This window comes from Phacochoerus africanus, chromosome 8 (genome assembly GCF_016906955.1).
Source record: "Phacochoerus africanus isolate WHEZ1 chromosome 8, ROS_Pafr_v1, whole genome shotgun sequence".
NCBI lineage: Eukaryota > Metazoa > Chordata > Mammalia > Artiodactyla > Suidae > Phacochoerus > Phacochoerus africanus.
The window spans coordinates 49,946,625-50,012,985 of record NC_062551.1 but is presented as its reverse complement, the minus strand read 5'-3'; the positions used below and the strand labels follow the sequence as shown (position 1 = coordinate 50,012,985).

Below are 66,361 nucleotides of genomic sequence, written 5' to 3'. Positions count from 1 at the left end.
CTTTAGTTGGCATTCAAGCCTACCACACACCCACTCTTTGCCCCCCAGACTGACCCCAAACAATCTTTCCAACATTCTCCTGTACCTCTCTCCCTTGCACAGCAGTCCAGCAAGAAGTCACTTCTGCCACCCTTTTCTGTCCAGACTACCTGACACACAGGATCTGTAACCCAGATCCTGTAGGAGGCAGAGACCAGCAGAAAAGACCGGACACAGGAAGGAGAAAAGAAGGCTGGCAAAGGATCAAACAAAGGAGTTGGATCAAGCAGAAAAGATTGCACACACCAACTCGGAACACAAAACTACAGGACCCAGCAATCTGAGCACAAGCAGAGACACAACCAGAAGGGAATGAAAAGAAATCCTCAAGAAAAGAGGGATGGAGTGAGTGGTTAGAGAAGATGCTACCCCTACAAAAGAGAAACCACAGAAAGAAGGAGGAGCAAACTATTGGAATGGAACGTAGCAGGGAAGCACACAATCACAAACGATAGTGGCAGAAAAATGAGGAGTGGGTGGAGCACAAAGACCAGGTTCTCAGGGGAGAGGGGAGATAATCTCAGAGGCTGAAAGGGACAAAAGGAGACAGGGTGGGGCGCACAGAGAAAAGGGGACAAATAGGATAGAGAGCGAAACTAAAAGGACAGAAAAAACACAGAATTGTCTTAGGAATCCAAGGGGTAGGGGGACAGACTATGAGGGAAGGAGGCAGGTGAAGAAAGAGGTCCCCAAAATCAGCAGGATCAACAGGCAGAGACTCTGAGAGAAAGAAGAAGTCAAATTTACTTAAATCGACACTGACACAAGAGAGATATAAGAGGCTTTACACGAGAGCATAGGACCAAGGAAGGTCACAGGGATCACAGGGTAGGGAGTATAAACGGAGAAGGGTAGATGAGTAGTTGAAACAGGGAAAGAAATGAGAGAAAACGTGGGCGTCCACGCGGGGAAGAGCAGTGCAGGCCAAATGGCGGGACTGCGCGTGCGCAGATGGGTCCGGGTCAACGCTCGACTGGGGAACCGGACGGCGGTTCCTGGGGGGCAGGGCCAGCCTTGTCCCTACGCGGTACTCGACGCCCTATTGGCCACCGCCTCCAAAGGGCTAAGAACAATCTGGGAAAGCAAATCACACCGGGAAGGAGAAGCGGCGCGGGACTCAACTCGACGCGCTATTGGCTGGCCTGGTAGTCCCCCGCGAGGAGAGGCGGCCCAGAGGTAAAAGGGTGGGCCATCAGTGCAGGATCTTCAAGTGCATTGGTTGCTCGCCTCCGCAGCTTGTAGCAGTACTTGAAGCTCATTGGTCCTTGTGAGAAGGGGCGGGAAAAGTGGCGCGAGAGTGGCCGTTCCTCACAGCACTGCCTCACGACTTCCTTTTGCTTCCTCCTGTCTGAATCTGACTCTGCTCGAGGCTGTGGTAACCCAGGGCTGACGCCACGAACACGCCCCCGCCGCTCCCGGTGCCTTCCCCTCCCTCTCTTGTGCTGGACCCCGGCCCCAGGCATCCCCTCGCCTCCCCCCTCGCGCTCCTCGCGCCCCCTTCGTCCCTCCCCCACCGCGCGGCCCCTCAGCGCGCTCCCGAGCCCGCCCCCTCCCTGGGACTCAGGATCGGGGCGGGGCCACGGGCCCTGCGTTTGGGGGGGCAGCTGCAGGAGGGGGTGCGCGAGGAACAGCTGCTTGGGGAGGCCAGGCGTGAGGCGAGTTGTTGGGAGAGTGCGAAGGCGCGTGAAGGCCCAGCGCTGTGCCTGCGCGAGTTTGTCTCAGTTTGGAAGGTGTATGGATACAAGAGAGAAATCTGGGCTGTAGGAGAGGGCTTTGGGCCTAAATCAGGGCCTGGCATGTGAAAGGGCCTCAGTGAACCTTTGCTGAGAGAATGATAATAATTCTTGAAGGTGGGACAAGGGATCCCTGAGAATGATATGGTTACTGGGGTGCAAGGGAGTGTTCTGATTAAAAGGGTGAAGTTTAAGGGGGAAATTGACTTTCAGGGCATTGAATTGAGGCTGAATATTGAAAGGGGATTATAGAGTATGTGTAGGAATTGGATAAATGCAGGAGGGAAGGATGATAATTGTTGAAGAGGCTGCCAGGGAAACTGTAGGAATGGGGTGCTAGTGGAAAGGGGTTATAAGAACTGTTGCAGGGGCCTGGGAGTGCACCAGTATGCCCAGTAGTGGGAATTGCCCCTGGGAAGGTACTGGTGAGCAGAGGAGAATAACATTTGGATCAAAAGATACATAAGAGGAGAGAGGTTCTGGAGAAGGAGGGATGACTAGGAAGGAGGATGCCCTAGGATTAGTGAAGAAGGGAGAAAGCCAGGGGAGAGTGGAAGGTGACAGCTGAGTCCTGGGGTGGGTGAAATGGAAAACCCTTCAGGTGTGGCCTCCCAGAAGCAAGAGGGCTGGTCAGGAGAGGGCCCATGTGGCCATCCTGACCCTCCACTCCCACCCCTAGATTCATGGAACCCAATGAAATGCCTATTGTCCACCACTGCCCTTCAGACTCTGCCCCAGGGGATGAGACCAGAACCCCCCAGGGAATGGAGCTTATCCCCAAGAGAGCTGTCAGTCGCTCTCCAACCTGTGCCCGCTGCCGCAACCATGGTGTCACTGCCCACCTGAAGGGCCACAAGCGCCTCTGCCTCTTTCAGGCTTGCGAGTGTCACAAATGTGTCCTCATCTTGTGAGTATGAGATCCAGGGAAGGGAGAGGATAAGCCTCATCTAAAAGGTGGCTGACTTGACTTAACTCGCCACCCTCCCCTCCTCTTTAGGGAGCGCCGAAGGGTCATGGCTGCCCAGGTGGCCTTGCGTAGACAGCAGGAGGTGCAACTAAAGAGACACCTGGCTCAGGGACTGATGAGGAGAGGGGCAGCTCCTCCCAAAGCTCCCAGCTGTGTCAAGAAGGGAGTCGCTCAACCAGGCATCCATCGTGAGTGTATCTGGCTAGGATCAGGGCAGGAATTTTGGCAGGGAAAGCATAAGTGGGGAACAGTCCCAGTTCTGCCACTGAATTGGTGTGTGACCTTTGTCAAGGTGTTTCTACTCTCTGGGCCTTACCCTCCCTAACTATAAAATATGATCAAGTGTTGGGAGGAGGCAGTGAGATCTGTGGGCAGAAAAGGGACAAAGAGAGATAAGATTTCAGTTTGGGGTTGGGGTAGGATGGCGGTCAGGAGAAAGAGCTCACCAAAGCTCTCCCAATTCCTCACAGCTGGAAAGGAGAACATAGCACCCCAGCCTCAGACCCCCCATAGGGCAGTCCCACTGGCACTGACACCCCCTGGCAAGGTAAGGAGAGCCTGGGCCCTGAGGGAGGGCCCCTACCTCTATCCTAGCCCCTACCCAGACCCCTTCCTCCATACCCTCAACACCTGGCTTCAAAGTCCAGCGCTGACTTGCTGTATCATCTTGGGCAAATCACTTCTCATCCATGGGCAAAATGAGGGGGTGGGATTTAACAGCCCTTTAGGCACTGAAGTTTTGGGGTCCTACCTCCAACACAGAACATACCCAGCCTTGGACTGACTCCAGCCTACACCCCCTTCCCTTGTAGGAGAACTCCTGGGGGCCTCTGCTGCTCAGCCGTCCCCCAGAAGCCTTGCCTTTGCCCTGGACTCCAGTGCCTCCGGGTCCTTGGAGCCCTGGACACTGGCTGTCTCCAGGCCTTTCCATGGCAACCCCAGTAGTATGCCGCTTGTTATGCCAAGAACCTGCTGTCCCTCTGCATCCTTTCCCAGGTAAGATGAACTTAGCATTAATTCAACAGGTATTTGAATAACTATGTACCACTGTATCAGAGAGAGAAGAGGAAAAGGATACAGAGTAAGAAGGGGGACAGAATACATGACCTCTGACCCCCTATATACTCTGCATTCTCTTGGCCTCATTAGGCTTTGACCCTGGCACTGCCCTCCGGCTGCCCACTCATGGGCACCTCCCAACCTCCACAGGATCTCGCCCAATACTGACAGCTTCTCTTTCTGGAGAATCCCAAGGGCCCTCTACCCTGCCCCAAACGTGAGTAGGGAAAAAGAATATGTGTTATGATGTGCCTAACTCTGTGCTGGACACTATCGTAGATGATAAGGAAAAAGAAAAGGTCTCAGACTGATGGGTGAGGCAGAGCTCTCCTAGCCCTGCCCTTGCCTAGCTGTGAACCTTTGTACAAATATCTTTATCTCTCTGAGCCTGTTTTTCTATCAGTAAATTGGATATACTGTTACCTCTTGGTAATAAAGAGAATTAGCAATAATATTTGGAAAACATCTAGCACAAAACCTTCACCTTAAACAAACAGTGGCTATTAAATCCATTTAAACAAATAACATGGAGTTGAACTGCCTGCTGAGGTGAGGGGTTGGGGGGATATGATGGTTAGAGCCTCAGAGGCCTAGGAGAGAGGCCAGAGGCCACTAGAGAAAGCTTCCTAAAGGTGGGCCAAGCTGCTGCTCAAGTTCCATGGGGATTGGGGAACTAGGAGGGAAGGACTCAAGACTCTGGAAGGACAAGAACAGTCATCCCAATCCCCCTAGATGTTTCATCAGGTTTTTTTTATTTCCCATAATCCTCACAGTAGCCCTGGTAGGAGGAAGCTGACAGATTTTCACTTTACAGAAAACAGAGCAGGCCAAGACAGGAAGGGATTTGCCCAAGGTCACAAAGCCTAATGACCCAGTAGGCACTTAGATTCCCACATCAGAACATAGCAAAATCTGGCCCCTCTTTCCATGTGTACATGTCTGTCCATGTGTTTAATCCCCCTGGCATCGTTTCTTATTTCTAGATGCTCAGCTCTGATACTTCAACCCTGTGGCACCCCAGACCCTCTTCTGCCGCAGCCACAGGTCCTGGGAAAGAAATGGGATCCAGGACCCTGGGAGGAAGTTGGGTTTGGGAAGGGAAGAGTAGGGGATGATGAAGTACCAGGGACAGAGGGGTCAGCTGGAGGGTGGGGATTCCCAGTCTGCTTCTCCCTCTTTCCTTGGCAGGCCCCTGGAGCCTCTCGCCTGGCCTTGACCTCTGCCTCCTCAGAGCAGCAGCTGCAACAGGAGGCAGCTGAGGCTCTTGTGGGGCTGAAAGATTCGTGTCAGACATCTCGCCTGACTCCTTCTGGCCCCTCCAGTCCTGCCTGGATCTCCCTGCTCCACCCTTGTGGCCCACCAGGTAACCTACTCCCTAAAAGGAGAGGATGTGATAGGCATGGCTGGGAAATGGAGGTACTGGTGTAAGCAGGGACTAAACAAGGAGATCAGGGAGTCAACAGGTTGGAAGATCCCAGGCCCCAAGCTTTTCAACCTAGTCCCTGGGACTACAATTGAGAGTTGTTCAGTGAGTTCAGTCTACCCTTTCTATGCTCAAAAGCAAATGTTCAGTGCCCTGATGTCTAGGAAAATGAAGCCCTGAGAGAGGTAGGGACTTGCCTGAGGACATTAATAAGACAGTGGCAAAGCCTGGTCTCCTGACTCCAGCCCAAGCCTTTTTCTCTCGACCCAAGCTGCCTGCTGAAGTCTAGAGAGGTAACAAGGGTCTGGAGTGGAAGATTTGATAACTGCCTTCAAGGAACTTCCATTCTATTTGGGAAATCCAGATGCCTTCACAATGCTCAGTGACAAACCTGGAGAGAATTAGAAGACTCTTAGACATGAAAAATACCTATTTTTTTCATGACAGAAAAGGAAGGCTGAGAATTCTCCTGTCCAAAATGGTGGGTTGGGGAGTTCCCATCGTGGCTCGGTGGTTAACGAATCCAACTAAGAACCATGAGGTTGCAGGTTTCATCCATGGCCTTGCTTAGTGGGTTAAGGATCCAGCGTTGCTGTGAGCTGTGGTGTAGTTCGCAGATGCGGCTCAGATCCCACGCTGCTGTGGCTCTGGCATAGGCCAGTGGCTACAGCTCCGATTAGACCCCTAGCCTGGGAACCTCCATATGCCGCGGATGCAGCTGCAAAAGGACAAAAGACACACAAAAAAATTGATGGGTTGGGCATGGTCTGTGGATGAGGAAACTGACCTGAGGGAACTGCTGGAACAGAAAGAGATGAGGTTGGAGGGGCTTCTCATCATGGAGGTCTGGCATGCCAGGCTTAGGTATCTAGACCAGCAGCTGTACATGAAGGGAGCCAGGGAATGTTTCTGAGCTAGGCAGGGACGTATTCAGAGACCCTGAGCTTTAGAAAGGTAAGTATGGTGGCTGTGATGAAGGGATTGGACAAGGCAAGACTGGAGATGGGAAAATCACTGGCAAGGAAGCATTTGCTATAACCCAGGTAAACAAACATGGGCCTGGATTAAATGGGGTAAAAAAGAGGGTTTGCTGGGAATGGAGATGGACGTGACCTGGTCCTGCCCTCTTCCTTCCTGCCTGTAGCTCCTGCTGGAGGAAGAGGATTCCAGCCTGTTGGCCCCTCTCTCCGACCCAGTCCAGCCCCCTCCATGGCTCTGCACATTGGGCGTCTGGGGTCCATCTCCCTCCTAAGCTAGAAGCCCAAAGGTGGAGGCCTCGCTGGTACAGGAGGCAACAGCCTGAAGGCATTGCATATTTGGTATTTTACATATGGATTTATGCATGGAATTGAATGTAGTACAAGCTCCAGGCTTTTTTAAAGCTCTCTGGTACTTTGTTAGCTTTTGGTTTCTTTTATAGCAGGGGCATTTCCTTGGCTAAAGGTGGATATTCTCTTACCCTCCTTGGTTCCTGGAACCTTTTAAAATTCCCCAACAAAGAAAGAGTTGTGCTATTTAGGCTAACCAGTATCTAAACTGATTTTTGCATGAATTCATGTTCCAGGATATTTATTTGACACATGATTCTGTACCTGTGCACTCATGGCTGTCTCTATGCATGTGAAAACAGAAGTATTTTCATTTCCTGTCTAGGTTTATGTGACTCAGCCTAGAAATAAAGAAATAAACATGTTGTTTTACATCACTTAGATGTGAAGACTGTTTGTTACCGCAGCCTAACCTATTCTATCCTGACAGAAAGAACTTGTTCAATTCATTTCCCAAAGTGAAAATCAGTTATTATTCAGTGACTACCACAAATATCTACAGACTTGGATTTCTTATTATGTCCAGATAAGAAAGAGTGGTAGAAGGGAGACAGTGGTTGATTCACTAATTCAATAATTGCCAGGTATAGACAGAGAGGAGCACAGACTGAAATACCTATAAGGCTAAGTGGATCATATCAATAAGTAAAGGAGGCCAGAGGAGCCCTAGAAAACTGAGAAATGTATACCCTACCTATGGAGGGAGGCAGCTTCCCTTTTGGCCCTACCGCACTGTTGCCAGGCAGGAACGTGGGCTCAGTATCGCCATATCTTCTGATTTTTCAGTGGAAGCTGGAAGCCTAGATTTCTTTGTAAAACGTCTTAATTTTCAAACGTTGGCTGTTTTCTTGTTCTTTTTTGTAATCTCTAATTCTTTTTTTTTTCTTTTTTTTCTTTCTTTTTTTTTTTTTTTTTTGTCTTTTTAGGGCCGCACCTGCGGCACATGGAGGTTCCCAGGCTAGGGATCTAATAGGAGCTGTTGCTGGCAGCCTACACCACAGCTCACTGCAACTCCAGATCCTTAACCCACTGAGTGAGTCCAGGGACCGAACCCGAAACCTCATGGTTCCTAGTCGGATTCGTTAACCACTGTTAAACCACTGCTCCACGACGGAACTCCAGTAGTCACTTTGTTTGTTTGTTTTTGTTTTGTTTTGTTTTGCTTTATCTAGGACCGTTCCCACGGCATGTGGAGGTTCCCAGGCTAGGGGTCGAATCGGAGCTGTAGTCACTGGCCTATGCCAGAGCCACAGCAACATAGGATCCGAGCCGCGTCTGCAACCTACACCACAGCTCACGGCAACGCCGGATCCTTTAACCCACTGAGTAAGGCCAGGGATCGAACCCGCAACCTCATGGTTCCTAGTCAGATTCGTTAACCACTGCGCCACGACGGGAACTCCAGTAGTCACTTTTAAAGACGGCAAATAATGAGGATCTCAGTGTCTCCATTTAAATTTTTTTTTTTTTCCTTAATGGAGTGACTAAAGCGCTGAAAAGGCAAGTGGACTGACTAATGCTGCACCGGTCAGTCAGGTAAATAAATCTAATTGGGCAAGATAAACCTAAGGATTCCGGTACTAGGAGGTAGAGCTGAATTCGACTCCGCCTCTTTGCCCATGCCCTCATATGTTCCTCACCTCCAGTGCCTCATTCCCACTCCGCTCTCCCAGGTCTCGGCGAAGCAGTTTCCGCCCTAAGAAGGGTGGAGCTTCCGTCTCTCTGCTCTCGCGAGTACTGCTAGTCAGAGAAGTGAAGGTGGTGGCCACACTTCTCCCCTGCCCCCACCTTGGACTCCACGTCACAGTTCCGCCCTTACTAGCCCCACTTCCGGCCAGCCAAGCCACTTCCAAAAAAAGGGTCATCCCGCCAGGCACGCCAGCGGCGGCGATTGCTCTCTCTTTCATGCCCACCCAACTTCCTATAATTTCTGCCAAGAAATACAATCTCCTCCGCCGTTCGTTCCATCCACGATCACCGCAAACAAAGCCAGATCCCTCCAGCTCAGGACTAGGGCGGGGAGAAACAAGCCTCCACCCTCACACCACGCCCTCCCACGTCGCAGAGGCGAAGCCCCTTTTGCCCTGAGAGAGGCGGAGCTGCTCGTTCGAATCCCACTCTCGCGATCTTTCGGAACTCTCGCGATAACAGTCGCCCGACTTGTGCGCCCGGGAAACCCCGTTGCTCCCTTTCCCCTGGCTGGCAGCGCGGAGGCCGCACGGTAAGCCCGGTTCTCTGGTCCTAGCTGGGCGTGGGGCGTTGGGGCCCGACTCCCGAGCCCGCAGTTTGTGCCTGAGGGCTCCGGAGCCCCCGCGTGAGGGCCACCCCGCCCCCTGGACCCGCGGCCACGTGCGAGCTGCAAGCCCGGGCTTGTCTGATCCGCGCGGTCCGGGAACCGAAGCTGGGCCTGGCGGGGCAGCGGGGAATACCGGGTGGGCCTAGAATCAGGGGCTGGGGTCGTACAGCGTCTTCACAAAGAAGCAGGTAAGCAGTGTTCGTGCGACCCAGAGAGAACGTGGGCGTCGGTGAGCTCTAGGACTCACCGGCGCCGCGGCCTGTAGGACCTTCTGAAGTGAAGGGAGTGCGGCGGTTTAGGTCGCGTTGGGGCTATGCTCTTGTCAGTCCACTAATCGTCCTTCACAAACTTGATCTTTTTTGCAGATGCCTGGAGTTACTGTAAAAGATGTGAACCAGCAGGAGTTCGTCAGAGCTCTGGCAGCCTTTCTCAAAAAGTGAGTGTGGGGACTGGTGTTGAGTAAGTGGAAGCCATAGTCTTTGCCTCAGCCCGCAGGCTCGCTCTCTCCTGGTTGGGAAGGCCTGTTGAAGGTCTCTTGAATCCACCCTTTCTCCATGAGGCCTGGATTGAATTTCAGTCCCTTTTTATTTGGGGGCACTTTGGGCTCCTCTTTACCCCAAGTAGTGTTGAGGAGAGGGAATTGGATGGAGTCTGGAGACTGAATTGTGCCTTTTTCCGAGGTCCGGGAAGCTGAAAGTCCCTGAATGGGTGGACACTGTCAAGCTGGCCAAGCATAAAGAACTCGCTCCCTACGATGAGAACTGGTTCTACACACGAGCTGGTGAGGAACTGGGACCTTTGTTTGGCTGGGGAGTGGGAGGCTAGGTGTCTTCTGTAAGCTCTTAATTTCCCTGAGAAGTTACTTTTGAGTCTCATTCATGCTTTATGTGACATCCAATAATTTTGTATTTTGGATTCCTGTTTTCTTCATTACTAAGAGATTTTGTGTGAGGATCTGTACTTTTCTCTGAGCCTTGGGGCAAATCGGGGGGCAAATGAGTTTACATATTTTGCCTAGAGATGGTTCGTTTTAGAGAGCAGCACTGTTCTTTTAAAGTCTGGAGTTATGTTCATATGTTCAAATCATCATACTAGACTACTTTTCTGTATTTAACAAGTTGTTCCTAACTAATTGTTCGAGATCTGACCAGGTCATTCCTTGCTGTAAATCTTGGCACTTTTCAAGTGCTGAGAAGAAAATTTTACCCTCACCCTATACTGACTGCCAGTTCCTCTCTCTTACTTTGTTAGTCCTCCAGTAATAGCTTGAAAGAATTGCCTTAAGTAGTGATTGCACAGTGGTAGTACTGTCTCAGTTGTCTTTAATGTTTCGCATTTCTCCAAGCTGCCATCCCCATGGAGGCTTGCTTTGGGAGAGGGGGTGGAGTTCAGCACTGGATTGTGCCAAGGCAGCTGCCTCTGCGCAGGCCTTCACTAAGGGCTCTTGGCCTTCCTCTGAAGTGGTGGTCGTGTCCTGACCAAAGCTTGTCTCCAAGTGGGAAATAGATGGAAAGCAGAGTTGGGAAGTGGGGGGGGGGACCCAGAATAGCCTTGCAAAGAGTTGGCCTTGGCACAAATTGCCCAGCATGTGGGAAGAAATATTTTGTAGATGGGTGATCTACTCTTCTAAGCCCTGGGCTGGGCACAGGGGCCAGCATGACTCAGCCACGGCCCCTGACCCGAGGACTAAAAGGTGAAATCTGTGAGTGGAGTAGGGTGGATAGCAAATCCACTTACCCACATTTGTGCTTTTAGAAAAATATGGCAGGTGAAGAGGAGCTGAGTTGACTCACTTGGGCACAGCAGTCAGTAGTGATGGGGCCTGGACAAGACCACCTTGAGAAGAAGCAAGGCTGCCTGGTCCTGAGTGTTCTTTGGTCCTACCCCAAGAGGCCATAGCCGCTTTGGATCTTAAGATGAAGAGAAAGAATTTAAGAGCTTTTCCTATTTAGTCAGGTCAATATACTTATTTTGTATGATCTGCATCTAATAAAAACTTCGCAAGCAGGACTTGTGGTAGTTGGTTTGCAGTAGACATTCGGGAGGTTAGGTGACATGCTTGAGGCCAGCTAGTGATGGTGGCACAATTCACCAGATCATCACTTAGCCAGGGGCTGGTGAGCAGCTTTCTTCCCTTGTCAGCATTTCATACTTCTTCTAGTTAAGGAGAGATTAAGGGAAAATGGCAGGAAAGCCCTGGTTAATACACACCTGGGTGAGCCTGCTGGTCACCCTTACAGTTGCTGTGCCCCTCCCCAACACCTCGTGCTAGCTGTGCGTCCCCTGCCTGCCCTGCTGGTCTCCCTTCGGGTTTCCAAAGCTCCCTTTGGCCTCACTCTACCCAGCTGCCTTAGCAGCACAGGGTCGTGGTTCTGCACCAAGGTTCGCTGTGTGCATTTTGTTGGGGTGCACCCATGCCCTTTGTTTACATTCATAACTGAGGCGGAGCAATAGTTGTGACAGACCCATCTACTACCTCATTCAAAACATTTGTCCACTTCTATTTAGAGTCTAGGGTGCTCCCACTTTGTTTTGCCAGTTCATACTCTGCACAAGTCATAGGAGATATTCAGTTACCAAGAGGAAACAGGTACAAACAGATGAAGTGGAGGGCAGCCTGATTCCAAAACCAGAGCATGTGCCATATTTGCTTTTTCTCTGGATCATGGGAGCTTGGCCTATTTTGCTCCTCCAGGGGTTTGTGGCTAAAGCACAATAGGCCATTGACCTGCACTGGAGCTCAAATTCTGGAGGCATGTAAGAGCCAGCGTGGGGTAGACAGGTAGTGATCTTGGTGTGGGACATAGAGAGGGCAGAAATAGATGGCAGGGCTTTCCTGAGGGTAGTCTGGAGAGGTGCAGATCTAAAGGGGTGAGACGTCCCCAGGCAGTGGTGTAAGGGGTGATGGGTAGGGATAGAAAGAACCCATTGCAGGAGAATGGGACCTGCTCTAAGGAAAGGAGCAGTGTCAAGGGGAGACCGCTGCAGGGCTTTGAAGGGGTTGGTGCAGTGGATAGGCCTCTTGACCTCAATTCTCCAGAGGGCCTGCTTGGGAGGGAAGTAAGAATCCATTGTGTGTCATTAGCTATCCAGCAGTGAGCAGCTGTTGAATTGGGGCGCGTGAATGCATTTTATTGTAGGATGGAAGCTAGTCAGACCCTTGCGCAGGGCTAGGCACCAACTCATGCTGTGTTAATAGAATGAGGCCTAGAAGGTACTATATTGTGGGAGCGAGTTAAGGGGTGAGTTGAGGTTAGTGAAGTGTTTTGTTGCTGTTTTAACTGTGGAAGTTTGGCAGAGAAAGCTTGAGCAAAATAGATCTTAGAGGCTTTCTTCCCCTGATTTATGATCCATTATGTCAGGAGGGAGCCACAGATGTGAACTTAAAGCCAGCTGTTGAATTGCTAAGCTGTGGAGACACTTGGAAAACCTTGTTTGGTCTGCCATGTGCAGTGTGACCCTTCCCTCATCCACCTGGAGGCCTCGCAGGACACAGCTGGGATTTAGGGGTGCTGTGTGGTCCTTTACAGTTTGAGGTGAGGAGTGACTCCTCCAGGTTTCCCAAGAGCCACCCTAGGGATGCAGGAGAGAAGCAGTACCCGACACCAGGCCAGACAGTTTTGTGCAACTATAAGAGAAATGTGAAAAGCCCCCTGGAAGAAAGTATGGTTGGACTTTATTGGAATTTATTCTCTGCAAGCCGTGTGGTATTTATTTATTTATTTAGGACCGCACCTGCAGCATATGGAGGTTCCCAGGCAAGGGTCAAATCAGAGCTACAGCTCCCAACCTACACCACAGCTCACAACAACACTGGATCCTTAACCCACTGATCTGAGGCCAGGGATCAAACCTGCAACGTCCTGGTTCTTAGATTTGTTTCCACTGCACCATGACAGGAACTTGTATGGTTTTAAAATGAGCAGAGGGAGTTCCTGCTGTGGCACAACAGGGTTGGTGGCGTGTTGGGAGTGCTGGGACGCAGGTTTGATCCCCAGCCTGGCATAGTGGGTTAAGGAGCCAGCATTGCCGCAACTTCTTATATCTTGACTGTGGCTCGATCTAATCCCTGGCCCAGGAGCTCCATATGCCGTGGGGCAGCCAGAAAGAGAAAGCTCGGATCAAAAGTAGGTATCAGGGAGAGACTTCCGAGTGGTCTTAGAAAAGTGGTGAGGGTTTGTTCTGTGCTCTGTAGACCCCTGAAGCCTGTGGCTATATCTGGAGACCATCTTAGAGGGTGGGGTGGGGTGGGTGGGCTGAGAACAAGTGTGCAGGAACTACTCTGGAAGGGGCAGCTGGAGGGGAGGAGCCCTCCTCACCTGGTCAGTTCCACCTGCCCTCCCCTGGCTCTTAGCACTGGAGGGTCATGGCCTAGTGATAGTGACTCTTAGCAGCAAATCCTTGTTGAAGGAATGACTCTGACTCCCCACTGATCTTCAGGACTGAGAGTAGTCTCTTGGGTAGAATCTAATATGCTGGTCTCTAGAATCCCTACTCTTGAGCTTTCATTCAGGCAGGGCCATGTGGTGGTTGGTATCTGGGCCCCAGTTCCTCAGAAGCCCCCTGAGGTAGAAAACCAGAACCATCTCGAGGGGCTGTCCATCCAGAGCTGTGTGACATGAAGCTAGTGAGTACCCTCTGGAGCCTGTTACCTTTCCTATAAAGGGAAGTAAACACCTGACGCATCCCTGGAATCCTCACAGTAGCCGTCAGAGAGGGACTGTTAGGCCTGGTGCTGAGGTGAACGTTTCAGAGTCCCCATGCAAGTGGAGCTGGACAGTCAAGGCTGAAACATCTGCCAGGCTCTGCCCACTGCACCTCATGTCCACCTCAGCCACGCAGCTGGGGCAGTCTCTCCACTACCTGTGCACCCCAGTCTCCTGAGCTGTGGGTGGGGGCCGGCTACTAGGACTTGGTGCTACTTCTCAGCTTCCCTGACTGTAGCATGAGAAGTGCCTTCTCTGTCTAAGAAGGGTCCTCAAGTCTCCCTTACACCCCTGGCAGCTTCCACCGCACGGCACCTATACCTCCGGGGCGGTGCTGGGGTCGGCTCCATGACCAAGATCTACGGGGGTCGTCAAAGAAACGGTGTCATGCCCAGCCACTTCAGCAGAGGCTCCAAGAGCGTGGCCCGTCGGGTTCTCCAAGCCCTGGAGGGGTTGAAAATGGTGGAAAAGGACCAAGATGGGTAAGCAAGGGAGGGGAGGGTGGGGTGATGGAGGAGGAGCCTTGGGGCCAGACCCCCCAGGCACTGGGGTGCCAGGGCTGTGGTGCAGCCTGCACCTGCCCCTCAGGCGGCAGGGATCTTCCAGAAAAGCACACAGTGAGGGGCCTCACCCTGACCTCTCTAGCTGACTACTCCCAGCTCCAAGAAGGTAATTTAGCGACTGTCTGCTTTCATTAGTCTGCTCGTTAACTTTTCCCAATTGATTTTTCGGGGCTTTTGATCTAATGCTTGCACAAACGATACCTCTTCAGCTGGGGGTGGGGCTCCCATTCCTGCCCCCAGCTCGTTAGAATGCAGCTGACTAGAGACCTCAGTGTGACTTGGGTGGTGTCCTGTGGTCTTGTGGCCAGGTGTCTTCATGGGAGGCCTGATTTGTGTCCAGGAGAGGCCTGCAGGAGCCAGGAACACTGGTGAGAGCCTGCACTCACCTGGGGCTGCTTGACTCTTCTCTTGCACAGGGGCCGCAAACTGACACCTCAGGGACAGAGAGATCTGGACAGAATTGCCGGACAGGTGAGGGCTGGGTACATCCGTCACTGCCTGGGTGCTTCTGGGGCCTGGCTTTGTCAGATGGAGTTTCCTCCCTTAGAAGACAAGCCAGGGGTTGGGGTGCTTGCAGGGGAAAAAAGAAAAGGAAAAAAATATTTTTTTTTTTTGACAGACAGGCTTCCTATGGAAACTGGTTGGAAATGAAGGTTCCCTGGTGAAGCAATGCCCCAGGCCCAGGGTGCCACTAGCTGGGCTTGTTTCTCCTGCAGGGCATGTACCCACATGTGCGACTCCCTCTTCCCAGCTCAGCCTTCTGATTTCCATTTCCGTTTGCAATATTTCCTCCTCATTCTTCATGCCTACTGAGCATCGGATCAGGAAAGCAGGGCTGACTCAGAACCCAGGTCTCCATCCAGATGCTGACACCATGGCCGAGAGCCCCTCCACCTAGAGCCAGTCTCCCTGTCTGTAGCGTGCTCTGCTCTTGCCTCCTTCAGGAGGGTGGCAAGGATTTAGTGAGCTACAGCGACAGGAGCCCCAAGGGCCTGGCGTGAACCCATTGTTGGTTTTCTTCTTTCTGTATCATTGACTCAGGCAGGCCTCCTAGGAGCCTTGGAATGTTTGGTCACTTAGTCAAGTGTCAAAAGATTGGAGGTGTCAGCCTTCTGGGACTTGGGGGTGGCCTGGAAGAAGAAAGTGTCTCTTCCTGGGCAGAGCAACGCCTGGCACAAAAGCAGCTGTGTGGAGGATTCAGGGCAGTGGGCAGATACTGAAATCACACTCCAATATTCCCCTTTGAGTCCCTGTTTACTATCCTGTAAAATGAGGAAGTACCCAAGGTCTGAAGGATCCGATGAGATGAATACATGTGAAACAACAAATCAGGATGTCTGGTGTCCCATGGGTGGTAGGGGAGCTACTGTGAAATGTGTGAACATAGACCGCACAACTGATTTTAATTTCTTGTCCACGTTTTCCTACAGGTGGCAGCTGCCAACAAGAAGCATTAGAACAAATGAAGCTGGGTTAATAAATTGCCTCATTCATAATGCTAGTCTGGATCTCTCTTGATTTGGAGGGCCTGAGGAAGGAGAGCTGCACTTCCCTTGTGTTGTGAAATAGAGGCCAGGGGTTTCCTGAATGGCTGTGGTACTCAACCTGAGGCCTAGCCTTCCTGGTTCAAGCAGTTCTGCCCCAAGTGGGTGAAATGCTAATGCTAGACTCTGGGGACCCTTGCACCTCCCCCCACAATCTGCCTTTGCAGTTCTCAGAAAATAAGAAACTGAAAGTTCAAGCTGGGGCCCCAGCTGGGGCCTTGGACCCTGCTGAAAACAGCAGGAGGGAGGGGTGGGGCTCAGGTCCTAGAAGGAGGTGGACAGGGACAGCCTTCACTCCAGGCAGCCCTTTATGTGGTTCCAGCCCAAAGTGACTTCTGTCTGGTGTGCACCTCCTTTCCCTGGCCTACACAGGAGCCTTCACTTTGGGGATCTTAGTGGCCTGGGCCCTGCTATAAATGGAATTGGGGTGTAGTGCTGAAGGGGCTGCTGGATGCTGAGTATCAAACTAAAGGGTCCTACACCCATTGGGGAATTGAAAGTTAGTCCTGGGAGGTTTATATAATAGTAAACACAAGGTGGGAGTTCCTCTCGTGGTACAGTAGTTAACAAATCCAACTAGGAACTGTGAGGTTGCAGGTTCAATCCCTGCCATTGCCGTGAGCTGTGGTGTAGGTTGCAGACATGGCTCGGGTCCCCCGTTGCTGTGGTTCTGGCGTAGGCCGGTGGCTTCAGTTCCAATTAGACCCCTAGCCTGAGAACTTCCATGTGCTGAGGGAGCAGCCCAAGAAAAGGCAAAAAGACAAAAGAATAAACACTAGGTGTTACTGTTGTGGCAGAGTGGAAATGAATTGTAGTGTCCATAAGGACGTGGTTTAAGGATTGCTGTGACCTGTGTAGGTCACAGATGCGGCCTGGCTGTGGCTGTGGCTCCCAATTTGACCCCTAGGCTGGGAACGTCCGTGTGAGCTGCAGTGTAGGTAGACACTCAGATTTGGTGCTGCTCTGACTAGCCTGCAGCTGCAGCCCTGGGCCCCTATCCCAGAAACATATATGGGGTGGGGGGGGGGGTACTAAGAAGTAAAAGCAATAAAGATGACAGCCTGCCTACCATATGTAGTGTAAGGTTTTTTATAAATACATCAATGCACTGAAAAATAGGTGCCAAAAAAGCAACTGCAGTTTCAAGATTGGGAAGTGAGTCAGAAGTTGGGTGGTTTCCTGACATCCCACAGCTAGGAGGTGGCAAAGCCAGTGTTTGGATCCAGGCTTTAGCCACTTCAGGGCACACTGTCCCTGAGAAAGGGAAATGGGAAGAGAAAAGCCTGAAGAGTTGCACTCCTGGGCATGACCTTCCCTGTTTCAGGGCTTAAGTTTCCTATTTTACTGTCTGAGGATTCTCTAGAGTTGTCCTGAGAATGCAATGCCAAGCATCTGTTTCCTTCAGACAGTGCCAGATGCCAGGGTATCTGGGTAAGTGGGAGGTGGAGTTGCCCAGGCTGGCCAACCAGCCTGAGAGCCTGCAATTCAGCAGCCAAGCCCCTCCAGCCACTGGGGGGCAGTCGAGGGCCTGGAAACCTATCCAGCCAGGAAAGATGCTGAAAGAGGTGAGTTCCTACTGGCTGCACTGGCTGGACCCAGGCTTCTTCCTAGTGGGGGTCGTAAGGAGGAACTGAAGCACAGACCGGCTGTTGACCTGCTGTACAGCCAAAGGCCCTACAGAACCCCTGGGTCCCTGGAGGGAAGCGGGGCAGGGGCCAGAGAAGAGGAACTGTGTCCTAGGAACCTTGCTAATTACACTGTGATGTCTTACAGCCTCACAAGGAAGGGAGGTTGTACCCAGATTATAGGAGGAGAAACTGAGGCAGAGCTGAGATTCAAACCCAGGAAGTGTGAACTCTGAGTGCCAGTGTTCTGTGTGGGTGACACACTTTTTTTAAATTACAAAATATTCCAAAAGCATGCAAAACAATATACATAATAGTGTGAGAAAGACTCACAAACTCACCATCCAGCATAAGTAAGACAAGACAGGAATTCCCGTCGTGGCTCCGCGGTTAACCAATCTGATCAGCATCCATGAGGATACAAGTTCAGTCCCTGGCCTTGCTCAGTGGGTTGAGGATCTGGCGTTGATGTGAGTTGTGGTGTAGGTTGAAGATGGGGCTCAGATCCAGCATTACAGTGGCTGTGGCATAAGCCGGCAGCTATAGCTCTGATTTGACCCGTACCCTGGGAACCTCCATATGCCACGGGTGTGGCCCTAAGAAGCCAAAAATAAAAAAGAAGAAGAAGTAAAACAGGACAAACAAAGGCGGACAAGCCCTCTGTGACCTTCCCAGTCAAGACCTCCTCGCTTCCCCCAGAGTCAACCCCTCTCAGGAATGAGGTGTCGTTCCCCCACATGAATTTACACCTTTACTGCAGGTGTTGTTTTGCCTTTTGAAAACAAGCCTGCCAGAGTACGTTTCTTCTCATTTTCTTGTTATTTCTGAGAGGCAACCCTGTTTTGTTTTGTGCTTTAGGGGGTTTGCGAAGCTACCGGGCCAGGGATTGAACCCATACTTCAGCAGCGACCTAGGCTGCTGCCGCAGTGACAACCCCAGATCCTTAACCTCTTGTGGCTCAGAGATGCAGCCCTACAGACAAGCAAAGCTCAGCCTCTTCTGCTGTGTGCTACTCCACTGGTTGACCGTACCTCAAGGTATCATCCATTCTCCTGTAAATGGGCTTTTCATCTTTCCCAGTTTTTGTGACCAGAAATCTTCCTGCCATGAGTTTTTTCCTAGCTGTCTCCTTATGTGTCAGTGTGTACATGTGTGAGACGGTCCCCTGAACACTCACAAACATCTCAACAGCTTTTTATCATTCACCTCCCCCTCACCTTTAGGCCTCATTTCTCTCCCTCTTGACCTAAACTGATGCTCAAAGGAAACTGGGCACACATAAGTGACTAGGAATCCCTGCCCCACCACTAAACTACATAACACTGGGCAAGTGACAGTGATGGTGTCCCCTCCCTGTGATGGCCTCAGTTTCCTCCTCTATAAAAGGGGGATGACCTGCCTTGCTCACCTGTGCAGAGGCTAAAATGAAAGAACACCACACAAGAGCCCACTGGGGCGCATGGGCGTTGGGACCCTCATCTCATGTCACAATACCAGGGAGATTTGTTTTGGCCACGCCCACAAGGCCAAGGCTCAAACCCGCACCACAGCAGTGACAACACTGGATCCTAAACTCACTGCATCACCTCGGAGCGCCACCAAGGAGACATTTTATCCTTATCGCTCAGGTTAAAAATGCCAAGGCAAAAAAAGAAAAAAAAAAAAAAAGCCAAGGCTCTGAAAAAGAAGCTACCACCTAGTCACTGAGCTGGTGGACCTGATGCTTTATTCCTTGGGAGTGTTCAAGGTCACCAACATTTACTGAGCCCCTGCTCTCTGCCGGGCCCTGTGTTCCGTGCTCAGCATGTACAGTCTCTTTAATTAACTCCTCTTTTCCAACCCCAAGAAAACACAGAGGCTCAGAGAGGGGACCAGTTTTGCCCAAGGCCACTGAGGAGCAGAGGCTAAGTTTGGAACCACCCCCTCACCTGAACACAGCAGGCACCCCAAACCCCAGCTGCCTCAGTCTTCCTTTCCAGTGATGAGGTGAAGGGCCTTGAACCAGCCTCTTCCCCCCACCCGAGCAGTCTCCTCTCGGGGGAATTGTGGTGGCCACAGGTGCAGGGAGCGGTTCCTCTCCACTTGTAGCCTGAAGCCTCCTGGCAGGGGCTCCCCGCAGCCTGACAGCCAGCGGGCCCAGCAGTGGGGCCAGTGGAGCCCATCTCCGCAGGGCTGGGCAGGAAGTGGGGCGGGGTTTTGAGCTTGACTGAGGTGGGATCTGGTACCCCCGGACTGCTGCAACCCAGACAAACCAACTCACTGGGAGAAGATGCCTGGGGGTCGCCGAGCCCTCCAAACCTCACCTGCCACCATCTTTCTCCTCTTGATCTCCGCAGCTGCCCTGGGTACGTGGTTAAGAGGCAGGTGCGGGGGTGGGGGCGGGGGAACTGGGAGGCAGCTGAGAGGGCACAGGCAGAGGGGGTGGGAGAGGAGCTGGCAGGAGGAGGGCTGGAAAAGACCCCACAGAAACTGCATCTATCAGCTTAACTGTCCCCAGCAGGCCGACAGGAGGCTGAAGGGGGCTCAATGAAGTTGAAGGGCATATTTCACGGAGGGAGGCGGGGGCCTGAGATACCTTTGCCACCCTTCGTCCCCACAGATCAAAATAAGGAACTAAGGTTGCCTTTGACCCACTGCGCTCCAGAGCTGGGGGCAGGGAGGGACCGTGGGTAGTGCTCAGCTTCAGGAGGAAGAAAAAGCTTTCTCCTTCTCTGCCTTGAATCTCATCCCTTGTCTATGGAGCTGGGTGACCTTCCCCCTTCCCTTCCTGCGCAACGCCGCCAGCTGGGCAGGGCTGTGACCACCCTGTCACACCGAGAGAGGTGGCCAATCACCCCAAGTGACACTGGGACCTAGGACTGGAGTCCATGACCGTGACCCTGAGGTTGCTACCTCTGTCCCCACCTCTTCCTCCTTTCTGTCCTCCTCACCTCTCTCTTTCTCCAGATGAAGGAGGCAGAGCCAGCCATGTGGACTGGCCTGTGGGGGGAGGCTGAAAACTGGGGCTTCCCCAGCAGCCAGCCTGCGCCACCCCAGCTCCCTCCCACCAACCACCTAGCTGAGGTCCTCCCTAACCCCAGCCCAGCCCACCCACTGAACCACCCCTGGCCCCCAGCTTGACATGCGGGGGTGGGCCCAGGGTCACAGGGCAAGGCGGTCTGGCAAACTGGCAGGAAGAGACCCTTCTCCTGGGGTCAGGATTCACCCCCCTGAGCCACTCCTGCCACCCTCGGTCTCCACTGTCCCACTTGCAACATGGGACAATGAGAGAACCGACTTCTCAGGGTTCTGTGACAATTATATGAAATAAATAAATTGCCACGTGTGGGCCCGGGCTGGGGCTGGGGCTGGGGTGAGAGAGGGAACCAGGAGGGCCCTCAGGAAGAGGCGATGGCCAAACCGATTCTGGAAGGAGCTGCCAGGCCAGGCGCACTTCTAGCACCAAGGCGACCAACTATCCAAGTGCCAGGGAGGGCAGTGGAGCCGAAGCAGAGAGCGGGTATGGAAAGGGCTGAAGGAGATGGCTCTGGAGTGATGAGCGGGGACGGGCCCCGAGGTCCGTCACGCACACAGTCCACACACACATACACAGCCGGGAGCACTGCAGCTGCAGGGGCCAGGCTGGGCCTGTGTCAAGGTCCCTGACCATCTGCCTCTCCTCTCCGCAGGCCCTTGTTGCCAGGCCCTGTGGGTGGACTGGGGCCCGCCATCGGTGACGGTGAGTGTGGGGGACAAGGTCAGCCTCCCATGCAGACACAACAGCAACAGCACCAACATCACCTGGTGGCGCGTCCCTCAAGGCAACTCCACATGGCCCCCGGTCATGGATCTCTCGGAACTGGGCCCCAAGGGCGAGCTGATCATCCAGCAAGTGAACAAGAGCCACAGGGGCATGTACAGGTGCGAAGTCAACGAGGGCCAGAGGATTCAGCGCTCCTGTGGGACCTACCTCCGCGTGCGTGGTGAGTGCCTGGGGGGTGGTTCCAAGGTCCCATCCCTCTACAGCTGGGGACACTGGCTTCCTCACCTGGGAAGGGGGATGGAGCCAGTGCCTGCATCAATCCTTACTCTCAGCATACATAGTGGCCAATTTTCTCACCTGCCAAGTGGGGGCATCAGTGGTCTTGGCCTTGGGGGGGAGGGGCTGCTGGGCCGGGAGGCGCGTGGGGGTGGGCGGGAGGTGCCAGGGCTCTAAGCCGCACTCTGTCCTCACAGACCCCCTCCCCAGGCCCTTCCTGGACATGGGGGAGGGGACCAAGAACAACATCATCACAGCTGAGGGGATCATCCTGCTGATCTGCGCCGTGGTGCCTGGGACACTGCTGCTGTTCAGGGTGAGCCACCCTGGGGACCAGCTCCCCCCTGAGCCTCAGGCTCCCCACCAAAACTTGTCAGAATGAAAGCACCCACCTCACAAGGCCTGTGAGGGCTCAAGAATTTAATATAATGAGGGAGTTCCCATTGTGGCTCAGCAGGTTAAGAACCTGACTAGTATCCATGAGGATGTAGGTTTGATCCCTGGCCTCACTCAGTGTGTTAAAGGATCCAGCGTTGCTGCAAGCTATGGCATAGGTTGTAGATGTAGCTCAGATCTGGTGTTGCTGTGGCTGTGGCATCGGCCAGCAGCTGCAGCTCCAATTCAACCCCTAGCTCCAGGAACTTCCATGTGCCACCGGTGCTGCCCAAAAAAATGAAAAAAAAAAAAAAAGATTTTAATATAATGAAAGCATTTTCAATGGTGCTGGGCCTGGACGGGCATCCTTGTTCTGTCTTCCCTCAGGGTTGTCCCATGTCCACTCTCCCTTCCACCCAGCAGGGCCGTAGCCTCTAAGTGTAGCCAAGGCTGGGAGATGGGGGCTGGAGTCCTCCCGGAGTCTCTGACCTGCAATCAGCCTCTCTTTAGGCCACAGGGCCTCTAGACCTATTTACTAACACTGCCGTTGTTATCCGTGAAGCATGGGCCAAAAGGACACTGGCTTGAACCTAGAGAGACCTGCTACCGATAGGATATGTGGCCCTGGGCATCTCCCTGACCCTCTCTGGTAAAGCACCACCCCACCTCCATGAGGGTCTGAAAACATTCCCCTTCCCCCACTCACGGAGGCTCCCAATCCCCCCACAGAAACGATGGCAGAATGTGAAATTCGGGGCGGATGTCCAGGATGATTATGATGATGAAAATCTTTACGAGGTGAGTGGAAGGTGGGGCAGGTGCAGGGCAGGTGGAGGTCTGTGGGGTGGGGGGTTTCATGGGGTTCCCCCCTGAGCCTGGCTGGGGGCAGGGACCTGCGCATCAGGGCACTGAGCCCCGCCCTGCATTTCTTCCCCAGGGCCTGAACCTCGATGACTGCTCCATGTATGAGGATATCTCCCGGGGCCTCCAGGGCACCTACCAGGACGTGGGCAGCCTCCACATCGGAGACGTCCAGCTAGAGAAGCCGTGACCCTGCCTAACCCAGCCCAGCTGCCCTGCCAACTGGGCACCCAACCCACGCCTCACTCGCATCTTCCCTGGAACCAGCTCTCTTTTCACAGTCTTTCCTGGGTGTGTCCTGACAACTTCCCTCCTGGGAGTGTCCACTATTCTTCCCTCTGGAGTGTCCTCATCCCCTCTGTCACTCAATCCTCCTCCTGCTGCCTCGCCCAGGCTCCCACCCCCACCCCTTCGCCCCCAGTGGGTAATGAGCCCTTAATCGCTGCCTCTAGGGGAGCTGATTGTAGCAGCCTCGTTAGTGTCACCTCCCCCATCCCTGCTCTGCCATGGCCACTTAGTGATAATAAATCCTTCCCAACTGCAGACGGTGGCAGGAGTCAAGGATCTCATGGGGACGCTCTCCTCCTTCTCTGGGACCCAGGAGTCCAAGGAAGGCCCCAGCCCCCTCCTTCCGCAGCCCCTGCCCACTCCCCATGCCTGCAACCAGTCTTGGCTGCCCCCTGAAAGAAATAGGAAGTGTCTTGGGGAGGGGCCCATCCCAGGTGATGTGCCTGAGCAGAGGGGGACACAGGAAGTACCCAGGTAACCACATTAATTTAGGCAGAGCTAAGTCCCAAAGACACAGGGCACTGTATGGTGAGATTGGTACCAAATTCTGATCATGGCCACACCTGTTCTCTGGGTGTGAACTTGTAGAAGTGGGATGCGGAAAGTCTATGGCTCTAAATTGGGGGTGCTGGGGAGACCCAGAAGCGATGACACAAGAGGAACAGAGATACAGATTCTGAGCTAGAGGGGAGAGAGGAACTGAGACAGAAAGATAGTGATGGAGAGACAGAGCAAGTGAACTGAGAGACACTGAGGAGACCACACTCTCTGGCAGAGAGACAGCAGAAAGAGACAGAAAAAGTAGGGTCCATAGAAAAATGGACATGGAGAGGCTGACCCCTGAGACTCTAGGAAAGCAACAGGTGGGGAAATGACTGATGGTGATGCAGGAGATGGGGAGAGAAGGCTCCGAGTGAGAAAGGGACTAGACGCAACCGGGAGAAGCAGGGGCCTGGGAGCAGGAAGGAAAAACCTCAACGCAGAAAGTGAGAGATGAAGACAGAGAGAGGGACACGGACAGAAACACACACAGAGGAACAAAAGAGAGGAAGACCAAGAGACACACAAAGACGGAAGGCAGGGGAGGCTGCTATGCGGGCGCACGGCCCCCAGGCCCTGCCAGTTACTGATGGTCGACGCTAGGCAGATGGGAGAAACGTGGAGCCCGCACCCAGCGGACAGATAGACCGACAAAGCCGGGAGAGGCCGGGCGGGGTCGGGGCGGGGCGGGGCGGGTGCCCGCAGGTCCGGGGCAGATCTGGGGAAAGCAGGGGAGGGGCAGGCGGCCAGAAGGGGAAGGAAGCGGAGGTGCCGGGCGGGCGCGGGGCGCAGGCAGGAAGCGGGGAGGGGCGGCGGGGCGGGGGCCTCCGGAAAAACGCCCCAACTTCCTGCCCCGCCAGAGCCAGGAAGCGGGAGCTGGGACACCGGGCCCGGGATCGCTGAGCCCGACCTCGGGCGCCCCGCCGGTCACCTCCCCGCGCGGACACCAGGTACACCGTCCCTGGCCCCGCCCGGCCGCCCTCCCCGCGGCTGCCAGGGGAAGTGGGGAGGTGGAGGGAGGGGGCTGGGCGCTGCCGGCAGTGGAGGGCCTCCTCCCGGCCCCGCTAAGCCAGCAGCCGCCCCTCCCTAGGCCTCAGTTTTCCCATCTGTCAAAGGGGACAAAGAGAGGAGAATTAACACTTGCCAAGTCCGGGTAGGTGGGGTGAGGGCTGAGACCCTGGGGTTAAGGACCGCCAACTGTTCGGCGGAGGACGGATGACCACTCCCATTGCACGGATAGGGAAACTGAGGCCTAGGAAGTAAAACCGACTCGTCCCAGGGCACATACATCGTGAGACCAAATGGAGTTGGGATTCGAATTCGCAGGTGCTTTCCGCTAAGCGCCGTCCTCCAAACCCGCATGCTTTAGAGCCACCGAAAAAGAAAAACGGCAATAACAGCCATAGGCCACTGTGAAGCTGAAAGTTGCAGAGTGCGTTTAAAAGCGGTTTTTTTGGTTGTTGTTGTTGTTGTGTGTGTGTGGGTATAAAGATCTTTTTCTGGTCTTTAATCATACCCTGGGAGATGGGTTGTAGGGTACAGAACTGGAGATCTTTCTCCATTGTACAGATGGGAAGACTGAGGCCTGGGGAGAGTTAATTTCTTTTTCCGCGTTCCACTGCATGTCAGATGCTCCAACCCAGGATTTTCGCCTTGCAGCCCCGGCGGAAAGTGTGCAGGGTGGAGGGTTGGAGGGCAGTGCGGGAAGAATTAATGTACGAGCGTGGGGAATTCAAAGGATCCCAAGTTAGGGTGGCAAGATAGGGCGGGGACTCCAGTTCGGGGGCTAAGGTCCAGGACAACTCAGAGAACTCGGATGGAGCGCGATCCGGGCACTGGAAGGATCCTTACCTCTAGCCTGGGGGCGGGGGGTGAGGTGGGGGTGGGGCCCAGGAGAGTGACGGGGGCAGTCGAGATATGGAAACGCCAGCCCTCCAAGACGGGCCAGAGCGGCCCTATCTGGCCACCGTAGCTCAGTGGAGAGCTAGAGCGGCCGGCAAGGAGGAGTAGAGTCTCCTGGGCAGGAACCTGGTAGGAATCGGGCTAGAGCGGCTGGCGGGAGGAGTGGAGCCGAAAGCAAAGGTGGCCTGTGGGGCGGCTAGAGCGACTCGGGGCCCGGGGTGGGGGAACCTGGAGCCGGCGCGCGGAGGTTTCGGTTCTGGCTGCTGCAGTGCTTCTCCTCCGACCCGGAGCAGGTGAGGGACGCGGCCCCCGGCGGGCATCAGCCCCTGACTCTGCACGTCCGCCCCAGCATCCCTGACGGTGCACATTGCCACGTCCCCTGTAGGTTTTGGGGTCCGTGTACACCCGCCACGTCCTGCATGTGATTTGGGGCTCGTGGAGACCCTCCTACAACCCTTCCAGGTTCCTGCTAGCCCCCCATGGAGATCCGACTCCTTGCAGACGTAGGGTTTTCATAAATCAGTTGCATCCGCTAGAATCCGGGGCCCGGATCCTGGATCTCCAGGACCACCACACTCCGCTACAGGGTTCTAGTCCCCTTTTAAATCTCCAGAGGTCCCATAAACTGGCTACTTCCCCTATGGAATCAAGCTCCTGTGTGATCTGAGGATCCTTGCAGACCTACCATGTGTCAGTAGAATCTGTGGCCTCATACGTTTCAAGGACTCACCTTGACTACTCTGTATTTTAGATTGTTTAAGGCTCCCAGACGTTCTTGGAGACCAGAGTCACCCATTCAGTATCTTCTAGACTCTGAGCCCTGCCTAGAATCCAGGCACCCATGTAACCCCTCACACGTGCCTTCTCTGCTTTAGGACCCCCCCCACAGCCCCATGCCTGCAGATCCATCCCCTTCAACCTAGAATTCCCTAACCTTTGCAGAATGCCCTGATGCCCCATCTTCTAAGCAGCCAGTCCCTCCCCCTAGTCCTCTCTGAACGCCAAGTCTCTGTGGAGCCGCCAAGTCCAACTTGCACCCCTGCCCAGGCCACAGTGCCCACATCCCCCTGACTCCCAGACACCACAGGGAGACCTCTCTGTCTCAGCTTTGGTTCAGATTGCAGTTTCCTAAGGTTGGGGTGGAGAGTTCCCATGCTCTGAGGCAGCTCATTCTGGGAGTTAAATGCCAGACTCCTGGATCTGAATCCTGGCCCTGCCTCTTATGATATGTGCCCTCATTTCCTCCTCTGTAAAATGAGGAAAATATTAATAAGACCGACTTCATGGGGTCATTGAGAGGAGTAAGTTAATACCGGCATGTGAGTAATGCTCTGCCTGGCATGTACTGAATGGCACTTAGTGCACGTTAAGTGTTAGCCGTTCTTTCATATCGTTGTGATGAGGAGTAAAGAAGAGTACATGTATCAGGTTCTTGATCCAGGGCCTGCCTGGCACCTAAGCATTTGCTCAGATAATGTGTGTCTTTCCCTTTGCCCATGTGGAACCTCCAGTCTCTGTCGAACTTTTCCACCCCAAGTGGGATGAACATGGATCCTCCATGTCCATAGTCATGTTTTCCAGCCCAGAAGTTGCAGCTGGTGGCCTGGTGAAGGTTTTCCATCTCGGATGGGAATGATAATAGCGTGGGGCGCATGTGGTTATGAGGGTTCAGCGAGTTCCTCTGTGGGAAGCACTTAGAGCAGCGCCTAGTACACTAAGTGCTCTGTAAGTTCAGCTCTCGCAATAAATAATTACGCTTATTTTTCTGCCTTGGTTTGCACGTTTATTTATGTGAACATTTAACAGGGCTCAAATCTTGAATTACCCAAGCCTGGTTGTTGGACAGATACACTTTATGGAAAAGAATAAAAGTGAAGCCTGCTTGGGTGAACCCGTAGGATGGTGTTTGGACACTCCAGAAAGCATCATTGTTTCATGATCAGAATCAGAATCCCGGCTGCCCTTTGTTGAGTGCTAGGGAGGAGGGCTGCGGAAGAGGGAGAAGGGTGCGTCTCAGGCGACTAGGGTTATAAATAGCTTTGGGCTGTGGGGAGAGCCCCCCACTGGTCCACCCAACCCCTGTTTCCACAGCTCCTTCCCGCCTGACACGGGCTCGAGTGGCATTAGTCAGACTAATTAAGGACAAAGAAGATGTCGGTGGGAAGATGCAGGGAGAAGTGGAGACTCTAAGGGAGACAAGATGGGAGAGACAGCGAGAGATGGGAGAGAGAGAGAGAGAGAGGAGAGACGGCACGTGAGACAGCGACTTGGACAGGTGCGGGGATGGTGGCTGCAGGAACCGGACGTGGGGAGACAGAGGAGACGGAGGCGAAGGACAGGGAGCACAGGAGCTGGGGTGAGGGGGAGAGACTGGGTGGGGAGAGGGAAGGGAGGCAGAGATGGCGGGGAAAGTGAGACAGGTCGAAAGAAGGGACCGAGAAAAAGAAACAGGGAGAAAAAAAGCAAGGGCATGAGGCAGATCCGAGAGAGAGACAGCCATGGAGAGCTGGCTGGGGGAAAGCTAGCCGACAGACAGACAGACTGGACAGGTGGACGCAGGGCGAGGGAGACAGACGCACCTTGAGGATGAGCTGTCTGAGGACCATCCCCGTATTTCTTGGGACTGGAAACCAGACAGATGCCAGGTCCCTGAGGGAAAGGAGTGGGTTCAGGGGCTGCTTGGTCTCCAAGGGAGGAGGGTTCAGTTTTGTTTTCTTATGTGGAGAGCGTAGGGGGTGGGGGATTTGCCATGGTGATTTCCTGTCACAGGAAGTGGGGCTGGTGGGTTCAGAGGCAACATCCTGCCCCAAGCCTGTGGCAGGTCAGAGGAGAGCCCCCCACACCCCAGTTATCTCCCTCCCAGCTCCCCTTTAACCTTCCCAACTCTGCTTGCCTCCAGGCCCTGCCTCCCCAGGACCCAGCCCCCACCCACTCCTCCCTGAGACCCAAGAGTCTGAGCCCCAAACCCCTTCCTCATCCAGGGACCCAAAAGGGCAGGCTTTCGTGGCCACAGCTCTCTCAAGGGCCCAGGCTCCTGGCCCCTAGCTCCCCCCACACTGCAAGGCCACAAGGCTCCCAGTCCTTGGGCTCCCCGCCCTGGCTGGCCTCTGAAGGGCTCTTTGTCGCCACACAGAGGCCCCATTGAGCTGTGGAGCCGGGGTGGGGGGGGGCTGTTTACTCACCTTCGCACCTGGGCCAGGAATCTGTGAGTAACCGCCCTGCCCTGCGCTGCCTCCTTCCAGCCCTCTAACCGCAGCCCCTCCTCTTCCCCCAGCCCTGCAGAGCCCATGGAGGCAGAAGACGTCGCCCGAGGGGCGGTGAGTGGAGAGAGCCGAGGGGTGAGGGGGCTGGGGGGCTGGCGGTGGAGCGCTGTGGGCTGAAGCCATCCCTCCCCTTCCGCAGGCCCCGGGGCCCCCCCGGCCCGTCCTGGTGCCTGTCAGCATCATCGGGGCGGAGGACGAGGATTTCGAGAATGAGCTCAAGACGGTGGGTGAGAGGGAGGTGGGGTGGAAAAGCTTCTGTCCCAGGCTCCCTGGGGCCCCGTCGTCAGTGTCCCTTCCTGCCTCAGGTCCTGTTCTCCATCCTCAGATGCTGTCACTTTGCCCCCCGTCACTGCCCGTCTCTTTCTTTAATCCTCCTGGCACCTCCCTCCTCAGCCCCCTGCCCCATCCTCAATGCCCGCCATTACAGCACAGACTCTCGCCCTGTTTATTCTAACTCCAGTTTTTAATCACTGCCCCCCCTCCCCCAGGACCACACAGGTCCCCGTTCCACCGCTCCTGATTTCTGTCCTCACCTTGATCACACTGTCTCATCCATTTGCCCCAACACCTGACTGGCAGCATCACAGGAAAGGCACCATCAGCTCCCCTGTCTCCCAGCTCGGACCCTTCGGGATGTGCCAGGAAAGAGGGAGGGTCAAGCCCCAAGCCCCTCCTCTGGTCCCGCTGTCTCACTCCCATCCCACCGCCCCCAGAACCCGGAGGAGCAAAGCAACCAGTTCCAGAGCCTGGAGCAGGTGAAGCAGCGGCCAGCCCACCTCATGGCCCTCCTGCAGTACGTGGCCATGCAGTTCGAGCCAGGACCCCTGGTGAGGGTGGGGCTGGGGAGGGGCGGGGCGGGGACAGGCACAGTGTCCAGCGAGTGAGACCAGTGAGGATGAGCGGGGAGGGTCTGTAAAACACATCCAGAGCACACAGCTTAAGAGCCAGGAAGGCTGCTGTGTGCTCCGGACACAGTTGCAGGTGCCCCGTGTGAATCTCTGAGCAGTGGGCGAGGGCCAGGAGAGTACACTCCGCAGGGTCACGCAGAGCCATGGAGAATCCAGCAGCCTGGCAGAAACCATGCCCCCCACCCCGGCCCCCTTCCCTTTCCATGGCAGCATCACCCATCAGTGACAGCACCCTTTTCCACAGACTCTGGAAATCAAATTGTCTGCAGGTGCCACCAGGCAGTCCTCAGACTGGTGGTTGGGAGAAAGCCGTTAGCCTTCTCGGGTCTAGGCGGCACAGCAGACTCTGGCCCAGAGACAGGAAAACCACTACCAGCAGCCCACGAGGCAGGGGCAGCGTTATCGATGATTCAGAAATCTCCTGCATCAGGCAGAAAGTATTGAGGGGGTGTGGATGCAGAGCCTTGCCATCCGGGAAACACCTGCAGAGTCTAGAGAACCCAGCAGGTGATTTAGGGAGGAAGAAGCCACAGGGCTGGCTGGAGGGGGCTCTGTGGACCAGGGTCCCATCCTAGGAAGACCCAGTGAAGCCCAACACAGGCCAGGAGCTGGGTTTAGCCCAGGACACTGTGCTGTACTGGAAATGCCTGGCAGATCCCTCTAGAAAACAAGGAGACTGGTGGAAGGGGCGGAGGGTAGCTGCCTGAGGGATGCAGAGAGGAGGGTGATACTGGAGCTTTGGCAATGGGCAAGAGAACAGGAAATTGCCTTTTCTCTAGAAAACTGGCTGCCATCTCCCCAGGTGCATGGAGGCTCTGGCCCTCTGGGCAGGCGGGTTCCTCTCCCAAGCCTGAGGGTTTTTAGAACTCAAGCTCCTGGAATTTAGCCCGGGGATTGTGTTAACTGCTGAGTCCCTTTCCAGGTGTGGAACCGAGGTCTGGCAAGGGCCAGGGGATTGGCTGAGGTGGCCTGCCCAGATAGCCCTTGGCATTTTGAGATTTGTCCTTATGCTGCTCCCTCACCTCCTTGGTGGGGGTCGCCCGGGAGATAGTTGTCCCCTGGGCTGCTTCCTGTTGGCCTCTGATGGAGTTGTGCCTTGTGGGGGGTGGCAAGGGGGCAGACCTAGATAACTGAAGCGAGTCCTTAGCACACTGAGACCTTGTCCGTTACCTGCCAGGGGGGCCTGCAGGAGCCAGGACAGGTTAGAGGCCCGACAGCATTGCCAGTGTCACCCAGCACAGGGCTGCCACCGAGGCTACCTTGGGGAATGCTTGATGAATGAATGAGTGAGCGAGCCCCACTTGTCTTCCTGTTTTTGCAAAGTCCCACTGTGTACTGAGCCCTGTCTGGACCCTGGACTACAAAAGAAGCAGAACCTCCCCCTGACACACACACACTCAAGTAGATCACACTATTGCCAGCGATGGAGGGTAGTAGAGACTGGCCACCTGAAATCCAATCTCAATTTCCACTTACTAGCCGTTTTCTCATCTGTAAACTGGGATAACAACTGTCCCCCTGATTGAGCAGGTGTTTGGACAGTGTCAGGTGCACCCCTAGCCCTCTTAGTGTAGCTGCTGGTGGCGGCGGCAGCAGCCGCCGAGAGGAGACTAGAGAACCCCTGTACCAGAGAAAATTAACCAAGCGCTGGAGTGGCCCCGGGAGGCTATGCAGGGGGCGGGCGAGGGCCTGGTGTGGGGAGGGTGGATGTCAGGGTGCACGTCCCAGGGCAGTTGGGCCCTGAGGCTCCCCGAGGGAGGGGTAGTGAGGTTCCGTGGGGTGGGCAGGGGGTTGGGTCACACTCTGTCTCCGCCAGCTCTGCTGCCTGCACGCGGACATGCTGGGCTCACTGGGCCCCAAGGAGGCCAAGAAGGCCTTCATCGACTTCTACCACAGCTTCCTGGACAAGACCGCGGTGAGAGACTCATTGGAGGGGCCCCAGCCCCCGCTCCCCTTCGCCTTGAACAGCCACCTTCTTCCTCCCAACCTCCGCCCCACTGAGGGCAGCGTGACCCTCCCTCCACTGCTCCCTCCTCAGAGCATCATTCCCACCCGGTACCTGGGCTGCCACCCCCTTCGTCCCATCACTGCCCCCTCACTCTCCTCTCTCCTGAGCAGGTTCTGCGGGTGCAGGTCCCTCCCACTGTGGCCTTTGAACTTGGTAAGGAAAAGAGGGGACGCTGGGATGCAGGAGAGGTCCCCATCAAGGGCCAGGAGCCCCAGGGCGGGAGGGCGGCCACATTCTCATGCTCCCTGGACAGCAGAGATTCCTTCTTTCCTTTCCCATGGCCACGGCTGCCCGTGGAAGCAAGGCTGTCAGAGTCCAAGGGCAAGAGGGGAGCGGGGGCCCAGGGAACTGGCCCTAGCCCTGGCCCCTGTCCCTGCAGACCGCACCCGGCCTGAACTCATCTCGGAAGACATCCAGCGGCAGTTTGTACAGGAGGTGGTGCAGAGGCAGCAGGCCCTCGTCAGCCGGCAGCTGGAGGACTTTCGCTCCAAGAAGCTCATGGGCATGACACCCTGGGAGCAGGAGCTGACCCAGCTAGGGGCCTGGGTTGGACGGGACCGTGCCAGCTTCGAGGCCCGGGAGCGGCACCTCGCCGAGCGGCAGCTGACCCACCTGGAGGAGATGCAGTGAGTGGGGGGCCAACGCCTCTGTGGCCCTGGGGGACACGCTCTGCCACCCTGTTCTGTCCATTTCAGGGCTCCTCTGCAGCTTCAGGGTGCATTTCCCAGCATTTGGTTTCTTTCTCTGATTTGTGGATCCCAGCCCTAGTGTTTTAGTCCATCTGGTTTCACATCTTCCCTTCCCAGCTTGGGGTCTCTGTTGGTTTCCCAGGCTTGTCCATGGGCTTGCGTTCATGGCGTTTGGGTAGGTCCTGTCCTTGCAGCTCCCATCAGCCCAGATGAGAGTCTCTCCTCCCGTGACTGTCCTTCCCAGCTGCTTCGGCAGCCCTGTCCGCCTCTCCTCACTCTCTGTCTCTGCTTTGAAGGGAAGGGCAACCCGGACATTTGTGCTGGGTGGTGAAGGAGCCCAGGCTTAGCAGATTTGTCACAAACTTCTTTCTTCTTCTTACAGACACACCATCTCTCCTGATGAGGAAAAGAGGTGATGGAAGCAGAGAGGCTGGCAGGCCGTTTGGTTTCCTGGGCCAGAGGGAGGAGGGGCTGGGGGCCTGGGCGTTCTGGCTCCATCCTCTAGAGCCAGCTCTCTCCCCTGGGCTCAGACACTCAGCAGAAGGTGGTTGTGGGGCTGGGGTGGGAATCGAGCAGAAGGAAAGCCGTGGGGGCAGCAGGTGCCTGCGTCCATCCCCTCCCCACAGTGCTGCGGTGGTCAACGCCATCAGCCTGTACATGCGCCACCTCGGGGTGCGGACCAAGAGTGGGGACAAGAAGTCAGGGAGAAATTTCTTCCGGAAAAAGGTGCGTCCCTGAGAGTCCACACCTGGTTCTTTCCTCCCCAGAGACCCCCCTGGGGAGCCTTGCGACTGCGCCTGCCCCTGGGGTCTGATTCCTCTTCGCGAGCGTCACGGAAATGCCCAGCCCTCCCGCCCCCCGCTTTCCACAGGTGATAGGAAACCGGCGATCCGATGAGCCAACCAAGGCCAAGAAAGGACTGAGCAGCTTCCTGGATGCTGCCCGCTGGAACCGGACAGAGCCCCAGGGTAAGGTGCCCCGCCTCGGCCCCACCTCGACTGCCCCACGCGGGCCCCACCTCACAGTCCTGTCTCTTATTTCAGCTCCAGATTTTCGACACCTCAAAGTGGAGACTGACGGTAATGATCCCGAAGCTAGAGCATCCATCCTGGGGACCTGACGGGAGGGAGGGGCCAGGGGTGGGACTCCTGGGTCTGAGGGCAGAGGATGGGACTCCGGGGTGTTGGGGAGGACGGGGCAGAGCCAGCAGCTTAGATCCCTGGGCCATCGGGGATTCAAGTCACTGGACTCTCATGCTCCCCTCAACGCCTCCCCAGGTGAGAAGCCAGGCCTTACAGAACGGAAGGGAGGTCTAGGGGTGCCCTCTCGGGACCGGAATATCGGAGCCCCTGGGCAGGACACCCCCGGAGTTTCTTCGCACCCTCTGCCTGGGGACAGCCCTGACCGGGAACCAGGTAAGAGTTTCTTGGGCCCCCCAGCAAAACGGCCCCTTGGTTTTCTCCATGTCCTTCCTTGCTCCTCGTCACCAGTGTTACTAAAAACCACTCCCTTCCCTTAGTTTACTACCCTTTCCACGGCTTTCCTCCAAGGCTCTGACCTCTGTTCTGGTGACCTGCTTCCCCACCTCCTTGGACTACATTTCCCATCAGCCCCCACAGCTTCGCTTCCCAGAACCTTCCCTGAGTTCAGTGCCAATCAGCCCCCTTAGATGCTGAGCCCAACCTCCCCATGAGCTTCACGTGTGGCCCTCAGCCCACTAGATCTCAGACAGCTGCTTGGCCAGGCCTGGGTTTGATTTCTGGTTCGGCCCTCGTGTTAGATCTTGGAAGTCACTCTCCTCTCTGAGTCTCAGTCTCCTCCTCTAAATGGGGTGCGTTCTCTTTCCGCAAGTCCTAATTGAAGGTGGGGAGAATGAATGGATGTGGAGGCATCTGGTCTCCTCCTCACGTGGGCAGTTGGCACCCTGGTTTTGCAGCATCTTCACCCACCAGGCCCCAGACGCCACAGCTGTGTTCTCAGAGGTCATTCTGTCCGTCCATCCCTCACTGGAGGATGGAACAGCCACTCAGTGTCAGCCAACTGGACGGCTTTAGCCCCCGACCTGGATTCCACAGCAGAGGAACTGAGGCCTGGAGCCTGGGAGGCCACAGGGGCCTTCCAGCCGGCCTTGCTCTCCCCGTCTGCCCCCGCAGGTGTTGATGCCCTCCCTGAACTGGGGGACCCACCCCCACAGGGCCCAGTCAGCCTGGAGCCCCCAGTGGCTGCGGAGAGCACCGAGGAGGGTGCTGACACGGAGAGGTACCCAGGGCTGGATGCAGGGGAGGGGCCTGGCGCAGGACCCGGCTTTTTACTCGGTGCGGGGAGGGTAGAGTTGGGTTGTGCTGCCACTTGCACCTGCCTCTCCCCAAGCCAAGCATCTCCACTCTGCTCTGCTGCTCCTGCTTTCCGTCTTCTCCCTTTTTCTTCCACTCTGTCTTTCCTCACTTCCCATTTCCTCCTTCTTCCTCCCTTTTTCCTTCCCTCTTGCTCTTCTCTCCCCCTCCCTCTTTTTTCCCTTTTCCTCCCCCCCTCCTCTGCCCTTCCCCCCTCCGTTCCTCCTGCCCCCCCCCCAACTTTTCCCTCCCTTCCTCCTTCTCTTTTAAGCCTCCAGCCCAGCCGCCTTGCTCCTGCCTCCCAATGCCCCTTCCCTCAATCCCCCAGTCCTCTGTGCTCCATGCCCCGGGGGCCCTGTCCTCCTTACAGTTGGGGGGCAGGCTCTGCCCCCTGCCTGTCCTTGTGCCGCTGCTTTGGGGACCCTTTGGTGGGTGGGGGAGGTGAGTTGGGTTCCATTTGGGTCCACCTCTGACCCTGTGCCCCTCTCTCCCCAGAAGGTGGAAGAGGTGGGTGCCTGGGCCCTGGGTGAAGGGAGGGCTAGCCCCTCCCCCATTTCTCCCAGCCCCTCTCCCCATGGGCCACTCCCTCCCCTTCACCCCTGCAAGGGGTGGGTGGGGACGTCACCCTCTCAGCCGAAGAGCTAAGTATTGAAATCCTCCTTCCCTCCCTCAATTCCTGGCCCTGTTCCCATCCCCCTGACTCCGGGAAGGGAGGGTCAGTCCTGTGCCCCAGACTGGGTTTCCCTCCCCCTTCCCACTGATTTTAGCATCCCCCCTGACCACCCCCCACTTCCCCCACAGTTATACTGGTCCTTCTGACTCTGTCCTCTTTTCTGTTGCATGTTTGATCTCTGTCCTGGTCTCCCCGATCCCTGCTCTGGTCCCTGTCCTGGTCTCTCTCCATCTCTGTCTTGGCCATCCCCTGTCTGTCCCTGTCCTGGTCTCTCCCCCCATCTCTGTCCCTGTCCTGGTCTCTCCCCGTCTCTGTCCTTGTCTTTGTCTCTCCCTGTCTTTGTCTTGGTCTTTGCCTGACTCTGTCCTTGGCCTTGGGGTCCAGGCTGTCGGGGCGTCTGGGGCGCTCAGAGAGCCTGCGGGTGAGTGACCGCCGCCGGCCTTCCCGGGGCAGCCTCGGGGCTAAGGGCCGGGGTGGGGGCCGCTCCCGAAGCGACGTGGACATGGACCCCAGCTCCGCCACGGCCGTGCTTGGCCCTGCCCGACGAGCCACGTACGTCACTCTTCCCCCCATCCACTGAGGCAGCCTGGAGAGGCAGGGAGGATGGGGTGGGGGGGTCATTGCTAGAAGCACCGAGAACTGGGTAGCGAGCAGGATGCTGAGGTCACTGAAGGCCTACAGTGGTCACAGCAGAGGGGTAAGAGGCTGTGCTCTGGAGACCTGGGAGCCGGCCTGCAGTTCAGGCCGCCCTGAGGGATGGGGTTGGAGTCCAAGGCTCCTCCCTGGGACACCCCGAGCAGGGGCCCTAACAAGGCCTCTCTGTCCCACAGCCCCGAGCCTGGAGATGAGGGGGAGCCGGGCCGATCGGGACTAGAGCTGGAACCAGAGGAACCGCCCGGCTGGCGGGAGCTCGTGCCCCTGGGCACACTGCACAGCCTGCCCAAGAGCCAGGTGAAGCGGCAGGAGGTCATCAGTGGTGAGTGCCCCACCCCGCACCCCACTGCAGCCAAGGATGCCACCCAGCTCTGGCCAAGACAGACAGACGCAGGGAAGTGTCCCTCTCAGTGTTACCGAGCCAGGCAAAGCATGAAGGCAGCCTGTTCCCAACAGAGGGCCGTTTGGTTGGGGAATTTTAGAACAGGCCGTGAAACAGGAATGCGGCTGTGGAAGTGACATTTCCAAAGAATTTTTGGTAGCGCAGGACAGTGCTGATGTTAAGGGCCAGAAAGGGTCTCTAAACTTGCATTTCTTGTGTAAGCCTTTGTTTCCTCGTTTGGGAAACATGGGCAGATAGTTTCTATCTCAAAAGACTGTCATGAAGGTTAGGATGAGATGAACTGTGTGAAACTGGCAGCACAGACGTGGACATGGCGTCACCTGGAACATGACTGCTGTTATTACTGTAATCTTAGACGCCTGGGGGAGAAAAAGACTCCCACCAGCACAAGTTTGGGAAGATAATCAGTATATTAGCAGTCTCTTCTGGACAGAGAGAGGATGGGAGTAGTTTTTTTTTTTTCTTTTTTTTTTTAAGGGCTTCAACCGCATGGCATGTGTAAGTTCCCAGGCTAGGGGTCCACTCAGAGCTGTAGCTGCCAGCCTACACCACAGCCACAGCAACGCAGGATCCGAGCCCAGTCTGCCACCACAGCTTATGGTAACACCAGATCCTTTAACCCATTGAGCCAGGCCAGGGATCAAACCCGAATCCTCATAGGTACTAGTTGGGTTCATTACCACAACAAGAACACAAAGGGAGCCATAACAGGAACTCCTGGGCGTAGCATTTTTGTCTTGATTCTTTGCTCTGATTTCAAATTGTGTGTGAAGAGGAGGGTCTGGCAAAGGTAGAGTACTCTTAGAAGCTCATTTGGAGGTTAATTTACAGATTACTTAACTACACTCTTGTGTGGTCAAGGATAAAAGTAAGAAAGGTTTTCATTCAGAATTTTTAGGGGAGGAGATGAATGCTTTGGGGCTCATAGATCCTTCTGAGGATGTGATCAAAACATAAGCAATGCTATCTAATAGAACTTTCTTGAATAATGGTAACATGTAATATCAGTACTTTTCAACTGGGTAGCTGCCAGCCATAGAATGGCTGTTGAGCACCTGAGATGTAGTGAGTACAACTGAGAACTGAATTTTGCATCATTGTTTGTTTCTTCTTTCTTTCTTTCTTTTTTTTTTTTTTGTGGCTGCATCTGTGGCATATGGAAGTTCCTAGGCCAGAGATCAAACCCGCACCACAGCAACAACCTGAGCTGCCACAAGGACAATGCCAGATCCTCAGCTCACTGCACCACAAGGGAACTCCCTGCATTGTTGCTTTTTTTTTTTTATGCTTTTTAGGGGTGCAGCTGCAGCATATGGAAGTTCCCAGACTAGGAGTCGAATAGGAACTGCAGCTGCTGGCCACAGCCACAGTAACATGGGATCTGCAACCTACACCACAGCTCGTGGTAACCCCAGATCCTCAACCCACCGAGCAAGGCCAGGGATCGAACCCTCATCATCATGGATGCTAATCAGGTTCTCAACCTGCTAAGCCACAATGGGAACTCCTGTTGCATTTTAATTAAGTGAAACTTGAAGAGCCATGCGTGGCTGGTGGCTACCACATTGGACAGCATAACAATTTCTCTCACCAGAAAAATACAGATACATAACACACAAAATCATGCATTTAGTCTCCGGGGACTTCTGGGGCCCCTGGTTCTGAGGCCATCAACCTGCGTGTAGAGGGGACCAGTGTGTCAGAAGCCGAGCCTGAGAAACTTGCCGGACGGTTAGACATGAAACACAGCTGCAGGCAATGAGGAGGCCATCTGATCCCGGTTTGCCTGGGACTATTCCAGTTTTAGGATTGAAAATCCCTGTCCTGGGAAACCCATGATGTGTGGGGCAAACTGGGACCGTCGGCCACCACGGCGGGCTGCCCCAGCCGAAATGGAAAGGCAGTGAGTCGAATTCTCAGTGGCTATTTCAGGGGCAAGAGACTCCACCCAGAGAGCAGCCCCCCTATCCCGTCCCATCTTCCTCATCCCCCAGCCTGCCTCTCAGAGCGTGCCCCCTAGTGTGCCCGCTCCCCAACCATGCCTCCTGCCCGGTGGCCCCGCAGAGCTGCTGGTGACGGAGGCGGCCCACGTACGCATGCTCCGGGTGCTGCACGACCTCTTCTACCAGCCCATGGCGGAGGGGGGCTTCTTTCTCCTGGAGGAACTGCAGAACATCTTCCCCAGCCTAGAAGAGCTCATCGAGGTGCATTGTGAGTGCAGGGTTGCGGCCCTCCTTCATAGCCCTCACGCCCACCCTGGGGCCCAGTGTGGTCTCCCGAAGCTCCTACCCTGGGCAGCCTGTCCTAGCCCTGGGGACCACTCCACCCCAGAACCCCAGAGCTCACATTCAAGGGGCCCGTCCTCGTCGTCAAAAAGCACAAGGCAGGGGGCGTTGGGAAGGGGGGAGACAGGCACACCAGCCCCAGGGATCAGACACACACACCCCCACCCAGCTCCCAGCCAGCTCTGCATACAATCTCACAGGCCCCGACAGAGCACCTGCTTTCTTGTCCGCTCCCCACAGCCCTGTTCCTGGATCGCCTGATGAAGCGGAGGCAGGACAGTGGCTACCTCATTGAGGAGATTGGAGATGTGCTGTTGGCCCAGGTGAGGGTGCCCCCTGCCCTGGAATCCAGGCCCCGGGAGGCCAGGTCTCAAGCCTTCGCCCCTTAGAGACGCGGGGGTCTGGGTCCCTAGCTCTGTCCTCCTGTCTAGGCTGCCATCCCCTTGTGAAGCCCTGCTCCCCCCAATCCCACCTGAGACACCCTCCCTGGCCTGAATCTTGCTGTAGTTTGATGGTCCCGAGGGCTCCTGGTTCCAGAAAATCTCCTCCCGCTTCTGCAGCCGCCAGTCATTTGCCTTAGAGCAGCTCAAAGCCAAACAGCGCAAGGAGCCTCGGTTCTGTGCCTTTGTGCAGGTGAGGCAGGGGTCGGGGCCCCTGGGTCCCCAGGGAGGGGGCCGGCGTCCCGATCCCCCAGGCCGGGTGAAGCATGGGCTGCCTTGGCACTGCCGTCCCTGCAGGAGGCCGAGAGCCAGCCGCGGTGCCGCCGCCTACAGCTGAAGGACATGATCCCCACGGAGATGCAGCGTCTGACCAAGTACCCGCTGCTTCTGCAGAGCATCGGGCAGAACACAGGTAGCAGCAGGCCCCACTCCGCCAGGCCCTGTGCTCTCCTGTCTCTAACTGTGGCCACAGGACCAGGAGCTTCCAGGGTTGGGATTCACCAGGGCTGGTCTCCCCCTTGCCTGCAGAAGAGCCGGCGGAGCGAGAAAAAGTGGAGCAGGCGGCAGAGTGCTGCCGGGAAATTCTGCACCACGTCAACCAGGCCGTGCGCGACATGGAGGACCTGCTGGTGAGCCTGCACGAGGCCCTGGGCCCAGGGCAGTGGGGTGTAGGTGTGCAGGGGTCAGCTGGTCCCCTCAGGACCACTATGGGTTGGCCCCAGCCCTTGGCTTGTCCCTGTGACACTCACTTCCCTACCTCAGCGGCTCAAGGACTATCAGAGGCGCCTGGATTTGTCCCACTTGAAGCAGAGCAGCGACCCCATGCTGAGCGAGTTCAAGGTGCCACCCCCACCTGCCCTCCCCTCCCCTCTCTTCTCCTCCATCTGCCCTGAAGGCAAGAGGGGCCCCTCAGCTCCGACCCCCTTCCTCATTCCCAGCTGGCCAGCCTCTCCTGACCCCGTGGTTGTCCCCACCCTCCCCTGGCTGCCCTGTCCTTTGCTGACTGTCACCCCTCCCTTCCTCCAGAACCTGGACATCACCAAAAAGAAGCTTGTCCATGAGGGCCCCCTGACGTGGCGGGTGACAAAGGACAAAGCTGTGGGTGAGCGCCAGGGTGGCGAGCTGGGGCCCCGGGGGTGGGGGGTGTCTGGTGGGAGTACTGAGCACAGGCCTTGCTCCCCCCTCAGAGGTCCACGTGCTGCTGCTGGATGACCTGCTATTGCTGCTCCAGCGCCAGGACGATCGGCTGCTGCTCAAGTCACACAGCCGGACACTGACACCCACACCCGACGGCAAGACCATGCTGCGGCCAGTGCTGCGGCTCACCTCTGCCATGACCCGCGAGGTGGCCACCGGTGAGGCCCGGGGTGGGGAAGGGGCGGCCCAGCAGCCCGAGGCGGAGGCCGTAAGAGGGAGGCCCTGGGCTGGGCACGGCCGGGACTCCAGGCCAGGTTGTAGATTTTATTAAGTGAGATGGGAAACTGCCCCAGGTTTTTGCAGAGGAGCAGCTAGTCCCGACTGGTGTTTTGAAAAGACGGTCCTGGCTGCCCCTTGGGAATTGTGAAGAGCAGAGGAGGGAGCTGGGGGCCCAGGGAGGGGCCATGGTGGTGGGAGTAGTTCGGGGGTCTGGTAGAGCCTGATTAGGTGAGGGAGAGCCCAGGAGGGGGACACATGAGGGGTGCATTGAGCCCTGAAGGTGCTACCGTCTCTAGCCCAAGCTCAGGGAAGGCACACGATGCCGTGACCCTGGCTCTGAGCCCAGCCTCTCCCTCCCCCTGCAGATCACAAAGCCTTCTACGTGATTTTTACCTGGGACCAGGAGGCCCACATATACGAGCTGGTGGCACAGACCGTGTCAGAGCGGAAAAAGTGAGGGGGTCTGGGTTCTAAGAGTGGGGGGGGGGCCCAGGCCCCTGGGGATGGGGAGGGCCAGGCACGGGGTCCAGCGCTCTGACTGCCCAGGGGCTGGCCTGTCTCCCCAGCTGGTGTACCCTCATCACCGAAACCGCAGGATCCCTGAAGGTCCCTGCCCCCACCTCCCGCCCCAAACACCGGCCCAGCCCCAGCAGGTGAGGGGGGCCAGGGAGGGAACTGGAGGGCTGGGGACAGCTTCCTGTGTGTCCCCAGAACCCGAGCTCCAGCCCAGTCTCTGTGTGCCCATGTGTGTGTGCCCGTGTGTGTAGATGTGTGCACATGCACACCAACCCCACTACAGCCCATGTGTCTCCTTTCCAGGCCTCTCTGTCTCCCCATCTCCCAGCCTCAATCTCTGTCTGTCTTGGGACCTCCCTGACTCCCCAGCTCCAGTTCTGTCTCCCTGCCCCTGCTGACCCTGGGGCCAGGGCCGTGGGGTCACCCGGCACTTGCTTCCCCCAGCAGCCGTGAACCCCTGCTCAGCAGCTCTGAGAATGGCAACGGCGGCCGAGAGATGCCCCCAGCTGACGGTGAGCCTAGAGGGGTGCCAGGTGGGGTTGCAGTATCCATGGGCGGCCTGGAGGGATCTGAGCGCCCCCTGCTCCCCCACCTAGGCCGGATGGAGAGGATCTTCACTGCCCTCCTGCCCTTCTGCAGACCGGGCCCTGAAGGCCAGCTCGCCGCCAAGGCCCTTCAGAAAGGTAAGGCAGCCCCAGCCCTCCAGGGCCACCACCAGCCCACACGGTGCCTCCGACCTGCCCCTAGGCCCTTATGTGCCTAAGGCCCTTAGTGCCCAAATGCACCCAAGCCACCGCAGCCTCTGCCAAGACCCATCTCCATCCTCAGTGTCCTCCCGCCCCGGCCCAGCCCTAACTCCAGCCTCACCTCTGCACCTGTCACCTCCTCCAGCCCCTCCCGCTGGTCTACCTCACTGGAAGCTCACTCGCTCCTGCACATCACTTCCCACAGCGGACTCCTCCCAGTGCACCCCAGCCCAGCCTCTAACTCTGTCCTTTTACCCTTGTCCAGTGCTGTCCCTGAAGCAGCTCCTGTTTCCCCTGGAGGAAGACAGCAGGACGGGGCCTCCCCTCGAAGGGGATGGGGTCCCAGGAGGCAGCCCCCTTAGCCCAGCACAGATTCAGGAAATTCGGGAGGAGCTACTCAACCTGGAGGAGACCATTAAACATCTGGAGGTGATGGCCCTGGCGTGGTGGGGGAAGAAGGGGCTGACGCAGTGGGGGGACCCTTCTCATTGATGACCCCCCCAATCCAGGAGGTGGAGGAGGAGTTTTGCCGCCTGAGACTCCTCCTGTCTCAGCTCGGGGAGAACACTGTCCCCCAGCCTGGCTGTACCTGAGGCCCCTGCCCCAGGCAGGTGAGTGGTGTTGGGGGTGGGACCCAGGCACCACCCAGAGAAGGGGCACCAGAGTGGGCACCTCAGGCGCTCGCCTCTCCTCACCCCACGCGGTTCCCTCCTCGCCTTTGTCTTTCCAGCTGTCTCACTCTGTGCCCCGTCCCCGTCTCCATCTCCATTAGTTTCTGTCTCTCTGGCTCCTTTGTGTTCTTCCCCCCTCTTCCTCCCCGTCTGGGTCTCTGTCTCCTCTCTCACCCCATCTCCATCTCCTTTCTTCTCCTTCATTCCATGCCCTCCTCGCCCCCCAGGCCTTTACGCAAGGAGAGAGCGTGAGGGCTGCCCACCACTGCACAGCTGCCACAGCATCTCCGACCCCAAGGGCCTGAGGAGGGGGGACCCGGCTGCCGGGGCCGCGCCTGGGGGGGCATGGCTGAGATCGCTGCCCCCCACCTCCCACCGGCCTCCCCTCCCTCCTGCTTGGGGGACTCAGGGCTTTGTTCCGGGGGACACCACCTGGCCCCATCCCTGGGCCATCTCAGTATTGCCTGGGGGGCCCACCCCTCCATCCCCCACCCCCAAGTGCCTTTGCTCTGTTTTTATACCTGGAATTGGAGGTTTATTTTTTAATATATATTATCTAAGGAGAGGTCTGTGTTGGTGAGGGTGGGGCAGGGCCCTGGACCAGCGCCCGGAACCCTCCATGATGGCCGTCGCTGCCAGGATCGGTCCCACCTCGTCTCTGCCTTTTGCGTCTCTGCCTTTTGCTCTTCTCCAAGCAATCATTCACTCGTGCCTGTGTTTTAACAACAACCCATGCCCCGGGCTCCCCCACGCCCCCTCCCACTCCCGAGCCCCCTTGGTCACCCATGACGCCGGGCACCCCACTTGGCACACTCCTTTCCATTCTTTTTATTTTTGTAGTAAACTCTCTGGAGGTGGCTGGTGGGGGGCCGAGGGAGGGGGGCCCTCCTGGGTGGGGGCTGGGGGCGGGGTTATTGCTCTGAGCTCCCTGTCCCCAGGGGGCCTGTGTGGTCGGGGGGCGGGGGGGGGATCAGGACTGGGGCCGGCACAGGGGAGGACACGGCCGCACAAACACACAGGTCACAGCACAGGGGCAGGTGGGAAGGGGAGGCTGGGCGCCATATTGCACTTCAGGAGCGGGGCCAGGCAGGGACCCCCCTCAAACTGGAGCCTGGGGAGGAGGCTGGAGGCCATCGTGTCCCCTCCCCTTTCTGAAGGAGGAGGTGAGACCCCCAGTCTGGGGTTGGGAAAGAAGACGGGCAGCCATGTGCCTGGGCCTGAGGGCTAGTCCTCAGCCTCAGGCAGGACATCAAGGGCAGACCGGACCACAGAAGAGGCTGCTCAGGCGGCCGCCCTGACCCCCGCCTCGGCAGAACCCATCACCTGATGCTGGCTCAGCTGCCAACCCCCCCTTTGCCCGTCTTGGCCTTGGGGGGCGCAGGGAGGCCCTCATCGCCCTCACTGTCAGAGCTGCAGCCACTGACGTCCGTGATCTCCAGCTCTGAGTCGCTGTCCTCCTTCCCACCCAGCGAGGCCTCTGGGCCCGCAGCGCCCCCCGCCAGCGCCAGGCGAGGAGCTGCTGCCAGGCCCGAGGGGCGTTCAGGGCCCAGGCCCTCCCCAGTGGCAGCCAGTAGGGGCGCTGCGGTGGGGCTTCCCCCTGCCCCTGCTGTGGGCAAGTGGCCCAGGGAACTGGCCAGAGGGTTGGGATAGAAGTGGGGGGGGTAGAGTGGGGGGGGCAGCTTGGGGAAGGGGCCAGTGAGGTACGGGCTAAAGTTCCAGGGGTGCTCTGGGAAGGCGCGGCCGAAGGGACCCAGCAGGCCGGGGGGCTTGGAATAGCCAGCAGAACCTGAAGGGGGATGGGGGGGGGGTGTCGTTCTCCCATTGTCCTCCCCCAGGGCAACTCCCCACCCTCATGTGGCTTCTTCCCCCATCCCCTCCACCTCCCCCACTGTCTCCCATTCCTTTGGCGCCCCTGAAAGCTCTTCTCCCAGCCTGTCCCCCTCTCCAGTTTCCCTCCTCAGTGTCTCACTTCACATCCTCGCCCGTGTGCACACGCACATGTACACACACACAGTCTTGCCCCCCACCCCCACCTGGCCTCTTTCCTGCATCCTGTCTCTCCTCCCCGTCTTTGCCCACCCTCTTCCCGCACATACAGCATGCCTATCCCCCTCCCCAGCATCCCTGGACCCCCAGGCCCTTACCGGAGCCCAGAAACGGGAAAGGGCTGTCCAGACGCAGTTTGTCTGTGTCGGGGGTGAACAGGGGCGCCCGAGCCCCCGGCTCTCCCAAGCGTGGGGCAGAGAACAGCGTCTGCAGGGTCTGCAGAGAGAGATGAGCCACTCAAGACTGGCTGCCCCCTCATGGCTCCAGGGCCAGGGGTGGGGTGGGGGGCACGGAGCGTCCCGCTCTGGGATCCTAGTACCTGACTCACCTCGGGGGTGAGGGGAGGAGCATCTGGCCCAGTGGCACCCCCAAATGGACCAGGGGTCAGCAAGAGTGGGGAGCCCGTCGTGGCTGCTGCCACGTCCAGCAGTGGGTAATTGACAAGCACGACTTTGCTGAAGTTGAACTTATAGGTGAACCTCTTCCCTTTGGTCTTGTGGAGAATCCGCTTATTGTAGTAGTAGCTGTGGGCAGAGGGAAAGTGGGGGATGCTGAGGGCCAGACCCGGGGAGGTGAAGGCAGAGCCCCAGGCACATGCTCTATGCTTGCGCGGCAACTGGGAGAAACAGCCCCTTGGCCAAGGTCACCGGGTGAGGAAGGAGTGAGGCAGGGGATAGGATCCTGGCCCGTGTGGCCCCAAAGCCCAGGGCTCTGTTCCTTTTGTGCCCTCCTTTCTTAGAGTAGCTACACCGGCAGAGCCCCAGGCACTGGGATCCAACAGGATCCTGCTGCAGGGAGCTGAGGGGAAAGCCTCCAGGGGGCAGGGGCCCAGAGGGACAGGGGGGAAAGAGGAGCAAGATGGGGTCCAGGCCCGCAAGCCCCTCACCGCAGAGCCCGGCTCAGCTTGTCATAGTTCATGTGGGGCTTGCACTTGCGAATCCCCCAGAGCCGAGCCACCTCGTCGGGGTCCTTGATGACGAATTCCCCGTAGTCCCCCTGCCAGGCGATGACACCCTGGTACTCCTCCTTCTGCAGCAGCTCCAGGATAAAGTGCCACAGCTGGATCTGCCTCGAGCCGGGGGAGGACTCGGGCTTGTAGGCCCAATCCGGGAAGGCAAACCCTGGGGACAGGAGGCAGGGGGGTGGCCCTGGGTCAGGGCGCCAAGTCTAGGGCTCTGGGTCCTGCTTGGACTCAGGAACCAGGAGGGGTCCAGCTGTCCCATGACTCCTGGTCTCATGAGCAGCCACCCAGCCTCAGGTGTGTTTGGGAACAAGATTCCCACTCTCCATACCCTACTGCATGTCTGGTCCCCAAATTGTCCAAATAGAGGACTCGGCACCAGGGGACCCTGGATTGGCACTTCCAGCCTGATCCCCTGCCTTGGCACAACTGGGGCAGAGGGTGTGAGGGACCAGTTTCCTGCAGCCTTGACTGTGGGGAGGCACTGGGAGGGGCCAGCCTGCGGGGAAGGGCACCCCCTCCCCAGCATTCCCCCTGCTGCCCCCAGCCTGGCCCAGCCCCCCCCCCCAGGTCTCCGGTCTCCTGCACTCTCAAAGGCCCCTGACTCCTGCTGTCTCCCCTCCCTGTCCCTGGCCCCCTTCTTCCTGAAGTTCACCCCCACCCCTGCCTCACCCTGACACATCCAGGCTGGGCCTGGGCCTGTATGCACCTGTGCACCTGTCCATGTAGTCACACCTCACACGTTCCTGTGTCCCCTCCCTGCATCCATGCCGCGTCGGTCTGAGAAGAGCATGTCTGCAGACACCCACGGCATGCAACCTGTCACACAGCCATGCACTCACCCTCGAGAGATGCCCAGCTAGACCATGGGACACAAATGCACCGGACTGCCGCACACCTGCTGGGGCATGACACACCACACACCATGTGCCACCAAGGTTGACACGCCAGATACGTAGCATCGTACACCCAGCCCAACACGCAATTGCCCATCTCCTCAGGCCCCTCAGAACTGAGACAACACAGCCATGATGAAAGACACACAAGACCCTAGAGGCCCAAATACAACACTGGTGGTGACAGTGACCGAAGCATTAAGACACACGTGTCAGCATGACAGGCACACTCCAGGTAACACCACGACAGAACAGCTTCCCAACCCCTGCCACACCCACAGGCACCAAACCCTAACACCCATACCTCATTCAGCCTTATGCGTATCACATTCAGATGGGCGCCCTGCGCCTCAGTGACCAAACACCTAGAAGCCAGGTGGAAATGGGAGGGGCCTGCCCTCCCAATCACAAGGCCCTGGGCCCCTCTTCTCCTGTGCCACATCCTCTGGCCCCCTCCCCCTCCTCAGAGACCCCAGACCCAGGCATGAAGACAGAAGGCAGAACTGGCATGTGCAGAGCTGAGAGCCCTGCGAGAAAGGGAAGGCTGGTGAGGGGGGGGACTCTGAGCTGGGCGACTGTCTTACCCACTTGCTGTGTGGCCCCAGGCACTTCCTTGTCTTCTCTGGCTTATTAGAATTTCAGAGATGGAAGGCAAGGAAGAGCAGGGTCCCATCCAGGCTGTCTGGTGTCTAAAAGTAGGAGCTACCACCCCCCCTGCCTGAGGCTGGAGAAGGTCGACACACTTTTTTCCCTGAAAGGAGAAACGCCACCTGGGGCCTTCCTCACCCAAGACAGGGCTCAACCAACACGCGAGCTCTGGACCATCCCACGCCCAGGACACATCCCGCGGGGAAGTGGCTGTATCACAGACACACCCACACGACCCCAAAGATGACAATGCACAACTGGCCGCACCCATGCAGACACACAACCCAGCCCGGAAACGCCACCTGTCCTCCAAGGCAAGTCCTCGGACGTGCAGTGCGTGTGGAGGTGCACACACAGCTAGAGGGAGGACCCGCAACCTCAGCACACAACACACATCAAGATGCACAGCCCCCGATATCCAGCCACACTCGGTGATACACAGATGCAAGAACCATGCCCGCTCCCCACACCCCAAACCCAGACACAGCCCCCATCACACAGGCCTGGGCCGGGAGCGCCCCACACAGCCAAAAGGCACAGAAGAGATGTCTGCTCGGTTCAGAAAGCCACACACCATGCAAGGAGCAGTCAAAGGCTCCTCACCCACTGAGGCAGGAACACACACAGCGAGCTGCAGACAGCCCCCCAACCTTGAAACGCCGACATACTCCACATCCCAAAGACACGACACGCCCAGACATGCAAGTACAAGGAGGCACAACAAAGACAGACACATGTTTTCCCAGCGTGACCCCATCTTCCAGAAACACTGAAGTGTGACGCAGGGACACAATCCGAGATCCCAAATAACCAGGCACTGAGTCCCGGTCTCCTCTCTCTCTCTCTTTCCCACACACACGCGTGCACACACATACACATGCACACTCACAGCCCATCTGTAGGGCACATGACTTGGACTCAAATGCACGTCCAGCCTTACTGTCCGCATCCCCGCTCTGGGCGTCCACTTCCAAGCAAGCCATCCTCTCTCCCAGGCTCCAGCTGGCTGGGCCATGTCTCCACGTCCCCCGGCCCGGGTCGTCCTGTCTATTCACTTGCCCAGTGCTGGCCTAGTGCCCCCTTTTGTCCCTGTCCCTGTTCCATCAGTGCCTGTCTGTCTCCAGTCTCTTTGCTTCTCTGTGCCCGCAGGGCCCGGGTGGGAACAGACTGCAGTGTACGCGACTGACCCCAGGTCCTCAGGCCCCAGGATCCTTGTCCCTCTCTGACCATACCTCACCTGCCATCCAAAAGACCCTCATGTCCCAGCAGGCAGGTGGCAGGGATGTCTGGCTGTGAAGTTTTTAGTCAAGTTTTTCATTAAGGGGCTGGATTCAGGTGACTCTGACCAAGACACAGGGAGGCTGGAGGGAGGAGAGTGAGAGACGCAGAAAAGGGGGTGCCGGCTTGCAGGGCAGGCTGGGGAGGGGGTGGGGGAGGTCAAGGCCAGTTACCAGGGGTCCAGAGAGCCGGCAGGGCAGGTGGGGCGAAGAGAAGGTCGGAGACGCAGCTACAGTCCATGGTGGAGCCAGCCCTGCAGAGAGGCCGACAGACAGACAGACAGACAGACAGAGACGATAGGAGCAGGCGGGAGAGACAAACAGGGGTCAGCGGAAGCTGGCACTGCCCAGGGGCCTCCCCCTCTGCCCAGGCCCCAGCCGCCCTTGCCCCCCACATCCAGCCCCACGTGCCGCCTCCCGCAGGCACCCCTCTGCCCCCTGGTCCCCATCTCCCCCAGTCCCTCTCCAGCTCTGTGCCATCGTCCTCCCCTCCCAGCCCACCCTTCCCCCTCCTCTGTGCCCATCACTAACCACGGCCCCTGCTTCCCTCCTCACTCCTTGCCACTCACTCACTCTCCGCTCGGCTCTCACCGCCCGCCCCACCAGCCCGCCCGCCCCGCACCACCTCTGCTGCTGTCTCTCCGTCCCTCGCCTTGCGCGCCTGACCTCTCGAGAGGTCTGTCTCTGGGTCTCCCTCTGTCTCCCTCTGTGGCTGCCCCAGGTTTATCCCGCCCCGAACCTCCCCGTTCGCACTCCCCAGCCCACCCGGCCGACCCCGGGCTGGCTCGTTCAGCTCCCACACCGCCCCGTGCTCTCATCTGTCGGCCCGGAGCCGGCCAGCACCCGGCGGCCTCCAAGGCTGGGAGGGGGCAGCTCTGCCTGCCCTGCCCTCCGCCCCACCCACCCCGCAAAGCGGCCCTCAGCGCCCGCCAGTGCTCCCTCGATGCTCCTCCTTACACCTGCTGCTCCCCTCAGACCCCCGCCACTTGGGCCTGCCCCCCGCAGACAGCCCCCCTCAGACACCCCTTCCCCCCCAGATCTGCCTCCCCCTCAGGCACTCCCCTGCTTTTCCCCTCAGACACCCCTGTCCCCCAGGATCTGCCTCCCCCCTCAGACACGCCTTCCTCTTAGAACTGCCTTCCCCCCACTGACACCCTGTCCCCTTAGATCTGCCTCCCTCCCCCCAGACACCCCTCCCCCCTTAGATCTGCCTCCCCCAACAACAGGTCCTCCCTCTCAGATCCCTACTCCCTGGGACACTCCTCTCCTCAGATACCTAATTCTTCTAAGACACTCCATCCCCGCTCATCCCTGTCTCTCAGAATCCCCTTCTCAGACACCCACACCCTTAGACGTCTGCCCCTCTCAGACACCCCAACTCCCAGCCCCTCACCACTCCACCCCTCTAACCCCACCTCTCAGAGGGCAGTTCTCCTCAGGCTCCCTCTTTTTGACATAACTCCCTCAGATACCCCACCCCTCACACACCCCACTGCTCCCCAAAGGTCCCACACTCCTCTTCCCCCATAAACCCCACCTCAACCCTTTGGACCCCAGTCAATACTTGTCAGCGCATTCTCCCACCCCAGCCCGGTGTCTACTGAGGGCTCCTCCGACCGGCTCCCCCCCACCCAGCACTCAGGTCCCTGCTGGGGGCAGCCCCTCCCCTTCTATTCCCATGCCCCATCTCACCCCAGCTCCCCCACTTTCTCTGCTTATCTCCCTTCCTGTCTCTCTTTTCCCTTCTCTGTCTCCTCACTAACTCTGCTCCAGTTGTCTGTCTCCTCTCTTTCCTTGTCTCCCCTCAACCTGGGGTGTCTCTCCCCATCTTTCCCCAGCTCTGATCCTTCCCCCCCCCCCCCCCCCCGGCTCTCTCCCTCTCTCTTCGGTCTCTCTTCCTCCATCACTTAGTCTCTTCCTCCTAAGAGACTGTCTTCCATGTCTGCCCCCACCTCCTTCCAGGTCTGTCCCTCCCTGTTCCCCCATCCCTTCTCCTGTCTCCCCCCTCCCCGCCCCTGGCTCCCCAGGTCTTCCATCTCTCTCTATCTCTCTCTCCCTCACTGCACCATCTGTCTCTTTTCCTCCCTTCCCTCTTGTCTCTCCAACTCTCCCATCTCTTCGTCTTCCTGCCCCACCCCGTCCCCATCTCAGTCTGTCTCTTCCTCTCCCTCGATCCCCATCTCCCGCACCTCTCGGCCCATCCACGTCTCTCCCACCTCCCCGGCTCTCTCTGCCTCTCTGGGCCCCCCTCCCTCCTGCCTCCGCCCCCCCACCCCCTATTGGCCCCTCTCATTTCCGTGTTGGTTTTGATTTCTCTTCCCGACGCTTTCAACTCCCCGCCGCCTCCTCCGGACACGTTATAACGAGGAGCCGTGGGATCGGCGCTCCGGGCCCTGCTCCCACGCTCCCCCCGCCGTCTCTCGCACGTCTCTGCCATCTCGTGGTCTCTGCCTGCCACTTCTCCGTCTCGGCCCCTGCCTGTCTTGTCAGGCCCACGGTGGGGGGGAACCGAGCCCCCACCCCCTCCTATCCTGTCCCCTTCCCTCTGCGACTGCCCTGACTGTCCGGATCACAGTGCTGCATCTCTGGGATAACCCCCATCTCTCTGTCTCCAGGCCCCCGTGTCTCTGTCTCTACTCCACCCTGATTTTATGTCTCTGAGTCTCCACGTCTCTCGTCCCCACGCCCCTGCATCCATGTCTCCCTGTCTTGTCTCTGCATCTCTGTCTGTCTCCCCATCTCTGTCTCCACATCTCTGTTTCCGTCCCAGCGTCCCTCTCTTGGGGTCCCTTTGATCTCACCCTGCCCCTGGCACCCCCCTGGCCCCATTGATCGCTGATCGACCGATGGAGGGGGCAGGGCCTGCGGGCCGGGCAGGGGCCTGGCAGGATGGCAGGACTCCTGGCTGGACCTGGCTGGACTGGACGGAGGGATGCCCGGCCCCGGTGGCTGCAGAGGGGGAGCTGCTGCAACCCCGCCCCTTCCCGCCGGTCCGTGCTGGGCGGATGGGGACTCCGGGCAAGCTTTAATTTTTAATTTTATTTTGCTTCCTCCACCCCCCGCCCCCCATCTCCACCGCCCGCAGCCATGGCACTGAATGTGTGTGTGCGTGTGCGCGCAGCAGTGCGGAGACGGCTGTGCGGGCTGGGCTGCCTCCCTCCTCTCCCTGCCAAGCAGCTACACAGACCCACACGCCAACCCAGGCACATGCACCACACTGCTGCACAACACACTACACGGCCACAGGTCGCCGAAGTGACACACAACACATCACACTGACATAGGTCACCAAAGTGACACACAACACACCCAGGGCCACAGGTCACCAAAGTGACACACAACCCACTACCACACATCACACTGACAGAGGTCAGCAAAGTGACACAACACACTGCCACACAACACATCACACTGACACAGGTCAAGAAAGTGACACCACACTGGCACGCACAACACACATCACAAAGATGTGTGGGACCAAAGATGTGTGAGGCACATGTCAAGAAAATCATACGCACCAACACACATCACACAGCCCCTCACAGCAAGCCAGTCACACATACCACCGTGTCACACACAAGACAGAGATACGCTTGTCAAAATAATCACATACACACATCGTCATGGTCACAGACATTGCCAGAAACACAGATACACCATTCTCTACAGATATGTACACAACACACACCAATTCAGTCCCACACAGAAACAAAGACATACAACCACAAACTGCAGACAGACACTGCAGTCCGTTAACCCAGACACACCATCACACACCAAGGCTCACAAGCAAATACAGACATGCAGTCCTACAAGCGCACACGGACACAATGCTACACAGAAACAGAGACACATCCAGGCAGACACAGCAGCACAGCCAAGCCGGTCACACACAAGTGACACAAAAGCAAAGAGTCACACAGACCAGCACCAGAGACCCCACACGCACATGCGCCCTGTCATACATGGAGACAGAGGTGCACACACCACGCCAACGTAGCCAGCCACCGCCACACACGTCCTCTCACACACACACACTGCCACACACAGACCCATAGGCCAACTGGGTGAGGCTATGTGGGGTGGACACTCAGAAATAACCCCACCCTGGGGTCCTGCTGCTCCTGCTGCTGTCTGTCCAGCTGTCTGACTGTCCATCCACCCTGCGTGGGCTTCCCAGCCCATCTCTACAGGTGTGTGGGGGTGTAGCATATGTGACACATGTACTGGCCCAGGCAGGTTTCTGCTGCTGTCTCTCCAGAGACAGGCCTGCTGGGTGTCAGTCTCTCTCGGTCTTTGTTGCCCCGTCTCTCTGTCTGCCCCCGTCTCTAAACATCTCCATCTCTGAATGTCTCTTTCTCTGGGCATCTCTGTCTGTCTCTGTCCCTCCCTGTCTCTCCCTGCCCCTGTCTCCACCCGCCCCCCCATCACCCGGCCCCCTGGGCTGGGGTTTAACCAGTTGTTTTGATTTCTCTAAGCTGCTCCGGCCGCCTCAGGAGCCGCCTCGGGCCTCACACCCCCCCACCCCAGCCCCTTCATCCCTCACCCAGCCCCCCCACCTCCCCTTAACACAATCTGCACAAGTGGAATGAAAATTGATTTTTTTTTTAAATTTCATATCTTCTCCAGGGCTCTGTCTAAAGAGGAGAGAGACGCGGCCCAAGACCCTTCTCCTGCCACCCCCGTGCACACTCACGCGCGCGCCCACACACACACACACAGGCATGCGTGCATGCGCGCGCACATACACACACACACTCTGTCTGCACCCTCCTGGAGACACACACCTCCCTACACCACACACTCGTGTAGGACATACCTGTGCACACAGTAGAGACACACTGGGGACACCTGTGTGTGCATGCATTCCGGACACACACCACACACACACCCTGTCCCATCTGACTGCACACTGCCTGCTGTCACACACTGTACACACCTGTGCTCATCACACACCTGTCCATACAGCTTGTGGCCATGTCCACTGGTACACAAACCTAGGCTCAAAGACCATCCCACTCCAGGTACCAAGGAGACCCCTGGGGGGGACAAGGTCAGGAAGGTGACAGGGCCTCTCCTACCTGGACCACCCTCCAGGTCACCCACTCCTACCCCTGCCCACATCAACCAAATGCTCTGGCCTGACCCCAGGCAGGGGTGTTTCTGTGTGTGTACACACACACACTCACACAAACACCTCACTGCTCTCAAAGCCACACAGTCATCCCCACAATGGGCTGGTTCATTTGAGAGCTGGCTGATCCCCACACAGGCACACAACACACACAGGCACCCATAACACACAGACCCACAGCACATACACAGGAGCCCCATACACACAGGTCATCAGAGATGCAGCCCCGCACAGCATCAGGAAGCAGTTCACACAAGTCGTGCACACATGCACCATCCAACAGTCACATATGAATACACAACCACGAACACACCCAGCCTTCCACACCCTTCAGGACTGGTTATGTGTCGTGTGTAGTATCATTCGCTTGGTTGTTATGAACAGCTACTCTTTATCCAGCCCGTTACATCCAGCTCCCCAAAATGACTGCACGCGCGTGCGCACGCACACACCGCATCCACGTCTGATCCCAGACACAAGCCCACAGGCCCAGAGACACAACAGCACCTCCTTACCACAAATGCACCACCACACAAGCTCACACAGCCTGTCTTGAACGCACGGACCAGGGTGGCGGGGGGAGGTTGGGACCACGTCCCACAGCTGCTCCTCTGCTGTGAACCTTGCATCCACACTCAGCAGTCTGGCTCCTGGGGCCCCATGGGTGGCTCTCTCTCCGACCTTCCACCCCATCTCCCTTGCGCTAAGCCTTCTTATCTCCTGCCCCTCAGAGATGTGGGCTGCCCTGTCCTGGTCACTCAGACATCTGCGTGGCCACCAGACTCGGAAACTCCAGACTCGGCACAGCTCCAGAGTCTGGGGCAGTCACACAGCAGACAGCTGAGCATCACACCCAAGTCACACACGTGCTCACAAACACGACACACGTGGCTTAATTCAACCCCAAGGTCTCATGCCCTGACACTTAGTCACCTGTGCTTAGGAACACACATCACCACACAGCACAGTTACGTGTGCTGCAACACAAGTCACACGAAAAGACAGCCAAGCTCCCCCACTCACAGTGTCACACACCACAGACACGCACAGCCCAGAGAGCTGGCACGCATGCACACGTGTGTATGCACAAACACACAGGGGAACCTCTGCCGAGGCTGACTTTGTAAGACAGACAGAGGGACAGTTGGGCAGACAGATGGGGCACCAGCTTCCAGCCTGGAGAAAGTGTGTCTGTGGCACCGGGTATGGGTTTGAGGTGCGTGGAAGGTACACGCTAGGGCAAATAGAGCCCTCACACCCACTCTTGCCCTGTCTCTCCCTCTAGCTGGTGTCTCGGGTCTGGAGTCGTGTCTCTCTGGGTCTCTGTCTCTCTCCCTGAGTCCCAGTCTCTGCATAGATGTCCCTGGGGCTGCAGCCAGCGCGCAGAACGGTGTCAGTGGTGGGGGTGGCGAGGGAGCGTCCCCGGGGAGGTGGGAGCCGCAGTGCCACGCACCCCGCCTACCAAACAGCACTGGGGGAGGGGAGAGGGAGGGAAGCGCAACCGCAGATGGACCGGAGCCCAGGCTGCTCCGCACCCCTGCCCCTCCCCTTGAAGACCCAGAGAGAGGGAGGGAGAGGCGGGGGTGGGGTGGGGGGGAGGGAGAGAAGGAGAGACACTCACCAAGGGAGAGGGACAGAGACAGAGACAGAGTGGGGGGAGAAGGAGACCCAGAGAGAGGGAGGACGCAGCACAGAGCGGCAAACAGACTGGAACAGAGACCCGGAGAGGTGCGGAGAAAAGATGGGAGGCCAGAGAGCGTCCCACAGAGACAGGCAGGGAGCGAGACTCTGAGACAGACAGACAGACAGACAGACAGACAGACAGAGACAGGGCAGGAGATCCGAGTTAGGAAAACCCGAGAAAGAGGAGGGAATCAGAGAGGCTTCACAAAGTGAATTAGAGCTGGAGGTCACAGGTGGGGGGGTGCGGCTCGGAGGAGAGACCCCAGGTCAGGGAGAAAGGAGAGGAGGGGGCAGAGATGCGGAAAATTGAGGGATTAGGGCCAAGGCAAAGGAGCGGGTGAGGGAGAGCGGGAGCTGCGGGGGAGGCAGGAACAAAGGCCAAGGTGAGAGTCCTGTTGGCATGTGGCACACCCCAAGTGTGGGTTCATGGCCACCGTGATGTCCACCCAGGCTCTTCAGTCCTGGGGTGGGTCTCAGTGTCCCTGGAGACCTGCCTTCGCTCCTGGCTGCCATCTCCCAACTCCAAAACCTGCCTCTCCTCATCACCTCCACGTGGCCCAAACCCCAAGTCCTGCCTCATCCTGAACTCCAACCTCTTCCCAAGGCCAAGTTGCTCCTCAACCCCGCTGCCTCCCTGTCTCACCCCCACACGCTAAGCCCTGCCCAGTGCCTAGGCTGGACCTTTTAGCCCCACGCCCTCTCTCAGAGATGGCGACAGGGGCAATGACTATGATTTGGTGGTGCTGGGGGCGGGGGAGTGTTGGAGGGACAGGATGCTGAAGGCGAGTATGACCAGCTAGTCCCAGGAGGCAAGAGACCCAGAAAGGCCCTCTGAACATTAATGGCCAAGGGTCAGGGGTGCCGTATGTCCTGGCCATGGGGCTTGGCACCAAGTATGTGCTCAGGAAATCCTTCTGAAATGGAACTCTGATTAAACAGAGGAAGGCAGGGGAACAGAGACTGAGAGGTGGTGAGTCAAGGGACAGAAAGCCAGAGATCGAGGGACAGAGATGGAGGTGGGGCAGTAAGACCTCAGGTGAGAAGGCAGAGAAGTGGAGGTCAGAGGGAAGGACCCATGTGCCCAGAGTCAGGGGTGGGGCCTGAGCCGGCTGGAACTGGGTGCCTGGGCTTCAGGGATCCCATAAGGGCCAGAGAAGGGCCGGAGTCCAGCTGGGCTGGGGGAGGCTCGGGGCTCCAGGGGCATCGCGCGGTGCTAATTCAGCGCCATCGATCAGACGGGATGAGAGCAATAAATTATTGTGACAAGATGCAATCCTGGCCCGCGCACTGCCGCCGAGGCGGATCGATCCCTGTCCCCAGCCCCATACCGGGTCCCATGCCCAGGCCTCGGCCAGGACGCCTCTGCCCACCTCTCTCTCCATCCCCCCCACCACACATGCTTCCACTGACAGCCCGGTGGGGCTGCAGCCCTGCAGAAGAGCTGAGAACAGAGAGGGACCCGGGGAGGGAAGGTCAGCCCCATCTGCCCTGCGCCCTCTCACTTCCCTAGCATCCCGTCCTTACCATAACCTGGGAGGTGGCAACCACCGTGATGCCCATTTCACAGATGTGGAAACTGAGGCTCAGACAGGGACAGTGACTTGGCCAGAGTTCCACAGGGGTGAGTGGCGATGCCTGGACTCACACATGGGTCGGTATAACTTCACACGCCCCGATTTCCACCATCAGAGGAGAGAGCAAGAGACAGAGAATGAAATAAAAACCAAGTACAGGCCACAGAGAAACAGAGACAGTACTATAAAGAGCTATGGAGAGATAGAGAGATGGAAGTAGAGAAATACACAGAATACAGAGAGTCATGGAGGGAGGAAAAGGAACAGACACAGAGAGACTCAAATTCAGGGACAGGCAGGGCAGGTGGGCAGATGGAGCAAGATGGAGACAGAGGGAGCAGATAAAAGGCAGGTGGGAGGATAGGAAACAGGAGCCTGGAAGGAGGTGCTTGTAGATATGGGTGGTCTCGGAGACCAAGGTTTATCTGGGGACAGGTGTGTGTTGGCAGGAGGCTGTGATGGCTCCAGGCAGCCTGAAGGGCAGTTGGGAGCCAGAGTGCAGGTGATAAGCTTGGCCCTGGGGGGCGGGGTGAGGTGGGCAAAGTCAGTGTCAGTGTTGAGTCAGAGAGAGACAGGTGTGCCAGCAGGGAAGTGGGGCGTGTCTGAGGGCAGAGTGGAGAGAGGATGTGAGGCTGGGGTGTAGGAGAGCTGGGGGGGGGGGCGATGGAGACGCAAGTGACGCTAAAGTAACAAGGTGGACAGATGTGCCTGCAGAGGAGGGAGGTCACCTGATGGGCAGGTGCAGGGGGGCAAGGACACCTGGATGACTGAAGTCAGATGGCCTCAGATTGATACAAATCTCCAATATCTATCAGCTTCTGAGCCCAGAAAGAACGCCATTTCTCTGGGCTCAGTTTCCTTCTCTGCAAAATGGGGATAAGAGTTAAGTGCCTACCTTATAAGGGTGTCATGAGAATGAAATGAGACAATGGATATGAAGAACTGAGAACACTGCCTGCAGCAGAGACAGGTTTAATAAGCAGTAGCTGGGGACATGTTATGAGCAGGTGCTACTTAGGGAGTGGTCCATGGACCAGCAGCAGTAGCAGCATCACCTGGAGCTTGTTAGAAATGCGGAGTCAAAGGCTCCTCCCCAGCCCTGCTGCACCAGGCGAGATGAGACCCAGGTCTCTGTGGTCCCACAAACCCGCTGAAGTCTAAGAGCCTCTGACCTACAGGTTTCTGCATGAGGCAGTGGACAGGTGTGCGGATGGCTGTCACTAAGTGTTATATGTGTTTAACAAACGCTAACAGGTGTTAATTTATGCTCACCAGGAAAGGGTTCCCTGAGGAGATGACTAGTGGCACATTCTATGAAAAGGGAACAGTCTGGATACAGACGTGAGGGATCTAAAGGTCAGACTCTAAAGGGGTGGGGTTAACAGGTTATGTGAGCAGGTGGTCAAGAGGGGTGAGGTGGGTACACAGTGTTTGAAAAAGCTATGCAGGAAGAGGAACGAGGGTTCGTGGATGTAGGGGAGGAGAAGGCTAGAGGGAGACCCGGGGGCACAACTATGGGGCCAGGTGTGTAGCCAGAAGTTCCCTTTGGGGAAAGGCAGGGGAGGCCAGGGGGTACGGCAGACCCCCCCCCCCACCGCCTTGAAGAGATAAAGGCAGTGAGAGATTAAGGAGGGAGATGTGGAAGTCTCAGTACCTGTTTGCTGAAGAAATGAGTAAACGTGGTACTGGAGGAGGTGATGCCTGAGGGAGACAGGTGAGCAGAGGGCAGGTGTGTGGAGCTATTGGTGTGACCTTGTGAGGCAAGGAAAAAGGAAGTAAGAAACATGGGAAGTGAGGTCTGTGGGGAAAGAAGAGAGGTGGACAGATAGTACCTGAAGGGCAGGTATCCAGGTAAGGCAGGTACCTGTGGCCAAGGACAGATTCCCTGCCCATCACACAAGTGGGAAGTTGTGTACTGTGAGACACAGAGAGGCAGACAGAAACAGTGAGGGGTCAAACACAAGGCTGGCAGCAAGTGTGTGGGTGAGACAGGTGGGACTTTCAGAGGACAAGGGCTTGTAGGAGACATCACGGCAGGGGTGGGAGCTGAGGCTACACATACTCCCCGGGGATAAGTGTGTGAGCAGTCAGGTGGTCTGGGGGAGGGGAGGTGGCTAGGAGAGGTGGGGGGTAGGCGCATGCGTTGTCTGGGATGAGTTACCTGAAATGACAAGAGGGAAAGACAGGTATGGGGGGGAGCTGCGGGATGTGGGTGTATTTATGTAAAATGATGGGAGGTGGAGTGTAAGTAGTTAGGTGTAGGCAGGGAGAGTGATGTGAAGCAGGTGTGTTCTCAGGTGCCACGTGCTGGGAAGCTCTGCTGGAAGGACCAGCACGAGGTGGACAAGATTAGCACTGTCAGGGAGAGGGCTAGGCGGGAAGTCTTACCTGAGACAGATGAGGAGGATGCCTGAGTGCATGCGTGCTTATGTGCAAAGGAAGGGATGTGTGTGTGTGAGAGAAAACGAAGATGTGGGAACAGGAACTGCCTGCGGGGAGGCAGAGATGAAGAAACATGGATGTGAGAAACAAGGCTGTTGAGAGCTTTAAGGGGCAGGTGGGGTAGAGCAGGTGCAGGTAGGAAGGGGATAATGTGGTACCAATTGAGATAGATGGATTCAGGTGGAAAGGGCATATTTTGGAGAACAGGTGTTAACCTGGAGGTGCCAGTAAGCTAGATAACAGGCATCTTTGGGGCAAGTTTCAAGGGACAAGTGTTACCTGGAGGGGCAGGTGAGAGGAAATAGGTGATACCTACAGGGGCAGATGAAGGGAACAAGTGCAGAGAACAGGTGGCACTTATAGGGGACAGGTATAAGGAGCCAAATACCTGGAGGTCCAGGTGTGGCGAACCGAAGGGTGTGTTGATAGGTGTGGGTGAAAGGTGTTACCTAAGGCCACAGGTGTGTGCAGCCTGACTCTCTGGGTTGGTCCGATGCCTCAGTTTCCCTCCTCCCCTCCCCTGGGGCCAGCGGCACGCTCTCGGACCCCTCCCAGGCTCTGGTGCGCAGTTAGCTCTGGGCTTGGCCTGCTGGCAGCCGGGGCTCCTGAGGCTGCTTGGCGATGCGGAGCGCGTCTGGGCCTCGGCCGGCCGGCCGGGGCGGGGGGAGCGGGAGGGGGGGCCGTTTAGCCGTGATAGATCCGCGCGCCGCTTGTCTCTTAATCTCCGGAGCGACCGATCGATTCGCTATTTCCCTTTGTTGCCAGAAAATTCGATCCTGGGCCTGGAATTAGGTCCCCGGCTTAATCTGAGCGGAAACCAGCGAGGGGGAGACAGAGACACTAGGAGAGACAGAGACAGAGAGACAGTGAGAGACAGAGACAGAGAGATATTGAGAAAGGGGAGGGGAGAGACAGGCACAGAGATTCTCAGATAGTCTAAGAGTTGGACCCAAAGAGATGCTGAGAGAGACAGAGTCCGAGACAGAGAGATAGACTCTGGGAGAGTTAGAGGTGGCCACAGAGATCTTGGAAGGGGCAGAGACAGAGAAACAGTAAGGAGAGACCCAGCCAGGGAAGAGATGTCAGAGGTGGCCCAGCACGGTCCTGGGATAGTCGTGGAATGACTGGGACAGAAAAGGTGTGCGGCACTAGGCCACCTGTCTCCAGAAGGACACAGTCCCCCAAAGGCCATGGCCTGCATGCCCAACTGGGAAGTGTGCAGACCCCAGAATTGGCCCAAACGTCTTTTCCTGCACCCTGGCAACCCCTCGGCCCTTAATATCCAGAGCCAAATTTCCAGACCCTCCGCTCTACACTCCAGCTCCAAATCCAGACCTCCCAGCCCCCCAAATCCAACGCTCCAGCTGACCCCAGCCCCAAATATCCACACCCTTAGCCCTTACCGCCCCCCAGCCCCAAACAGTCAGCTCTTAATCCCAAATATCCAGTCCCTTGGCTCTGAACCCTCAGGTCCCAAATATCAAGCCCTCAGCCCTCCTCTCTAAAGCCCACCAAGACTCTCGCCCAAGTGTGCGGACCCACCCTCAAGTCCGCCCGCCAGCCCGCGTCCTCACTGCCCCAACTCCCGCGCTCCCACCCACGCCCCTCGCCCTGTCCCGGCTCCCTGCCCCGAGGGCGCACCTCCAGGCCGCTCCCCCGTCCCTGCCCCCCTTTCTCCCCCCCTTCCCCCGAGTCGGAGCCAGCCCCACCCGCCCCCACCGCCCGGGCGGCGATCCCAGCCGCCTCCCCGCCTCGGGCTACGGGAGCCCTGCACCGAAGGTCTCTCGGGAGCGCCTCCCGCGGCCCGGCCCCCGCCCCGGGCAGGAATCCCCGCCCCCCATCCCCGCCCTGCGCGGGCCGCCGCACTCACTCACTTTCCAGGCTTTGCGCATCCGCACCGGTCCGGGGAGAAGAGTTTAAAGTTCGGGCCCCGCAGCCATGGCCCCGGCGGCGTCCTGGGAAGGGGGTACCGGGGCGGGGGACGGGATAGGGTGAGAGGCTCGGAGTCCCGGGGGGACGGAGCCAGAGGGGACGTGAGCAGGGAGCGAGCGTCACTGAGAGACCGGGACGCCGAGAGGCGGCCGGAGACACAGAGACGGGGGCGGAGCAGAGACGGGGAGGTGAGGAGAGAGACCCCGCAACCGAGACGCTCAAAGAGAGACGGAGACGTGGGAAGCTGGGGACGGAGCTCCGGGCGGGCGGCGGCTCCGCGAGCGAGGCGCGGGGCAGCGGGGCCGGGGCGGGGGCGGCCGGCCTCCTGCACCTCCTCCTGCTCTTCGGCCTCCTCCTCCCGCCGCTCCTCCGCGCGCGCCGCGCGCCTCCCGCCCTCGCGGCCGCCCGGCCCCGCTCCGCGCGCAGATATATGGAGGCGGCGGCGGGCGGTGCGGGGAGGGGGCGGGAGCGCGATCGATGGAATATAATTTTCCTCAAACTCGGAAAATAAAGTTCAGAGCTGATCAAATTTGAAAACAGATGTCGAATCGCGACTCTAAATAAGGTTCGATCCCGGGACTGAGAGAGTGGGGGCTGGGGGCGGGGGTGGGTGGAGAGGTGGAGGCCCCCCCTTCCTCTCCCTTTCCCTCTCCTCCCCGCCCCTGGCGGACAAACGGACCGGCGTGAGGTGGAGGTGGCAGCTGCGAGGCCAGGAACCCTGCTAGCCACGCAGAACTGGATCTGGACACGCGCGGCACAGTCTGTTCAGCAGACACACAGACGCAGACATAGGGACAGACACGCACACAAGACACAGCCTATGCGCACATAGACACATAGTGGTAGCACACACAGACACACAGAAGCAGATACACACACAGATGGACACAGCCTGCCCACATAGACCTAACCTGACCCACAAACCGGACACACAGTCACACACAGATCCATGGTGACATACAGCTCCACTCCACTCCTGACACAAACTCTCTGACATAGGGCATGTGAACAGATACACAATCACAAATAGCACCCAGGGCAGGCACACTGACACTCCCTTTCACAGGCCCCTGTGGTCACAGGGTTACTGGAGCACACCCACACACCTGCAGTGACAGGCAAGGGCCTGGGCCCAGGATTGGCTCCCATTGAAATAACAAATAAATAGCCACTGGCCTCAGGGTCCTGAAAACAGCAGCCCCAGCCCCAGAATTCAGCTCCAACTCAGATCCCTGGCCTAGCAAGACCCTCGTCCTAGCACGACCACTCTCTTTTTCCTTCTCCAGCCCCTTCCTCTCCCCTTCTCCCTCTCGCCACTTCCCTCCCTCACTTTTCTCTCCCACCCGAGGTCAAGCCTCTAGGCCACCTTGGGGGTGGGGATTTGCCCCTGGAGCCCCTCCTGTCAATAGAGGGAAAATTGTTTGGAGCCAGACAATGCTCCCCATGGATATGCTGTGACCAGGACAGCTCTGTGAGGTCTCCCCAGCCCCTCTGAGCCCCAGGAGCCAATTCAGAGGTACTGAGGGGATACAGAGGGTTTCAGACAGGCTCCAACACCATCCCCCACCCCACCTCAGGCAAGTCACTATACATCCCCCCCAGCCTTGGTTTTCTCATCTGCCAGATGGGGCAATAATGTCAACTACATGCTGGGGTTAAAGAGTGACATGGGAGACTGCTTTGGCACCATGCCAAGCTCCAAAAAAAAAAAAAATACTCCACCAAAAAGCGAAAAAATACCTATGCTCTGAGCATTACTATTTCAAAATAATCATATTAAAAATAATAAACATTCTGCTAGAAAATAAGAATTCCTTCACTTGTCTCTACATGGAGCAACGTTCTTTCAAGGATCCAACAAGAAGTCCCTGCCCTAGATGTCTCTACCGTATCATTTAAGTCGTACCTGAGACCCCTCAGGAGAGCCACCATCCTCTGGGTGTCTGGAACAACGGAGAGTGTACACAGAATCCTTGAAGATAGCTCACCAGCTAGACCTGTACCCCTGGGGTGTCTGTGACACCCACCAGACTTTGGAGGCATCTTTCCAGCACCTTCACAGTGTGTGGCTCTGAATGCCACGGAGAAGGTTCTGGAACATGCTCTGTGGGGTAGGACTCCTCATCTGCACGTGGCGCCCTTTGGGAGAGAGACAACACTCTCCAAGTGAACATGACACCCTTCGAGAAAACCAGAACACCGTCAAGGCATCCAGAACACCAACTGGAATGACTTTATGACCACTGAATACTCAAAAAAGACACCTGGGAAAAGAGAACGAACACCTTCCGACAGAAAAAACTCAAGTGACTGTATGTTGCACCCTTGGCTAAGACAGCACACCCTTGGGGAAGAGACCGCTTATTACAGTGTACACAGCGCCCCATCCTTGGAATGTTAGAGGCACCCCTAAGACAGCCAAGAGCGTCAGCCAAGAGGGATTTCACACTCTTTATCTCTAACCGCCCCCTCCCCAGATAAAGGCATCTCAGGGTGTCAGAAGGACCTTGAGACTGTAGGTAACACATGAGAGGTAGGTATCATGCCCAGTCAGAGAGTATGAAGGACCCCAAGGAGAGCTCTGACGCCCTTGGCGGCCAGAACCAGACAGGCCATACATCACGCTGCTGGACACGTGAAAAACCACCCATCTGACTGCTCAGAACCCCCTTCCCGAGAAGACACCTCACCTCCCTGATTTCTGTAACACCTTTCGGGGCTGTGCATCTTAGGGCAAGCTGCATTCCCTTTCTGAGCCCCAGGTGGTTGGGAGGATCCCTGAGAAGGTGGACAGGAGAGTGTACCCTGCCTTATGAGCACCCAGGAGCTGCTCCATATGAGTCAGAAGTCTGGTACATTTCCGAGGAGGGGTGTAATCCCCACCGGACTGTTCATTCACTCTGCAGCATCACCAACACTTCTTGACTTGAAGGGAAACATCTCACAGGAGGGAGACCGTTAAGCTGAGGTTAACATCCCCAGGGAGGCTGCAAAAGCAGACAACTGCCGTTAACACCCTGCTGAGAGAGAACACCCTCAGGGTGTTTATTGCCCCCTGGAAGTGGGGGGAGGGGTGCACCGTCATCAGCCTGTAGCACCTGGTGGACTGAATTTATTACCCATGAAGGAGAGAGAACACCTCTGGGGTCTGTAACATCCATTAGATTCTTTTCAAACCCCCCAAGGAGGGCCAGAACCCCTCCGTGAGGGCTACCCGGGGGTGGGGGTGGGGCTGGGCTGGGCAGGGTCTTGCACACTTGTAAGAGTCCTGACAATGATCTCTCAAATGGTATTTGCTCTGAGCGCCCTGGCCCAAACTATACTTAGATTAACTCATTTAATTCTCTCAACAACAACCCTATGAGCATCATCTCCATTTTACAGATGAGGAAACCGAGGCACAGAAGTCACGTGCCCCCTGTTACTCAGCTAGTTAGTATTGAAAGGGGGACCTGAACCTGGCTGGATGTGGGTGGGGAGAGTGGGGGTGGGGGGAGGTCTGCGTTCCTAATCTTAGGCTACACTCGCCTGCTGTATACACCCCCACGGAGCAGACTCTGATCTTCGCCTCCGACTGATACACACCCAGGAGCAGGATCCACCCCATGCCCTCTCCAAGGCTCTCTGCAGGTCCTCCGGTATAGTGTGACACCCCCACTCAAGGCACCCCAGGGCAAGGCCTGCATCTGATTCATCACTGGGTCCCCACTGAGTAACAGGGAGGATCGGGAATGGAGGGGGGGAGGACCGTAAAGAGAGCGGGGAGGGAGGAGGGGAGAAGCAGAGGAGAGGGGTTTAGGGAGGGGAATGGGCCCTGAGCTCCTGGGGAGGTGGCGGAAGCAGGGCAGGGGGAGTGGGGCTGGAACTCGGCAGAGGGAATCCTGGCAGAGGGTGGAGCCGACGGCCTCCCCACCCCCATCCCCTGGAAGGTGGTGGAAGGGTGCAGACTGCAGACACGGGGGATAGATAGACAGCCACACCGGCCCTCTGGAAACCAGGAGAGGCAGCCAGCCGGGGCATGCCGTGTGTGTGTGTGTGTGTGTGTGTGTGTGTGTGTGTGTGTGTGTGTGTGTGTGTGTGTTGGGGGGGAGAGTCAGACAGACAGACAAAGGAGCGGTGTTGAGAAGATGGGTGGACAGATGAGGGGAGGGGTCCCAGGAAAAGGACAGATAGACTTAGGGCTTGGAGTTGGGGCAGAAGGGACAGACAGACAGACAGACAGCAGGGGATAGTGGCCACATGCGGTGGGCAGACAGACAGAGAACATGCAGGGAGCTGGCGGACAGATGGATGCCGGAGGGACGGCCGTGCAAGCTTGGCCCGCGAGGCTGGGGCCAGGCCGAGGGCGCGCGCGGTGGCGGCCAGAGCAGGGAGGCGGAGGCCGGGCGAGCGGCGGTGTTTGTGGAGCTGTCGGCTGCGGTGGAATTATGAAAAATAGCAGGCATCGGAGCCGGCCTTCAGCTTCGATTAGGGGAGATGGGACATGACAGGTGCGATCAATACGCAGCCGTTCTATAAAGTGTCAAGTAATGAATCAATTTCGACTAAATTTTCCATTTTTCAGAGGCCGTTCTCCGAGAGAAGAATATCCTCTTTTGTAAAGATATTATTATCGATTTCGGCGGCAATTTGACATCAGGGGTAGTTAATTCCACTCAGAATAAAATTGAAAACACTTGAGAGAGAAAAGAGAGAGGCGAAGAGTGAGACAGAGAGGGAGAGAGGGGGAGGGAGGGAGGGGCTGGGAGGAGAGAGAGATGGATGGACAGAGAGACAGAGACGGAGAGACAGAGAAAGGGACAGACAGTGGGAGAGAAGCCTAGCAAGATGGGCGGCGGCGGAGGGGAGGGCAGAGAGACAGAGACATGCAGAGACTCAGAGAAACACCGAGACTGCAAAGCCTACAGTTACAGAGAGGGAGGCAGAGACGGAGAGAGAGGCATCCCCAAAGAGACTCAGAGATAGAGAGACAGGATGGTGTGGGGTGGGGGCGCTAGGAAATCAAGACAGAGAGAAGAACTGAGAGCATCTCAGAAAGAAGCCCCATGTTAGAGACTTGCCTTGGAGGTGCAAAGAAATGGACAAAGACAAATTCAGAGAAAGAAAGATGGAGAGAGGGGCAGGAGAAACTGACAGAGGCAGACAGAGAGGAGAGACTAAAAGTGAGAGGAGGCACTTAAGGATCTTGGGATTGAGACTGAGGGAGTGTGAGCAACAGAGAGAAAAGGGAGAGGAGAGAGAAGAGGTGGTGGGCAGAGGGGAGGAGAGGGGAGACAGGGTGCCTGCCTGCCTGCCGGGAGGGGGGCAGGCAAGGGCACCCAGGAGGTGGCAGAGCTGAGGGGTCCCCGGGGCTGAGGGCACACAGAGATGGGGTCTGGGGAGAGTCTCCTGCCCTTTTTATGCTATCCCCCAAAGTCACTCAGGATATGTGTGGTGCGTGTTGTGTGTGTGCATGCGTGCGTGCATATTTGGGTGGCACAGTCCAAACTGCAGAGC

The 66,361-nt window shown here is 57.1% G+C and overlaps 6 protein-coding genes across 16 annotated transcripts in view; 4 read left to right on the top strand and 2 right to left on the bottom strand.

The window, feature by feature from the left end:
* The window catches only part of LYPD4 (LY6/PLAUR domain containing 4), a 12,860-nt gene extending 4,348 nt beyond the window's left edge, over window positions 1-8,512 (bottom strand). For both annotated transcript variants that reach the window (XM_047788781.1, XM_047788782.1), the window contains exon 1: window positions 8,190-8,512. The gene's annotated coding sequence lies outside the window, so the exon portion shown is untranslated. The remainder of the gene's footprint in view (window positions 1-8,189) is intronic.
* DMRTC2 (DMRT like family C2) lies at window positions 1,369-6,921 on the top strand. Of its 2 annotated transcripts, XM_047788779.1 has the most exons (9): window positions 1,369-1,414; window positions 2,452-2,679; window positions 2,770-2,927; window positions 3,210-3,286; window positions 3,552-3,735; window positions 3,889-4,015; window positions 4,782-4,842; window positions 4,987-5,161; window positions 6,366-6,921. In XM_047788779.1, exons 2-9 carry the CDS (start codon window positions 2,456-2,458, stop codon window positions 6,476-6,478), a joined length of 1,119 nt encoding a protein of 372 aa, XP_047644735.1. In that variant the 5' UTR covers window positions 1,369-1,414; window positions 2,452-2,455; the 3' UTR covers window positions 6,479-6,921. The 2 variants fall into 2 exon arrangements, with proteins under 2 accessions (XP_047644735.1, XP_047644736.1); XM_047788780.1 differs by lacking the exon at window positions 1,369-1,414 and having other exon boundaries at window positions 2,456-2,679; window positions 3,555-3,735; window positions 6,366-6,797.
* A 105-nt stretch (window positions 8,513-8,617) lies between the features above and the next one.
* On the top strand, window positions 8,618-15,610 carry RPS19 (ribosomal protein S19). Its single transcript, XM_047788784.1, has 6 exons — window positions 8,618-8,770; window positions 9,211-9,281; window positions 9,526-9,626; window positions 13,850-14,033; window positions 14,531-14,585; window positions 15,545-15,610. Exons 2-6 carry the CDS (start codon window positions 9,211-9,213, stop codon window positions 15,569-15,571), a joined length of 438 nt encoding a protein of 145 aa, XP_047644740.1. The 5' UTR covers window positions 8,618-8,770; the 3' UTR covers window positions 15,572-15,610.
* A 3,841-nt stretch (window positions 15,611-19,451) lies between these two features.
* Window positions 19,452-23,080, top strand: CD79A (CD79a molecule). Its single transcript, XM_047788778.1, has 5 exons — window positions 19,452-19,628; window positions 20,952-21,245; window positions 21,499-21,617; window positions 22,406-22,474; window positions 22,614-23,080. The coding sequence occupies exons 1-5, from the start codon at window positions 19,553-19,555 to the stop codon at window positions 22,725-22,727; spliced, it is 672 nt and encodes a 223-aa protein (XP_047644734.1). The 5' UTR covers window positions 19,452-19,552; the 3' UTR covers window positions 22,728-23,080.
* Window positions 23,081-24,158: 1,078 nt separating this feature from the next.
* ARHGEF1 (Rho guanine nucleotide exchange factor 1) lies at window positions 24,159-42,837 on the top strand. Of its 9 annotated transcripts, XM_047788770.1 has the most exons (32): window positions 24,185-24,315; window positions 27,359-27,542; window positions 28,542-28,584; window positions 28,670-28,753; window positions 29,244-29,357; window positions 31,255-31,353; window positions 31,557-31,599; window positions 31,826-32,072; window positions 32,518-32,547; window positions 32,762-32,861; window positions 33,007-33,103; window positions 33,179-33,214; window positions 33,413-33,550; window positions 34,289-34,394; window positions 34,964-34,975; window positions 35,526-35,693; window positions 35,972-36,117; window positions 38,263-38,409; window positions 38,724-38,806; window positions 38,991-39,116; window positions 39,221-39,335; window positions 39,452-39,552; window positions 39,686-39,763; window positions 39,950-40,025; window positions 40,111-40,278; window positions 40,705-40,792; window positions 40,906-40,992; window positions 41,300-41,367; window positions 41,452-41,538; window positions 41,867-42,030; window positions 42,111-42,212; window positions 42,500-42,837. In XM_047788770.1, exons 3-31 carry the CDS (start codon window positions 28,555-28,557, stop codon window positions 42,192-42,194), a joined length of 2,922 nt encoding a protein of 973 aa, XP_047644726.1. In that variant the 5' UTR covers window positions 24,185-24,315; window positions 27,359-27,542; window positions 28,542-28,554; the 3' UTR covers window positions 42,195-42,212; window positions 42,500-42,837. The 9 variants fall into 9 exon arrangements, with proteins under 9 accessions (XP_047644728.1, XP_047644724.1, XP_047644727.1 ...); XM_047788772.1 differs by lacking the exon at window positions 27,359-27,542 and having other exon boundaries at window positions 24,159-24,315; window positions 41,303-41,367; XM_047788768.1 differs by lacking the exon at window positions 27,359-27,542 and having other exon boundaries at window positions 24,159-24,315.
* A 394-nt stretch (window positions 42,838-43,231) lies between these two features.
* ERFL (ETS repressor factor like) lies at window positions 43,232-61,131 on the bottom strand. Its single transcript, XM_047792471.1, has 6 exons — window positions 60,808-61,131; window positions 48,275-48,354; window positions 45,205-45,439; window positions 44,647-44,842; window positions 44,417-44,534; window positions 43,232-44,058 (listed from the first exon to the last, which is right to left on the bottom strand). Exons 2-6 carry the CDS (start codon window positions 48,339-48,341, stop codon window positions 43,607-43,609), a joined length of 1,068 nt encoding a protein of 355 aa, XP_047648427.1. The 5' UTR covers window positions 48,342-48,354; window positions 60,808-61,131; the 3' UTR covers window positions 43,232-43,606.
* Between the last annotated feature and the right edge of the window lie 5,230 nt (window positions 61,132-66,361).

Excerpts from the sequence above, each read along its gene's own strand:
- ARHGEF1 (XM_047788768.1), top strand. The coding sequence starts at position 28,555 with ATGGAGGCAGAAGACGTCGCCCGAGGGGCG. Across the intron at positions 28,585-28,669 it reads AAGACGTCGCCCGAGGGGCG|GCCCCGGGGCCCCCCCGGCC; the intron begins GTGAGTGGAGAG and ends CCCCTTCCGCAG. Across the intron at positions 35,694-35,971 it reads GGCCCTGCCCGACGAGCCAC|CCCCGAGCCTGGAGATGAGG; the intron begins GTACGTCACTCT and ends TCTGTCCCACAG.
- CD79A (XM_047788778.1), top strand. The coding sequence starts at position 19,553 with ATGCCTGGGGGTCGCCGAGCCCTCCAAACCTCACCTGCCACCATCTTT. Across the intron at positions 19,629-20,951 it reads GATCTCCGCAGCTGCCCTGG|GCCCTTGTTGCCAGGCCCTG; the intron begins GTACGTGGTTAA and ends TCCTCTCCGCAG. Across the intron at positions 21,246-21,498 it reads GACCTACCTCCGCGTGCGTG|ACCCCCTCCCCAGGCCCTTC; the intron begins GTGAGTGCCTGG and ends CTGTCCTCACAG.
- ERFL (XM_047792471.1), bottom strand. The coding sequence starts at position 48,341 with ATGGACTGTAGCTGCGTCTCCGACCTTCTCTTCGCCCCACCTGCCCTG. Across the intron at positions 44,535-44,646 it reads CTCCTCCCCTCACCCCCGAG|ACCCTGCAGACGCTGTTCTC; the intron begins GTGAGTCAGGTA and ends CTCTCTCTGCAG. Across the intron at positions 44,059-44,416 it reads TTTCCCGTTTCTGGGCTCCG|GTTCTGCTGGCTATTCCAAG; the intron begins GTAAGGGCCTGG and ends ATCCCCCTTCAG.
- RPS19 (XM_047788784.1), top strand. The coding sequence starts at position 9,211 with ATGCCTGGAGTTACTGTAAAAGATGTGAACCAGCAGGAGTTCGTCAGA. Across the intron at positions 9,627-13,849 it reads CTGGTTCTACACACGAGCTG|CTTCCACCGCACGGCACCTA; the intron begins GTGAGGAACTGG and ends CACCCCTGGCAG. Across the intron at positions 14,034-14,530 it reads GTGGAAAAGGACCAAGATGG|GGGCCGCAAACTGACACCTC; the intron begins GTAAGCAAGGGA and ends TCTCTTGCACAG.
- DMRTC2 (XM_047788779.1), top strand. The coding sequence starts at position 2,456 with ATGGAACCCAATGAAATGCCTATTGTCCACCACTGCCCTTCAGACTCT. Across the intron at positions 2,680-2,769 it reads CACAAATGTGTCCTCATCTT|GGAGCGCCGAAGGGTCATGG; the intron begins GTGAGTATGAGA and ends CCTCCTCTTTAG. Across the intron at positions 2,928-3,209 it reads CGCTCAACCAGGCATCCATC|CTGGAAAGGAGAACATAGCA; the intron begins GTGAGTGTATCT and ends AATTCCTCACAG.